This window comes from Telmatherina bonti, assembly GCF_933228915.1.
Source record: "Telmatherina bonti genome assembly, chromosome: 11".
NCBI lineage: Eukaryota > Metazoa > Chordata > Actinopteri > Atheriniformes > Telmatherinidae > Telmatherina > Telmatherina bonti.
The window spans coordinates 28,249,982-28,322,070 of NC_136629.1; the positions used below are offsets into that span (position 1 = coordinate 28,249,982).

General features: G+C 38.7%; 5 protein-coding genes across 6 annotated transcripts in view; 4 read left to right on the forward strand and 1 right to left on the reverse strand.

The window, feature by feature from the left end:
* Positions 1 to 28,745: 28,745 nt before the first annotated feature.
* On the forward strand, positions 28,746 to 32,386 carry comtd1 (catechol-O-methyltransferase domain containing 1; the record flags this gene model as incomplete). Its single annotated transcript, XM_079249023.1, has 7 exons — positions 28,746 to 28,800; positions 28,971 to 29,089; positions 30,815 to 30,920; positions 31,385 to 31,503; positions 31,870 to 31,924; positions 32,000 to 32,133; positions 32,234 to 32,386. The coding sequence occupies 7 exons, from the start codon at positions 28,746 to 28,748 to the stop codon at positions 32,384 to 32,386; spliced, it is 741 nt and encodes a 246-aa protein (XP_079105149.1).
* Positions 32,387 to 33,947: 1,561 nt separating this feature from the next.
* LOC306762360 (uncharacterized protein) lies at positions 33,948 to 36,822 on the forward strand (the record flags this gene model as incomplete). Its single annotated transcript, XM_079248803.1, has 3 exons — positions 33,948 to 34,862; positions 34,942 to 35,066; positions 35,601 to 36,822. 3 exons carry the CDS (start codon positions 33,948 to 33,950, stop codon positions 36,820 to 36,822), a joined length of 2,262 nt encoding a protein of 753 aa, XP_079104929.1.
* Positions 36,823 to 39,040: 2,218 nt separating this feature from the next.
* Positions 39,041 to 46,288, reverse strand: vdac2 (voltage-dependent anion channel 2). Its single transcript, XM_079248935.1, has 9 exons — positions 46,152 to 46,288; positions 44,840 to 44,911; positions 44,414 to 44,463; positions 43,166 to 43,318; positions 42,987 to 43,039; positions 42,078 to 42,305; positions 41,515 to 41,665; positions 41,346 to 41,403; positions 39,041 to 40,043 (listed from the first exon to the last, which is right to left on the reverse strand). Exons 2-9 carry the CDS (start codon positions 44,904 to 44,906, stop codon positions 39,952 to 39,954), a joined length of 852 nt encoding a protein of 283 aa, XP_079105061.1. The 5' UTR covers positions 44,907 to 44,911; positions 46,152 to 46,288; the 3' UTR covers positions 39,041 to 39,951.
* Positions 46,289 to 48,319: 2,031 nt separating this feature from the next.
* Positions 48,320 to 58,148, forward strand: LOC306762011 (histone-lysine N-methyltransferase SETDB1-B-like). Its single transcript, XM_079248362.1, has 8 exons — positions 48,320 to 48,447; positions 49,629 to 49,715; positions 50,037 to 50,390; positions 50,522 to 50,695; positions 52,746 to 52,947; positions 53,041 to 53,114; positions 56,398 to 56,588; positions 57,256 to 58,148. The coding sequence occupies exons 2-8, from the start codon at positions 49,634 to 49,636 to the stop codon at positions 57,367 to 57,369; spliced, it is 1,191 nt and encodes a 396-aa protein (XP_079104488.1). The 5' UTR covers positions 48,320 to 48,447; positions 49,629 to 49,633; the 3' UTR covers positions 57,370 to 58,148.
* A 12,666-nt stretch (positions 58,149 to 70,814) lies between these two features.
* polh (polymerase (DNA directed), eta) overlaps positions 70,815 to 72,089 on the forward strand; it is a 4,839-nt gene continuing 3,564 nt past the window's right edge. Inside the window, exons 1-3 of one of the 2 annotated variants that reach the window (XM_079248957.1) lie at positions 70,815 to 71,052; positions 71,628 to 71,762; positions 71,888 to 72,089. The exon at positions 71,888 to 72,089 is cut by the window's right edge and continues 55 nt beyond it. In XM_079248957.1, coding sequence (XP_079105083.1) covers positions 70,916 to 71,052; positions 71,628 to 71,762; positions 71,888 to 72,089 — 474 coding nt within the window. In that variant the 5' untranslated portion in view covers positions 70,815 to 70,915. Of the gene's footprint in view, positions 71,561 to 71,627; positions 71,763 to 71,887 lie in introns of both variants that reach the window. The other variant, XM_079248958.1, reaches the window with a different exon arrangement.

Genomic DNA, 72,089 nt, shown 5'->3' on the forward strand with positions numbered 1-72,089 from the left:
CTTTTTGAATAGCACAGAAAAGTTATTGGCCTTTCAAAAAAAAGAAGAAAAAAGACAAATTAACTAATGATTTTCAGGAAAATACAATTGTGATTTTATCATTAAAAAATTAAGCCCAGGGAGCTTTCAATTTTTGGCAATGAATATGATCCATAAAAATCAGTTTTTCTAACAGCTGCATGTCTAAAAGAGGTAATTACAGTCTCTGTAAACACATATAAAACCTAAGCAAACACGCCCAGCAGCTGGCTGTGGATTAAGGGTGCAATGGAGATGTCATCCCATCCTCACAATGGCACATCTGGAGGATAAGTGTGAAAAATCCAGCTGGTGATAGGTTTTCTGGATAAATAATTTTCCACTGTGCAGAAGCAACTATAGCAGTGACAGCCCAAAGACAAGTTGTGCCGAGGAACATCAACACTTCTACCCAAAAACTAATTATGTGTCACACTGAGCTTATGGTGAATCATTTATTTGCTTCAGCGTATCATTGTTTTTATTTAGCACTCCAGTATCTTGGAGATAATCCTTGTAAGTAACTCAAAATGAGTCAGATACTTCAATGCTTTTACAGTGGATTTTGTTGGGTTTTTTTTTTTCCAGTGCTGACATTTAAAAACAGTGTACGATTTGCAAAACTCTATGCTGGGTTTCCAGAGCTGAAAGGCTTCAACCTCATGTCTTCCAGTGACAAACTTGACAATTCCTGTCTTTCTACACTCCCCTGAGCTAATGTTCTGTCACAAAAAGGCCACTAGCTTCCAGTTAAGTGAAACTTTATATTTTTCTTCTGTCTCAGCTCTTTTCAACACTTGCTAATGATCTTGATGAGCAACACCCGTGGCACAAGCAGCGAGAAACCATAGGTAATGAGTCAGATGTGTAATGTGATTAGTCAAGTCCCCAACCAAGGCTTTCAGTCAAAGGCTGCAACAGCTAAGATTATAAGATGCATTAAGAAACGCTCCATCACAATGTGAAAGAACATCTGAGTTCTCAGCTGCCGTCATTCATTTTCATAATGACAGTAAATGCGGTTGAAAGCAGTGGGATCTCTGAATGGCATTGAGCTCTCTTCTTTCAGTTTTGATTAGGTGACTCGCAGAAGATGAAGAGAAATCATTTAGAGGAGAATAAATGTGTCAGGAGGTAATGGCTCCACAGGTTGAACACGGTGAAGAAACACCGGCTCAAACTAAGGCTGATGAAACACAGTGCCGACCAGAGAAATTCAGGTGTGTGTATGTATGTTTATCTGTGTGCCTGCAGATACAAGCGTTTCTTTAAGCATTGCTTTCACGTGAATGCTAAGCTTGTTTTTTGTTCATGAGTGTGTGCACATATCTGTCTTCCAAAAATCTCAGGTTCCTTGTGTTTCATGTCAGGCATTTCAGTTTCTGTGTCAATGTTTCACACTGATGTGACAGGGTTTTGGAAAATACAACTAAGAGGGCTAAGTATCTCTCCAACAAATACTTTGTCTTAGCATATTTAACCACATTAAGGTAAAAAATTCACTCATAACTCATAGCTGACATAGAAAATTATCAGAATTCTTAAAAAACACACTGTATTTATCATTCATCACCATTCATGCCCAGAATTGTATAAACCAGTGTGAAAAACCAGGCAGATCAGCTGGAGATTCAAAAACGTAACTATGAAAGTACTAAATCCTTCAAAATGTCTTTTAAAACTTTCCGAATGTTCTCTGCGCCCTGACCAAAACAAAACACGATGACAGGTGCCAGTTTACGACATCCCTCTCTTTATCTCTGACTCTCCTCAATTTCCCTCGATAGGGAGAAAAAAGACAGATAGAGAAGGGGGGAGAAAAGAAGGAAGGGGAGGGGAGCGCAGGGGACCTGAAGTGTGTTTAGGAGGAAGATGGCTGTCAGTAGCTGTCAATCGTTGGCTTTTTGATGCCATCGTCTTGGCACAGGCCTGTCTGTCTCACCGTGCAACAGCTATCAAAGACTCACTCACAGCAGAGACAGAAGCTGGGATGGAAACACGAGGAGATCCACACATTCTACCATTTTACACCTGGCATATAAACTTTATGAAATGTGTGTCTGTGAATTTTTATAGAGCTGATTATTTAAAGCAATAAATAAGTTGATGTATTAATGTAGACCTGATCATAGTAAATAGTTGAAAAAATATGTTGACTCAGTTTGTATGACTGCATTTTTATGCATGAAATGGTAAAGAATATCTTTTTTATGTAACGAAAATGAGTTTGTGAATACTCTAGAACTTGACTGAAGGTAAGAAAATAATTCTATTTACCCCAATTCCATTTTAAAATAGGCTTTAAGAGAAAATGAGTCCTCTTTGCCATGAGAAACTACTTTTCTCAAACATTTCACAACTGCAGAGCCACGCAGTGTAAAGGATAAAGTACAAAATATAACAAACTAAACTAAACTAAACTAAACTAAATAAAATAAAATAAAATAAAATAAAAACAGGGTTAAACAGTGACATGGTGGTTAGCAGCGCAGCATGAGAGTAGGTTCGAAAAGTGGCCTTTTTGTATTCTATGTTCTGAAATTGGGTCTGGGTTTCTCTACAGGTTCTCTGGCTTCCTCCCACCATCCAAAGACATGCACGTTACGTTAACTGATAAAGGCCCCAGCTTCCCCGTCAAAGTAAGTGGTAAATAAAAAAAAATGAATAAATAAAATAAAACAAAATGCATACTCCATTATGTAAAAATGATCATCATCAGGAGATCACTTTGTTGAGAAATTGCCTAATCAGATTAACTGCATGTAAACCGTGGTATACTATCAAGTTCATTTATGTGTTCTCTTGGCATTTACAGTTTCTTTTCCAGCTGACATGTATAATGCTCTGTTTAGTTTAATTTCTTTGCTGAATTTTACCACCTCCAAGTGACAAATCATTCTACAGCTCATATTTGTTTGGTTACTTATGGAGTATAAGTCCTTCAGGAAGAAAAATATGCCAGCAAAAAGCTGTACGGTCATCTGTTTCCAATGGTCAATACTGAAATCGATTGAACTGTGATTTATGAAAAGAAAACTCCTTGCTGGTTACTTTATTTTCCCATTATTGGCTTCTACAGAACATTTGGAAGACAGTGTGTCACTACATGGAGCTTTGGTAATGAAATCAATCTGTTCCACTGTCCTTGGTGAGCTGTCTGCTTTTCATTTAGCTTCAGACAGATCACGTACATGGCTTCCACACTACATTACTTTATTGGTCCAAGACAACATCTGCATGACTACAGATGACCAGACAACACCTGGACACAGAATGTAGAGGGTGGATGTTTCTTGTCAAACATGTTTTCTTTAGCTGATGGGTTTTCTTCATTTGGCAGGTGCACATATAGACAGAGCAGCAAAATCATGACAGGATCCTCATTCAAGCGCACAGCTCAATCTCCTGTTCCTGTAGCTGCCTTCTGTAAGTCCTGTCAATGCTTACCATTTGGCCTTGAACCTGTGCTAAACCAGTGAATTCATCATGCATAAAACATCAAAGATGTACATCCAAAAGGCTGTGGCTGCCTGTTTATTGGCACTCACTGCTCCATAAAGCTTTTTCATTCCTTGCAGGATGAGACACACATGGTCCTCAGTCCTATTGATGGCATTTAACACAGAATATAAAACATAAAACACAATAATAAACCTAAGCAGGGCAAATAAATCATATTCATAATAACCCTGAGGTGGGATTTATGTAAGCAACAATAGAGTCTTTGTGCAAATTGATGGTACAGGCTCTATCAAAGCACCAGCGAGACACTAATATAGTCTTATAAACACACCACCAACACTCTAAAGTAGCTTCATCTCTCCTTTCTGGCTGGCCTAAGTGTTTAAGTAATGTATTGCTTTCATAAGTGTGCGACTTAGTGGTACTTTCTTTGGTGGAAATGCGTCTCTATCCTCTGGGTAGTATGATTAAGAATAAAACACAAAGACTATTACTGTGGAATAAATTCAAACTGTGAGCTGAGCAGCAAGCAGTTCTCTCTCTGGGAAGCCCCTTTGACAATGGCAGAGAGCTCTAGAGGAATACATCAGCAACACACACTGTCCCCATGGCACCCAGGCTAATGTATCACCTCTGGATTGCAGTAATATCTGTCTGATGGATGTTTTCAGAGCGGAGAGGGCCAGGCACGCCCCAGACAGGAGCCTCAATCGCTGGATGTAGCTCTAAAGAGATGGGGCTCCTACTCCTGGAGGTCCATTATGCTCCTATTCCCCACCTCTCATGAGTCCCAAATCCTGCTTCGCCTCCCAGTCTATTCATCCTGCCCTCTTCCTCAATTCTTTAGCTATTTGTGTGTATGCATGCCTGCTCGCATGTGTTAGTCACAGGTCTCCACTGAGAGGCCGACAGCCATCCTGGGGCGATGCCTGGGATCCTCCAGTCAACTTTACTGCTTTCATCTGGCCTGATGAATGGCTAGCTGCTTTATCAGTCCCTCTGCCTCCAATCTCAAGTGGTTCCCTGGAGCCTCTCACTGCCTGCAGCTTTGGTCGCTCACTTCAACAAGGAATCCTTTTGCCTCACACAGCATACCCAGAGACACAGCAAACAGAGGAGCACAATTACTTACAGATAATACTATTCCACAAGATGTACACTTCAGAAACGACATGCACATAAACGAAAACAACACACCAATTGTAGCAGCCAAAAACTCTGCAGAGCCCAAAACACACACTTTTCCACAAGGCACGAAAGCATACGTGCACGTCAACTAGCGAATCCATCATCTTTATTTCTCCCCCAATGTGCACATATTTTCTTGTAGCTGCACCATGCTGACAAAAATATTTATTTTCGCTGATTTTTTTTTCTTAAGGAAACACAAAAGAAATGCCTCTCGCTCTCCCTGGCTCATGCCAGAGAGGGACTTGTGGCGGGACATGTGTGGAGGGAAGGCAGAAGGATGCAGACATAGCTCCAGGGCTCTGGTTGTAGATAATAAGTGAGGAGAAGTCCTTGGGTATGTTTTACAGCTATCAAGACTCATCATATTTGACATGCATTCTGGTGTTTACACAGTCTCTTCCGTAAAATCCTCTCCAGCTATAGAAGAGAACGGGGTGCAGGGAGCACACACAACGCAGCACACATACATTCTGTACGCAGAAATGTTTTAGAAAAAAGGAGTCGGTTGTTGCCTTTGCTTTTCCTTTCTCCCTGCCTCTTTTCTCCATGTCCCATCTCTTATCCACAGCACAATTGGCGGCGTTAGCACCTGTCAGCTGACTGACTTCTTGTTCCCGGTGGCTTATGAAAAAATCATAGCTGCTGGGCTTCAGAAGTTGCATTCCCATCAATATGAATTCACCATGGTCTTCATGCAACATTAGGCCAGGTCCTGTATTCATACAACAAGCCACATGCTCCTTCGTCTGTTATACACAAGAGGAAATGAAAAGAGTAAATAGTCCTTTTAGAATGTTGCATTCAATCACGGGTGGAACCAAGTTGCCTATGAAAGGCACCAGTATACTTGCCTCTCAAAAGCACATTTACTTTCTATTCCAGGATATAACGGCACACACTTCATGTTTCCTATTAGTATGTACTGTTTTCTTGTAAATAAAATAGTACAATTCTCAGTGTTTCCACACTATGATTGCCCAGTATTCATATACGCTGATACACAAACACATTTTTTTGTAGTTTTGGTTACACTAGAGCAGGAGTTCATTAAATGTAGCAATGAGTGTGAGGAGGATACTGTAGTCATGTTGTATAATTCAGAAATAAAGAGCAAAAACACCTCCAGTCTAGTCAATATGTGGGATTAGGACATTTTAATATTGTGTATATTACATACAGCATCTCATGTCTGTCTGCCTCTGTACTCCATGTTGGTTGCAAAAAAAGTGTCTGTTGCAAAAAGTAAATAATTTTTTATGGGTTTTTTTATATAGTGGGAGAAGTCTCTGAGTATACTGTTTTGCTCTTGTGTACTTTCAGAATGTTGTTTTTGGTTTTGTTGTTCTCTCACTAATGTTATGGTTTTCTCATTGGGACCACTGTATTTGCAATAACTTTCTTAGGGTTTAGTTTGTTTTGTTTTTTAGTTTGTCTTATCAAACATCTTGAATGTGTTCTGTTATGGTGAAATCACTTCTCAGCTGACACGTTTGTTACCATACCTTGGTGAATTGAAACTTGTTTCTTTCTAAAGCAACTGAGACAATCATTTTGTATTTATTACTACAAAAAACGATGCAGAGAAGCTTCAAGAATATCAACTAACAGGGTACATCTCGCGAAAGTCTCATATAAACCCAGAATTCTGTGATCAGTGCGTAAGTAATGTGACATTTGCAAGCAGATGTTAGTCTGTAAAAATGACATGAACTACCCTGCAACACCCCAGCAATAGTCAATTGGTGATTTCAACCTGTTAGTGAAATATTAACTCGCTTTCACTAAACATCTTGCCTCTCCTTTTCTGGACCTGCTGCAAACCCAGCTTCCATCTTTCTTAGCCTTTTAAACATGCCAAAAGTCAATTATCTACACCACTTCTTCCTGACATCATTGCGCTAATACAAGCTGCTCTTGACCTTATGTTTGTGTGTCTTGAGCGGATGAAAGCTCTGTGCTTCTCCCAGATTGGATTAACTTCAGATGTGGTGTGTGTCGGGGTCTATTACACAGGCAGTGTTGTGATTTCGAACCCCGAGCCCAAACCCACCACCCCCCCCCCCCCACCCCCCCACTGTCACGACCCTCTTCCCTAGCCACAGTCCCACCCCTCTCCTCCTTTACACCTCCCCGAAGGCCTAGTCTCCCTACACGCCGTCTCCCTACACGCCATCTCCCAACCCCCACACATGCAGATTTATCATGCGCACACTCACGCACATACATATGCCTCAACTCATGCTTCCAAACAGTCATATCCCATGTGTCTATTGTACAGTGATGGAATGCCTGAGGAAACCCTTCCATCCATCCACACCCTTCTTCCCGTTTTGCTCAGTTTTTCTTAGTCCGGAGGGGTCATCTCAGATGGGGAGCTTATAATCAACTCAATTAAGTGAGTCTGATTGCCATGGCAAATTGGTCTGGGTTATAACATTATCATTAGCGCCTGAAGTGTGGTCACAATGGGACATAGCAATCAGATGAGAGTGAGACTAATGGGAATGGAGAATGCAGTGGCTCTAGACAGGGACTGAGGCAAAGACACAGTTTGCTGTAGTGGAAATGAACAAATACAAATCAGACTTTTTGTGCACGTCACATTAGAGGATTGTGAAAGGGGAAATGGGCAGTTCAAATATGTGCACTGAGTTTTGCTGTGCAGAGCTGTATCCTTCCTCCGACAGTGAAGACTGACAATCTCTGTGAGTGTTGTGGGAGAAGCTCTACAGTATACTGAATGAATCTAGGAGAACTGCAGGCTTTAAAGCAGGGGTTCACCCAGTAATTGTTTCTGAGGATATGACATTTGTCTCTTTTTGTGGCATGCTCAAGGTGTCAACACCTTTCATATACCCAAGATTTTTTTTCCACTGTGGCTCACGTGCCCCAGAGCTGCCTGTTTGATCTTCTTGAGAACTGTCAAGTTATTGCGTGACTCCATGGAAATTGAATTCTGTATTTATTTACACGGCAGGTTAATAGAATAGATGCCTCGGTGATTTAAAAGTCAAACAACCACACCTGCCATTCATTTCAGATTTTTTTCGTTCTTTATTTTTTTTTATTTCCAGAGAAGCAGATCCACTGCTTTGTTCTGTGTGGCTTGAATACACAAAGAACGGATGATAATGAACTGAATAGCTTACCCTCAACATTCTCGCTCCAAAACACACTGTAGCTTAATACAGCAGTAATAAATCCAGATTTTCATGATTGAAATGCAGTTCTTTGGAAATATTTTGTTAAATCCACATTGACATTCTGCAACCCAGTGAACGGCCTGCACGAACCAATTCTCTCTCTGTGCATGCATGTGCTGAGAAATGCGAAACCGGGCTTTTGCACACATACACATAGTGGCCAAAATTTATTTAATCAGCATCAGTTTAAAGGCCTATTATGCCTACTTCTATCTCCTGTGTAGTTGACACACATACCTAGTGCCTTTTCAGGGGTGCTCTGACATCTGTCACTTGACGAAGCAAACAGAGCAATCCCACTGGAAGCCACACGGGCAGTGTTTATCAGCAAGTTGACATGTGACCAGCGAAAGTAACAAACCAGAAGAGAGGCAGAGGAACAGGAAGTATGTAAGGGAGCATTAAGGCCCATTTATACTCCCATGAAGTGTGCAAATAGCATGCTTCCATGCGTTTTTTACATTGCCGCAGCTGTTAATTCAATTCAAAAACCAGTGGGCAGTGTTGAGTTCAAAGTTCACATCAGCGCTCTGACATCAGTTTCAGACACTGCTATGTGGGAGAAATGCACCCCTGTAATGTTATCTGCAACCGCCCAACATGCCCAACACACTCACACAGCCATTCTTCACAATCTCCTACCATATGGCAACACACCATCTCTAAAGTTAATGCATTCATCAGTTAATGCCCACGTCAGAGGGCATTAACCACTTCTTCTTCTCTGGTTTCCTCCTTTTGCCGGTCTCATATCAGGTATACTGCTCATCGGTGACTGAGCCACGGATCTGCAACGCTCCCAAAAATGGGACAAACTACCTGTATAAACAATGCAGGAGACGGACAAAGTGTCCTTCTATCTGTGTATCTGTCTGCTGTGTCGAGCATGAATGGGCCTTAATCGTGCACGCGGGTGCATGCGTATGAGCTTTAAACAGACTTGTCATGTTGGGAGACGCTGCCGTCAAACAGGGGACAAGTCTGAGGATGTCAATTGAATGCTGAGAACTGTCTGTCAGCTGTCTTGATGCCAGTCTCTCCATTGTGATTAGCATCACTTAATATTCATGCGTGCTCCTCTGACTGCTGAGACGATGCCAAGCTGACTCTTGTTGTTAGAGCGAGGAAGAAGCTGTCTCCCAGTGATGAATACATGGATGATGTCACAATCATGTGGCGTTACAAGCATGTCAATATGTTACGCCTGTATAGTCTCTGATGGTGTCACAGGTCAATTCAACAATAAGAAAGTGATAGCACTTCCCAGACAGGCCTGAGTCTCTTGAGTCATAATACATTGTTTTGCTGGTGCGCCAAATAAGACTGTGGATTTGCTAAACAACACTGCCACTTGCTGGTTACAGTTTGGTAATAAAGCAGAAAATGTAAAGAACATCCATGCGCTCAAAGACCCAAAACCTACATGGCCATACTTGAGGAGTTTTTTTTCCTTCTTCTTGATGCTTAAAACTTAAATACAGACCAGTGTATATATTTAAATAGGCCTGGTTTGAAAATAAGCACACCTACATTTATTCTCTACATGTTTTGCAATATTAAAAAGCTTTTTTTCAGATGTACACATTCTTCCTCCCCACATGCTAAATGCATCAAAACAGGAACCTCTTGAATTATTTTGTTTCATATAAGCAGTTGTATGTGTCAGTTTTGCTTTCTTGCTTCTCTACCACATAGTCGTTTTTTCTACCTCAGAGAGAGAACGTGAATGCGGATCATTGTGGCACCGTGACAGTCACGGCCGGGAGGGGGAACAGTGGTGTGCTCGCCGCAGATGGCAGCACACATTTTTTCATTCCTTAAACAGACACAAAAAGCAGCTGAGGGACCAGGGCCTGTCTGTAGAATGTGCTGGGGAAGAGTAGGTACTTGGCACAAGTAGCAGAAACAATTAGCGTCATATAAGCAGAGGCCTGAAGCAGCAGGAGACAGAGGGGGAGAGGGAGAGGATGGTGGAAAAGAAACACAGCATCTCATTTTCACTATGAGGACTTAAGCAGAAACTGTGCACACATTTTGGGACATCCTCTTCCTTTCCTCGCCACAACTCAAACATTTTTTTAGAGACAGCTTGTGTCATGGCTCATTTAAGTGATGTGTTCTTGTCGGCGGCATGTTTTTGTTTGTATCTGCGCATTCTTAATTAGGGAATAGACAGAGGAAGCTCTGTGTCCTTGGAGAGGCATTGCATCCCACTCACATCCCCAAAATTCCTTTTTGAACATTCCTGGCTACCATCTTCCCTGTTCTTGTTCTGAAGTCGTGAAAGGAAGATGATCTAAAAGCATACTGTTTGAAAACATCCCACCAGTCTTTCTTCATGAAACAGAACTCATCAAACTTTAAATGTTTTGCAGATAAACTCAAAGAAAGTTAGACTTAAAAAAAATGAAATGGAAGCTGCTGGTTTCAGGTTTCTCCGATCTACCTTAATGGTAGATGTGACCATTATTCTTACTTTCTATGATGGCTATGAAATGATCTGTATAGAATACTGTATAGAATACGTATAGAATGCGATGATGCTATCATCCTTAGCATTACAGAGCCTTCTTTCAATTTTACAATGCCTTTACCTAGCTGAACATGAAATAACAATAATAATAATAATAATAATAATAATAATAATAATAATAATAATAACTCCATTAGTTTCTTGCATTTATCAAAGAATGTAACAAAATAAAATTTTAAAAAATCATTTTATATATATATATATATATATATATATATATATATATATATATATATATATATATATAAATATAATTGAATTACTGCATATAAGAATTTATCTGCAGGTCTGAGCATTTATTTTACTGTAGTTCCTTTTTTTGTTGTTTTTGGGTTTTTTTTTTAAGGTGTCCTGTCCTGCTTACTGTGAAATACTACACCGTCAAAATGCAGAATGGTGGCTGTTTCCAAAGTTTTGACTGGTTTTGAATTGATATTTTTAAATCTCTTGTCTAAATGTTTGAGACAACTATAACTGAGGACCTAACTACCTCAGTTCACACAGTTAAGGCCCAGACAGACAACCCCACATTGCCACATATGTTGTAAATTTGAATGCCAAATAAAAGTAAATTCAGTATTTTCTGATATCAGTATCTGCTACCAACCTTTGAAGTTTCGTAGGAAACATTTGTCCTTTGTTTAGGAGATATACATACTGTGTTACAATCTCAATCTTTTTTATGGCAAAGCTGTAATCTGCTCTTGTAAACCTCTAGAGAGCCATCCTACTCTGCAGCTGAGGTTGACCCAGAGTTAGTAGTGGTATGTCAAGATTAGTGCAGCTCTCTGTCAATAACCTAAATACATAAAGATATTTTAGCAGGAAGGTTTTTTTTTTTTAAATAAGTTTCACTTGAAAGTGACTCATATCAAATGTTTGCCCCTGCCACAAAACTGAAGGCTATTTGCTGTAACTTCTAAAAATATTCAGTCATTCCTTGCTGTTCAGCTCAAATTAAAATGTTTGCTGTCAACATAAAACTTAATCTGCCTCCTTCAGACACTAAGTGTATGTATGAATAAGAGACTTAACAGTGCTTTTCTGGTCTCAACATGACCAGTAATGTTGTTTCATTATAGCTCATCACGATGGCTTATACGCTACCAGAACTCTCCATTGGTTTTCTGTACAAACATCTTCACAGAGGTATATGTAATTGTCAACAGGTCCATGAGATAACTGGACAGATGAGATAGTGATTTATTTTAATTAAAGTCATTTATAGCAAACCGTAATGAAAGAAATCACTAGACTCCATTAAACTTCTAAAAACTACTAGAAATGGACACATTCTGTGGCTGCCTGACAAAATGCAAGTTGACATTATCTTGCAAAATAACAATAACAACAAAAAGAAGAAGGAGAAGAAAACATAGAGATAAGACACCTCCTCTTCTGAGCCTTACCTTGTGTCAGGAAGACAATACGGAACTTGAAAAAAAAAAAATAGAAGGAAATTTTCAAAGAAATATATGAAGAAACTAATTTCCTCTGTGAAACTTTACACAGACAACACGACTAATTGTAGGAAGTAATGAGCAACTTACTTGCATAAAACACAAACTTAACTAGACAACTTGTGATCAACAAATCTGCATTTATGCAAGTTGATGTGTAAGAAATGGGGATTGGGGGGGTTATTATTTGAGCTCACAAACATACAGTTTGCTATGTGCTTAAACTAGTTGGTAACTCATTATTTTATGTAGTATGTAGCACCTATTAAGAATTATTTCTGTTTGCTGCACTCAGTTATCTGCTTTCTTAATGATGTGATTCACCCATGTTACCGCTAGGGGGCAGGGCAAGCAGTTCTGTGATAATTACCGAAGAAGAGAAGTGTGTGTGTGCGCGCGCGCGCTGTTGAACAAAAATGGTGGTTGAAGCATACGCCCGGTGCTGTTGCATCTAACGAATGTGTAACATGTTTAATCTTCGTCGGTGAAAAATAAAAAACTTTATGTACACCCAGAGCCGTTGGTCTGTGTGGTGTAACAATTTGGAGGTTCCACCGAGATCACCAACGAAGAGACTGGAAATACAAGCAACAACCGGTGTGTGTAGAGCTAAGCAAGTATCATAGAGCTAAGTCCGAACACGACACCGAACTTTTTTTGTGACTTTCAAGAGAGCTTGGAACAGATCAGCGAACGACGAGATGTCGGAGCACCGAGAGGATTTGCTTCTGGAAATTGAAAAGAAGCTGTTTGAACTATCAGTGGAAGAACTGCACGATGTTTGTGAGTTCTGCAGACTTTCGGGAGATGACGACATTAAAAGCAAAACTCGTCGTGCACTCGTTAAATATGTCATGAAGTTTTGTGAACGGCAAGAACTATTAGAAAGAGAGGACGAAGGGGTGTCGGTTCTTTTCGAGCTGAATGACAAACTCGAGGATCTGCTGCAGAGCCGGTCGGCAGGTGAAATCGCGGGAGCAGCGGCGCCTTTCTCTTCATCCACCGGGGAGGAGGCGGCAGCGGCGAAAGCGGCAGAGGTGACGCGGTCAGCGGTGTTCTCATGCGGGGGACAGCAGAAAAACCGCAAAGCATCTTTGTCATCGCTGGAGCACCAGACGCTTCAGGAAACCCCGCAAAACGAGGAGGTTCGAGTTGGAGAACGTGAATTCTTAACCAACCAATACTGTGCTGTTCCTTCAGGATTCAGAAAAGAATTCAGAATAAAGGGACATGTTGGTGAGTTGACTTCTAAAGACACCCTGACTTTCAGCAGCTTGGAACATCAGATTGTGAGCGGTTTAAAGAAAGGCTATCCAGAAATGGAAATTGTGGAAGCAGTAATACAATCTGTGAGTCCTGGTCTGAAGCTAAGGAGCTATCTAGAAGGTAAACCAGATCTCACTCTGATGACCCTCAGACAAATATTAAGAGCACATTATGCAGAGAAAGATGCAACTATGCTGTATCATCAACTGACTAAAGCAGTGCAAGGACCTAGTGAGACACCACTTGACTTCCTCATTCGTGTGCTTGATCTGCGTCCTGTGTGCATCTGATCGTGCACAATCTGGCCTGAAATATAACAAAGAGCTAGTCCAGAGCCAGTGTTTTCAGTCCATCATGACAGGCTTGGCGAACGCCAATATCAGAGCAGAGATGTGGATGTATTTACAGGATGAGAACAACAGTGATGAGCTGCTGCTACAAAAGATGCAGATTGCTCAATATAATGAAAGTGAGAGAGCTCAAAAGATAAAGACCACAAATAAGGCCATGTACAAGGCAGGTCTGAACTCTGTAGAGCAGGGAGGGGTTGAAAACATCCCCCAAGTCACCCAAGTCTCAGAAAAACCAAACAAGGCAACTAAAGAAAACCCCTTGTTTACAAAAATAGAGGAGAATAATACAGCAATAAGAGAACTTACAGGCCAAGTAGCTTCCCTGTTGCAAAGTGTCCACCGTGATAAAATGACTCCTGATGAAAGCCAAAGTAAAGCACGTGCAAATAGCTTCCAGAGACCAAAGAGACAATGTGCAGCATGCCAACAGGACAAAACTGATTGTCAGCATTGTTATAAGTGTGGTAGTGAAACACATTGGGCAAAAGGGTGCAGGATGGCAAAAGAGCAGAAGCCGTCGGGAAACTGGCGGAGGTTGTGACTGAGGGACGTGCCACAACCAGAGAGCTGCAGTCCCATAGTGACCCAAGTCCTAAACTGATCCCAAAATCCATGACCAGGAATGCAGACATGCTTCAAAATGAGACAAATAAACTTACTGTTAATCTTTCCCCCATACAGTCAAATATAAACATTAAACAAAAAGACCCATCAACTAATTCATGTAACACCCACACCAGACACATGAAGGTTGCACAACTGATTGGTAAGAAGTGTCTTGTCTGGTGCAAAATGAATAATGTTAAAACCCAAGCTCTGTGGGATACAGGAGCACAAGTGACTATAATGAGTGAAGCATGGATGTCCCAAAACTTACCTGATGCAAAAATCCTTCCTATCAGTGATATGTTAAGCGAGACTCAACTCCTGGACTTGAGAGCTGCAAATGGCTCAGAAATTCCTTTCGAGGGATGGGTGGAGGTTAATCTTAGTCTGTGTGGCCCAAAGGCTAAATCCACAGGGTCAAATAATATTTTAGTCCCAGTATTAGTGAGTAGAGACATTGTACAGAGACCAATAATAGGGTGTAATGCCATTGAAGAGATAATGAAAGAAAGGGAGGACCGGGTTCAGCCCAGTGAAAGACTAGCCTTGCTCAGGAACTCACTAAAACTAGGCACAAGAAAGGCAGAAACACTGTTGAGCTTAATCCAGGAAGTTACAGATGAAAATGCAACGTATGCAGTAAAGACGGGACGCACTTCTGTTGTAGTTCCAGGAGGTCAAACACAATGCATCAGCTGTCCTGTGAACACGGATCTTAAAGGGGTCACTGAAATGCTGTTTGAACCCGATGTGAACCTTTCTTTGGATGAGGGGCTCAAAATATCCTGTCAACTGATCGATATTTCACCTTCGTCCCACAAAGTGAAAATCTATGCCAGGAATACCACTCACCATGATATAACTGTGCCTAGTAGAACCGTGATTGGTAGCATACAGAGAATAACAGACTGTTTCCCATCGCTTGCAGAGGAGCAACAAGTTAACTCTGTAACAGCTGAAAGTTCGTTGGCCACGCCCAACTCCAACTCTGCAAAGTCCCAGATTGAGCCCCTGGACAAATTGTGGGATCCACCTGTTAATGTTGACCACCTGACAAGTGAACAACAAACACTGGTTAAAAGAATGCTCAGAGAGGAATCTTGTGCTTTTGTCAGAGACAAAGATGAGGTAGGGCATATTAAAAACCTCAAAATGGACATTAAACTAACTGACAATGTGCCAGTGGCAAAAACATATAATGCCATACCCCGACCGTTGTATGATGAGGTAAAATCCCACATCCAGGACTTGCTGAACAAGGGCTTCATCCGCAAATCCGTCTCTCCGTATGCGTCTCCAGTAGTTTGCGTGAGGAAAAGAGACGGCAGTCTAAGACTCTGTATCAACTACAGGGGACTAAATAAAAAGACAATTCCAGATAGACACCCCATACCACGCATTCAGGAGATACTTGATGGGTTGGGTGGAAACGCATGGTTCAGTGTGTTGGACCAAGGAAAAGCTTACCATCAAGGTAGTGTGAGTGAGGACTCCAAGAAATACACCGCCTTTACAACTCCATGGGGGCTGTATGAATGGAACAGAATTCCATTTGGACTCACAAACGCCCCCTCAGCTTTCCAGCGGAGCATGGAGGAGAGCTTAGAAGGTTTGAGGGACAAAATATGTATCCCATACTTGGATGATGTTTTAGTTTATAGCAAGACATTTGCACAACATGTTGAGGATGTGAGGTCTGTATTAAAACGTCAGCAAGCCTGGGGCATTAAACTGAGACCAGACAAATGTGACCTTTTTAAAAGTGAGGTGCGCTACGTTGGGAAAGTGATTTCAGCTGAAGGTTACAAGATGGATGACAAAGAAGTGTCAGCAGTGAGGGCATTAAAAACAACCCCTCCTACTAATATCAGAGAGCTGCGTAAACTTCTGGGATTTCTGGGGTACTATAGAAGTTACGTGCAAGATTTCTCTCGCCATGCAAAATGTTTATATGATCTACTGTCAGCAGGTGCAGCCCCAGACTTGGACTCAAAGACCAACTACCACTCAGCTAAGGTGAGACAGTCCCTCACAAATCAGAAAATAGTGTGGACTGGAATCCACCAGAACGCCCTGAATCATTTAGTTGATGTGTTGACTAACCCACCAGTAATGGCTTACCCGAGATTTGAGGATCCATTTATTTTACATGTAGATGCTTCAGAGGAAGGACTTGGAGCAGTCTTGTATCAGAGACAGGAGGGCAAACTCAGAGTCATTGGATATGGCTCACGGACATTGACACCAGCAGAAAAAAATTACAGACTGCATTCAGGAAAACTGGAGTTTCTAGCGCTCAAGTGGGCTGTTGCAGATAGGTTTAGAGACTATTTGTTTTATGCTCCATCTGTAACAGTGTACAGTGATAATAACTCTGTCACTTATGTCCTAAGCACAGCTAAATTGAATGCAACTGGCCATCACTGGGTCTCCGAGTTAGCTGATTTCAACATTACGCTTAAGTACCGTCCAGGAAAAAGCAACGCAGATGCTGATTTCTTGTCTCGGACACCTGTGAGTATGGAGTCTTACATGTCTGAGTGCACAGAGAAGTGTCTTCCTGAAGTGTTGGGTGCAATTTTCAGTGCAACTGAAACCCACAATCAATGCGATGTGGACTGGATCTCAGCTATTACCTGCAGCCCATATGTTGAAGAGATGACAGCAGATAGTCATCTGGACATAAAAGTTACTCAGCAGGACTTAATGCAGGCACAGTTGCAAGACCCAGCAATATCCCATATTCTCCAAATGAAAAAGTTGGGAGGAAAACCAAACAGGAGAGACAGTAACATGAGAACAGACAAAGTTAAGCAGCTGTCACATGAATGGAAAAGACTGTATGTGTCTCAAGAGGGTTTATTAAAGCGTAAAACAGCAACATGTTCCCAAATTGTGCTTCCAGAGCAGTACAAGGATTTGGTTTACAAGTACCTCCATTCTGAGATGGGTCATTTGGGGGTAGACAGGGTTTTACATCTAGCTAAGTAGAGGTTTTATTGGCCTAGAATGCAAACAGATATAGAGTTTTTCATAACCCAGGTTTGCAAATGCAACGTTCAAAAGAAACCTGCAGTACAGAGCAGAGCACCTATGTGTCATGTACATGCAACTGTGCCATTCGAAATGGTCTCAATAGACTACCTCCATCTTGAAAGAAGCAGGGGAGGGTATGAATATATTTTAGTGATCTTAGATAACTTCACTAAGTTTGCTCAAGCCTACCCGACTCGTAAGAAATCAGGCAAAACAGCAGCTGATAAAATCTTTAATGATTTTGCCTTAAAATTCGGATTCCCTTCTAAAATACACCATGATCAAGGCAAAGAATTTGAGAATCAGCTATTCAGACAACTGCAAGAATACACAGGTGTTGCAAAGTCAAAGACAACTCCCTACCATCCACAGGGGAACCCAGCAGAAAGATTTAATCGCACCTTGTTATCTATGCTGCGGACCCTAGATGAGGAGAAAAAGGAGAACTGGAGTGACTATGTAAATAAAGTTGTACATTGCCCCCCCCCCCACTTTTGCATGTGGTTCGTTGGTGCCTTCTGGGGCCGGTGGCGGCTCCTTTATTGGGGTTGCTGAGGGCCCTGGTTGTTGGGGCAGCTGCCCTTGGCCTGTCCTGGCCTTCGGGGGCCCCGGGAATGGGGGACGTGCCTCGTGCCGCAGGTGGCTCATCTTCTTGAGGGAGGCGCGCTTCCCTCGGGACCTAAATCCCCGGACCCCCCTCCTTCCCTTCTTCCACCACATACAGGCAGGGCGTTGGGAGGTGGACACGTTGATCTGGATGGTGAGAGAGGCCATCAAGGTGGTTTCGATCGCTGCACCCAGCATCGGTTCACCTCCCAGTTTTAATTACACTTAGTCAACATAACACAAAAAACACACACTGACTAACACATGGACATATTTTGGGGGGCGGGCCATGCAGTGTGCGGTGGGCGGGGCTGCTTTGGTGGTCCTGCTCCCAACATGATGTGGTTACTTCTTCCCAATTTTAATTGCAAACAACACACACTTCACAATCATTCATAAGCTGGGAGGGAGGGGGTGACAATGGGGTCCTGCCACGCCCCTATTTCTGGGGCTGTGCCGGAGGAGTTTGGGCAGGGGAGTGGTGCTGTTCAGGGGGCCTGGGTCTGGGCTGGCCTGGCGGGGGTGGGACTGCTGCTGGCCCTGGGTGGTGCTGGATCGGCTGCATGTGTGGAGTGGTGGGGGGGCATTGACAGGGGTGGGGGGTAGTTGTGGGGCCCTGATCGGGGCCCTCCTATCCCCTGCTCCCCCAGGGGTATCTCACAGGGGACACGTTGGGAAAGAAAGGTGAGGGCGTGCATGAGCCAATGGATGAAGTGGTGACTGAATGTTAGGGTAGAGGAGGGGTGGGGGGATCAGGGTGAAAGAATTTAGGAAAGTGGATGGCCGCTGGGATAGGAGGAAGGGGGGGTGTATGCAGATGGGTGGGGGTGCGTATGTGGGGTTATGTTGGTGGTACAGGGAAGTGATGGGGTGGGTGTACAATGAGGACTGTGAATGTGGATAGAGGGGTGTAGGGAGGTATGTGTGTGTGTAGAGTGGGGTATGCGTGTATGGAAGAATGGGTGATTATAGAGGGAGCAGGGATGTGTGTGTGAGGGGGGGTGTGTGTATAAAGAATGGGTGTATAGGGTGTGTTTAAGGAGGAAGTGTGGATGCGTGTGGGTGGGGGTAGGTGGGTGGGTCCATGTGTGCGTGTGTGTGTGTGTGTGCACATGTGTGTGCGTGTGTGTGTGCACATGTGTGTGGGTGCGTGGAAGGTCTTGGTGCTCGGGGAGCGCTGCTGGTGCGCTGGGGTGCGGCCTGGCTACCGCTCGGTGGCGGTCTGGGGATCCCGGCCCTCCGTCGGTGTGGGCTGGGCCCTCTGCCTGCGGGGGTGGGGGGTTGCTTCTGGGCTCTTGGGGCCGTGGGGCCCGCGCTCTGTCTGCCCTGGGTGGCCGGTGCCCGGCGGGGCCGGGCCTGCTGGGGCCTGTTCCCCCTGACTGCGGGGGACTCTGGCTGGGACCCCCCTCTGCCTCCTCCTGGGTCGGTGCATGGCTGGCTCCGGGGTGGGGCGGTTGGGGTCTGCGCCTGGGGATGGCTGCCGATGGCCCGGGTCTCGGGGGTACTCCTGGCGTGCCTCTTGCCTTTGTGTGGGAAGGGTCACACTGGCATGATCACCTTTTCCGGAACACGTTCCACTCTGCATGTTCTGCATGTGACACAGTCACCGAGTCGTCACGCAGTTTTATTCACTAACAGCAGCTAGTTTTCTCATTTCTGTTTGTTTCTCATTTATATTTAACTTTTTAGATTCATAGTTTAGTTACTATGATCTAAAGTTGGCTTGTATGTGTATGTATATGTGTTAATACTGGCAAGTGCGTATGTTTGTACGTATGTATGTGTGTGCATAGAGGTGTGTGTGTATATGTATGTATGTGTATATGTATATGTGTACATATGTATATATATGTGTATATATATATATATATATATATATATATTATGTGTGTATACGTGTGTGTATATGTATGTGTATGTATGCGTGTATGTGTGTATGTATACATCTGTAGGTTGTTTTCTTTCTTTTTGTTTTTGGGTTATTTTTTAGTTGTTTTTTTTTCTCCCTTTTCTCTCCCTTTATCTCTTTCCCTTTTCTTATGAGGTGTTTCTTCTCCTTTCTCTTTCTGTCTTTTGTCTGTCCTCTCTGGTCCAGCAGTACAAACTCTACAATTCAAACAACAATACAAAATAAACATAGAAATAAAATAAAAATTCAGAAAGTCAAGGGGATCATTATATCTATAAAGCTTCCCTTGGCAGAGAAAATTTGCTCAGCAGAACACAGCATCCAGACCATCATTCTGCTTGCCTAAATGCTGGACAAGACAAAAAAAAATAAATAAAGTTGTACATGCTTACAACAGCACCATTAGCGAAGCAACAGGTTACTCTCCTTTTTATCTGCTATTTGGAAGACACCCCAGACTTCCAATTGATCTGATATTTGGATTAAATGACAAGGAAGGGTACATCTCACATCAGGAATATGTTCAAAAATGGCAACAACAAATGCAAGAGGCATATGAAATCGCATCCAAAACCATCAAAAAGACTACAGCGAGAGGGAAGATGTACTATGATAAAAAAAAAAGACAAAGTGCTGTCCTTTTACCAGGTGATAGAGTTCTTGTAAGGAATATGTCAGAGCGCGGAGGACCTGGAAAACTGCGCTCATATTGGGAAAAACAGATACATATAGTTGTCTCCCAAAAAGGGGAAAACAGTCCGGTTTATGAAGTAAAGCCAGAGTCTGGCACAGGAAGAGGCAGGATTCTTCATCGGAACATGCTAATGCCATGTAATGCATTGCCCCTTCAGGAACCAACCCAAAGTTCTGTGAGAGGAAAATCCCAGACAAAACAAAGAGAAAGACATGTGAGTGTTAAAACAAATGAAACAAGGGATGAGTTAACAAGCTCAGATGAAGAACTTGAAGAACAGTATTTAACACATAGACTGAGATCTCACTTCCAGCGGATGGAAGGACAAAATGTACCAAATCCAAGTACCCCTGCAGCAGGACATCAGCCCGAGTCCACCATTACAGTAGAGGAGCAGAGGGTGGTGACTCCAGCTGAAGAGCTTAAGGACAATATTGTGACTGAAAATGACATTCAGGAGGTGACACACACAGCTCAATCTACTGACTTTCCCAGAGATCAGGAGATGGAACGGACTGACATGCAGCCACGCAGATCGCAGCGGGAAAGGCGTCCAAGGGAAACCCTGACATATGAATCACTGGGCCAGCCTACTCGCCGTGTGGTGGGTCTTCATGTCAACCCGCTTTATGTAAATGCGGTGACACCAGCGTATGGACAATACAGTGTGTCGTGGTCACCACCACCTATGTTTGGACAACACATACTTTATCCTACTTCTGTTCCTGTAGGATACTACTAAGAGACTGCTAAGATTGATAATGGACTCATGTCTTATTCTGTGAGAGGTGAACATATTAACATGGACTGTTGGAAAACTGAGTTGTTACTGTTGATCATTTGACAAAAAAGGACAGGAGGAAGAAACAGACATTATATAAGTTTGCTTTAATGCAATTGTTGTGTTTACATTTCTTACACAAGATTGGTATGGTTGTCAGACAAATATTACTCAATTGGTTTCAATTTCCTACACGATTAGGACATGAACCTTGGCACCTGAATAATGTAAGTGGTTGTTTACAGTGTATGTTAAAGACAGAGAACGGAAATGCTATGTGTTGTTTTCAATGTGCATTATTTGCTCTGTTATTAGAACTATTCAAGGTGAAATGAGACAAAAGTTTGCAGGTAATGCTGCTGGTCAAGAATAGTTTCTTATTAAGAAAATAGTGCTGAGTTGTGTGAGATACTGTAAAGTTTTGCTAGCCATTTACTTGTGTTTAGGCCATTGCTACTGAGTAGAAGCAGCTAGAGTAAAGTCTAACATCACTGCTGAAAAAGTGTGATACATTTAATATGTTCTAATGTTATATGTTCCAATGTTGAGGACAACATTTTATTTGCAGGGGAGGAATGTAGCACCTATTAAGAATTATTTCTGTTTGCTGCACTCAGTAATCTGCTTTCTTAGTGATGTGATTCACCCATGTTACCGCTAGGGGGCAGGGCAAGCAGTTATGTGATAATTACCGAAGAAGAGAAGTGTGTGTGTGTGTGTGTGTGTGTGGTTGAAGCATACGCCCGGTGCTGTTGCATCTAACAAATGTGTAACATGTTTAATCTTCGTCGGTGAAAATTAAAGAACTTTATGTACACCCAGAGCCGTTGGTCTGTGTGGTATAACAAGTATAACAACCTATCTGGTTTACATATAAAGCATCAGGAAGTATATTTTAGATTAATGTCCTGGACTTTCTTTTCTCTGTTTTGTCAGTGACCAAAATGAAATGGATGATGTCTTCTATAAATGGACAGTAAATTGTTAAATGAATGAATAGTGAAGAAAAAAATCTGATTAAAGCTTTGTTTAATAGATGTGCTGACAACACAGAAATCATAGTTGTTATCAGCACACAGTTAGAAAGCAGACATGAATGATGGTGGTGCAGCAGAACACATGGGTAACGTTTACATGTGTGAAAACACAAGCTAATAAGTCTGCGTTTAATCTTCTGCTGTAATTCTGCATATAAAGTGGAAAAGTATTTCTGTTGAATTCCAGCACACCTTGTTTACATTACCTCTGGTATGTTTCCACTTGCTTTTGTTTGGCCGTGAAAAGGCACAAAATGATGACAACTGCAATATTTAACTGTAATACTTAACAGGAATATATTCATTTGTGGAGGAAAAGGAAGATGTTGCCTACTTGATAATATTATTAGTATAGACATAGGTCTTCAAACTATGTGGAAAAGTCAATAAATATATGTGGAATATATAAGATTTATGAAAAACTGGCACTGAAAAAGACTTTAGTTTGAATCATGACTTTTATCCAACTACAGTATATGCAGATGAACCCCAACATGCATTAGAAAAACATGTGATTTATTTGAGGACATGTCTGGAGCTGAGGCCACTTTGTATCAAGGAAAGAGCTTTACATAAACAGTTTAATAACAAATTCATTGGAAGATTCCCATGTTAGCTGAAAAGGTCTTAATGTAAGAAAACCTATCTACTTATCTACTTTTAAGAGCAGGCTGAAGACTCGGCTCTTTAAGTAGCACTTCCACAGTTAGTTTAATTCTATTTGTCAGCAGAATTGGAGAACTTAACCCTGTTCTTCGCAACAAAAAATGTGGGATTTATTCTTTGTATTTTAATAAAAGAAATATTGTGGGGAGGGGAAAACACACACCCGCAAAAGCCTGTGCTAACACCTGCATCCAACTGGACTTCCAGCAGTCCGACAAGCACCTCCCTTTGATGTCCACTACTGATTTCATGCTTATGTTGTTCTCACTATAATATGTAAGTTTCTTTCGAGAAAAGCATCTGCTAAATAACAATAGAATTTTGGTTCACATTCCAAAGTTCAGTAAAAAGATGTCAGAACAGCCTTATTGTGAGGGATGGGATGATATGGGAAGATAATAAACTGGAATATTTATTTCTTTTTTTTCTTTTTATCAAAAACTTAAGTAGTTTAGCAAAACAATATATTCACAGATGCAGACATACAAATGTTAAACCCCACATCCAGGGATGGATCAACAGCATTAAACATTATCATAAGCCTCTTTACTGCATGACAAGAAACAAAGGCCTTATTCTTAATGAATTATTAGATTATAACAAGTTTCCTTAAAAATGACTTTAATGCCATTTTTTAAATATGCTTTTCTTTTTGTCTTTGCTACTGCTACCTTGTAAATCTCTATGTACACAATAAAGAGTACCTACTAAACACACCTTAGTGCATTTATCGGTATATGTTTTATATGCTCATGGGCAATAAATTTGAGGGGAAAAAGTACAAGCACACAAAGGATTTTCCACCTTTCTACCACTAGATGGAAGCATTGTTGACCAAAAAGTAGTGAGAAATTACCGATTTAACCTCAATTACTGTTGCATCATGTCACATTTTGTGGCATCTTCATTGTCAGCTTTTTATTGGAAATAAAAAGGAAATATTCATTCTGCAGACACTTTTTTGCAACTTTTTTAACTGTTTAATCAAGTTCTGAGAAAAGTTGTAAGAAATTCTGGTCTATTTTTGCTTCCTGCAGCTTCTATGATAAACGAACCAACATAGTGTGATTGATATTATATGTTGAGGAAATTTGTCCACATCTTGTTAAGTAAAACTTCATTTGAGGAAGAACTTAGAGTCATAATGTGAGAGTGAGCTGCTTGTCCTGATGTCATGGATGCCACAGCTGATAGTGATAGGCCATTCCTCTTTCCCATTTGATACAATGCAAAATTAAAAACAGTGTCAGCAATATCAATCTGATACCAATGATTTGTACAAAGCCTTGATGTGTTTATAAAATAACTTTCAAAGCAGGCTACACTAAAAGGAAAAGAACTGACGGTATATATTTGTATGGAATGCTTTGTGGCCTTGAAATTACCAGTAAAATGCATCAATAAGTATAAATGCCACAAAATTACACATTTGTCAAGTACAAATGAAACTGTTTAGTTTACCATTGGTCTAAACAAAATGACTGACATTGTTAAGTTATATATTTAAAAGCTGGGTGTTTTCTTTTAAAGCCAAAAATGGCTTTTTGACTGAATATTTAATAACATCCAGCTTCTGCAAACATACTGACCAACTAAATCTAGGCCTGTTAGATTCATATGAGTTGATCTAAGGGACACTTATAACTCCAAGCTGAATATCTACAGATATTTATTGTAGAATTTACTGATTTTATAACCATACTTGCTACTAAACATAACTAAACAGGATGTCTTAAGATTACGATGAGGGGGACCCCAGGAACTCCTGTTGTTTGAATATCAACACAAAAAGCTAAACCTAGCAGCCAGATGAAAATCATTCATTCATTTTCTGAACCGCTTAATCCAATTCAGGGTCGCGGGGAAGCTGGAGCCTATCCCAGCTGGCTTTGGGCGGCAGGCAGGGTACACCCTGGACAGCTTGCCAGTCTATCACAGAGAGACGAACAACCACTCACGCTCACACTCATTCCTGGGGGCAATTTAGAGTAACCAATTAACCTAACATGCATGTCTTTGGATGGTGGGAGGAAGCCGGAGTACTCGGAGAGAACCCACGCATGCACGGGGAGAACATGCAGACTCCACACAGAAAGGCCACTGACCAAACCCCTCCCCAGCCAAGGATTGAACCAGTGACCCTCTTGCTGTGAGGCAAGGGCTGTGAGGCCACAGTGCTAACCACTGTGCCACCATGCAGCCTCAGATGAAAATCATTTTTCCTAAAATTCAGCATCAGTGCTTTCTAGATCCACACTTTCTTCCTCTTTACCTGAACAGGTTAATACCTAATTGTACCTGCCTGCAGCATCAAAGGACTCCGAGAGCAATGTTTGTCAAAGCTTTTCACCACCTGTCCCTCTTCTCTTTACCTCTTCTGCATAATTTCATTATATTCTGTTGTGATCAATTCTCAGATGTTTAAGGGAGAGTGACCGGCACGCTGCTGCACCTCTCGTTGCCTTATATCACACATGACTGTAGCAGGCAGAGGAAAAAGTAATTCCTATCAAGTTGGTACGATTTTGTAAGGATCCTGTTATTATAAATACTTTCCATTGAATTCCAGCTTGTGATAAAATACATATTTACCATAAGTTACTAAGATATTGATGTACTAACTTGTAAATAAATTGTGGACAACAAAAAGCTGGTATTAGAGGTATGGATATTTTACTATCAATCGATATAGCACTTACAAACAAAATTAACGACTGGTCAGTGGAATAGCCCTTTGGAGTCAGAGGAGGTATGCTCCCATAATTTCCCCATCTGTTTAACAGAATATTATGGAAAAAAAACATCTGCAAAAACTGGAGAAAACCTGATAAGACAGGATGCCTTTGCGTTTTAAGGAAGATTGTGACTGATTGATACATATATATATATATATATATATATATATATATATATATATATATATATATATATATATATATATATATATATATATATATATATATATATATGCATCCTAGCAGCTATGTTGTCAGGGGCTTTATGCCCCTGGTAGGGTCACCCATGGTGTCAAGGGGAGGGACCAGACCAAGCACGGCTCATAGACCCCTATGACGACGACAAACCTGGACATACATGTTCCCTTGCCCGGACGCGGGTTCGATGATCGATTTTGTAGTTGTATCGTCGGACCTGCGGCCACATGCCTTGGACAGAGAGGGGCGGAGCTTTCAATTGATCACCACCTGGTGGTGAGTTGGCTCAGATGGTGGGGGAGGAAGCCGGTCAGATCTAGCAGGCCCAAACGTGTTGTGAGGGCCTGCTGGGAACGTCTGGCTGAGTCCCCTGTCAGAGCGAGCTTCAACCATGTCCCAAGTGAGGCGGGGGACATTGAGCCTGAATGGGCTGTGTTCCGTGCCTCTATTGCTGAGGCGGCCAGCCGGAGCTGTGGCCGTAAGGTCGTTGGTGCCCGTCGTGGCGGTAATCCCAGGACTCGTTGGTGGACACCAGCAGTGAAGTCGCTGAGGTGGTGGTTCCTTAAGGCTCGGGATGCTGTGGGGCTGCCCTGGCTGACACGCCTCTGCAGCATCGCGTGGACGTCGGGGGCAGTGCCACTGGATTGGCAGATTGGGGTGGTGGTCCCCCTTTTTAAGAAGGGGGACCGGAGGGTGTGTTCCAATTACAGGGGAATCACACTCCTCAGCCTCCCTGGTAAGGTCTATTCAGGGGTCCTGGAGAGGAGGGTCCGCCGGATAGTTGAATCCCGGATTGAGGAGGAGCAGTGCGGTTTTTGTCCTGGTCGCGGAACAGTGGACCAGCTCTATACCCTCTTTGGGGGCATGGGAGTTTGCCCAACCAGTCTACATGTGTTTTGTGGACCTGGAGAAGGCATTCCACTGTGTCCCCCGGGGGCTCCTGTGGGGGGTACTCCGGGAGTATGGGGTACCGGACCCCCTTGTGCGAGCTGTCCGATCCCTGTACGACAGGTGTCAGAGCTTGGTCCGCATTGCCGGTAGTAAGTCAGATTCATTTCCGGTGAGGGTTGGACTCCGCCAAGGCTGCCCTTTATCACCGATTCTGTTCATAACTTATATGGACAGAATTTCTAGGCGCAGCCGAGGGGTTGAGAGGATCCGGCTTGGTGGCCTCAGGATTGGGTCCCTGCTTTTTGCGGATGACGTGGTCCCTTTGGCTTCATCTGGTCGTGATCTCCAGCTCTCGCTTGAGCGATTCACTGCCGAGTGTGAAGGGGCTGGGATGAGAATCAGCACCTCCAAATCTGAGACCATGGTCCTCAGCCGGAATAGGGTGGTTTGCCCTCTCTGGGTCGGGAGTCAGGTCCTGCCTCAAGTGGAGGAGTTTAAATATCTCGGGTCTTGTTCACAAGTGAGGGATGGATGGAGCGTGAGATCGACAGACGGATCGGTACGGTGTCTGCAGTAATGCGGACTCTGCGCCCATCTGTCGTGGTGAAGAAGGAGCTGAGCCAGAAGGCAAAGCTCTCGATTTACCAGTCGATCTACGTTCCTACCCTCACCTATGGTCATGAGCTGTGGGTCATGACCGAAAGAACGAGATCTCGTATACAGGCGGCTGAAATGAGTTTCCTCCGCAGGGTGGCCGGGCTCACCCTTAGAGATAGGGTGAGGAGCTCGGTCATCCGGGAGGGGCTCAGAGTAGAGCCGCTGCTCCTCCGCATCGAGAGGAACCAGTTGAGGTGGCTCGGGCATCTGGTTAGTATGCCTCCTGGATGCCTCCCTGGTGAGGTGTTCCAGGCACGTCCCTCTGGGAGGAGACCCCAGGGAAGACCCAGGACACGCTGGAGGGATTATATTTCTCAGCTGGCCTGGGAGCACCTCGGGATCCCCCCCGCAGAGTTGGCAAACGTGGCGACCCGACCCCGGATAAGCGGCATGAAGACGAGACGATATATATATATATATATATATATATATATATATATATATATATATATATATATATATATATATATATATATATATATATATGTGTGTGTGTGTGTGTGTGTGTGTGTGAGTGTGTGTGTGTGTGTGTGTGTGTGTAATTTTTTTATTTGAAGGTCTGTTACCTGATAGACAACTTTAAAATGGAAAAGAAATGCTTATTTTATGAACCTCATGAACTACTGTCTGAAGTCTAATTTAAGAGGAATGATAGAGTATAGAGATCAGATTTCCACATAGATAGAATTTTCCCTTTCAAGTTACAGAAAATCACAACAAACAGTATAGCAACTTGACACAAAAATTTTCCTCTGGGATTAATGAAGTATTTTTCATTTTCATTTAATTTCATTTACACTGCTGTAACCTTTTACATATGAAGCTCCTTGGAAATGGCAGCAGGTCTGTTGCAGTTGCACAAGTTCAATTAACGTAGTTGGATGCAACTTGTTTCCTATTTGAAACATTGAAAATAAAAAATCCTGCATGTTATTTCCCTAAATCCCTTTAAACAGTAAAAGTTAGACTGACTGAGAGATTATTAAGCAAACAGTCTCTGGATTTCAAAATAAGTAAACAGCAATGTTCGCAGTTAACCTTTCTTTCAGAATTTCTGCTATTCCAGATAGCTTACACGCTGGTAGGTTTTACTGAATTTATGTTAAAAGGAAAAAATGTCAACTGTAACTGTCATCATATTCTGAAATTGCAACCGTTTCAAAATTTATACTCTAAAACTAACATAACTGTTTCTACTTAAAAAAGATTTCTGTCTTATCAGATCATTTTGATGACTTTCCTCAATTACGTAAAAATCCCAAAATGTTCAGTTTCACAATTCAGCAGAAAAAAATCAATAAAATGAATCGCCCTTGCAAAAGGTTAACTAAATTAAACAGATGTTACCAAACAAAAAGGACAGATGAGGAGAGGGGGCGACTCAGTGGAATCTTGCACAAGCTGCTCAGGCTTTCCTTAGCAAGTCCCAAAGCCCACAACACGATGGCTGCAGACATCAAAATAATTTTCTTTGTTGGGCTTGTTGGTATATTAACAGGTATGAGAATTACAAATAATAATCATAGTAATAATAAAATGTCATAGTAGTAGAAGTAGTAGTCGTAGTAGTAGTAGTAGTAGTAGTAGTAGTAGTAGTTTCTTGTTAGACAACAGAGAAATTTGTCATATTTGATCGTGTCGGGTGTTGTTCTGTCTCTTGTTCGTCAGGTGTGGGGAAGTCTGCAATAATAGGGAAAAGCCATAGTGGCGGAAAGGACGATCCAGTGCTGCAGTATGTAGTTAACAACTCATTAAGGGAGCATCCAGTCCTCACCAAGCTCAAACTGGTAAGAAAACCATGAAGTCATCATGTCTAGTGTATGAAGTAGAAGCATAAATAAAAAGACAGTGGAGGTCCTGCCATGTTTTTGGCGATGCATTTAGAACAGGTGTTTTCACTAACAGGCTCATCTACCTGCAGTGGAGCTGAGCTAATTAAATATGCCTGGTTTGGTGACTGTTTGGAAAGAGCTGCCGGACAGAAATTCCACTTTCTCCTTCTATTCCTTCTATTCCTTACATAAGTAATATGTTACTGACTTCATAATGTGTAAGGTATACTTGATTTAGTATCTTATTACCAGAACAGAAATGAGGACCTAAAATATAATAAAATAAAGGAGCTATAATTCCTTTATTAAATATTTGGAAAATTATACATCATAAATAGTTCATAGTTGGATTATTACGAAATTAGGTTTCTGATAAATACTTCTTTATAATTCCCATTGGAGAACCTTATAGTAGTTCATGGTAGTTACTTAGAGGTTAGCACTTACACTCCCGAATAACTGCTTACAGACCTTTTGTTGCATTTTTCAAGTAAAAAAAAAACCAAAAAGGATCACATGTAATGCTTCAAAACAAAAAATTTTAATATTTAAAAACCTTTGTACAACTTTGTATTTCACTCTTGCATGCATTAGCTTAATTGCAAATCTATTATTCCCACCCATCCATAGTCTAGAAAACAGCTTTTAAATATATGTTAACTCTTGTGGACACTTATGAAAGGGTTGATGTCACACTGAAAGATATGGACATTTAAAATTTCTTTGTTCAAATCTCATTTGTTTAGTTTATGCTCGCTTTTTTTCTTCATATGTTATCTACAATCATACAAAATGGATAAACTTAAGGTAAAATAATTATCACTACATCTGATGTCAAAAATCAAAGCAATATGTATTTTGACCACTAGAGGAAGCATATGCTTCACTTGCACAACTACATGCATTTAAAAGCTGAGAGGTAGGTTTGTCAGTCAGTCAGTCAGTCAGTCAGTCCAGTGTTTTTCAACCACTGCGTCTGACTCACTAGGGTGCCTTGAGACATAGTCAGGTGTACCATGGAAAATTATCCACTGTCACGTCATTGGTTTAAAAAGCAACTCTGTTAATCTAAACAGACCTAGGTTTTACACTGGGTAAAATGCCTTTTTCCTTGTGTTTATTTGAATCGTATTCAAGATATTTTGACAATAATCACTTTATATTGTTAACCCTTTCATACATGAATTAATAAAAACAATGCAACATTTTTTTTAAATGCAGTATTTTACTTCTACAGTTATATGCAGTTATACTTTCTTTTTTGTTTATTAGTGATATTTAGAACTAATCATGATTTATGATTTATTATAATGTATTCTATTAAATATGTATAAAATATTATATAATCATAAATATGTTATGTAAATCTTGTATAACATATAGCTGTATGAATTTTTTCCCGATGTATCATAAAGGCAAACTTGTGTATTTATATTATGTTCAATTATATCAAATATTTATTTATTTTTCAGTGAGTGGAAATGTATTGGATGACTCATTAACATCCACTGAAGTGGTTTATTTACAAAAATACCATCCTCATTCATGGACATGAAAGGAAAAAAAACTTGTAAACAGAGTGTCTAAAGAGTTTCATTATTTGACATTTTCAGTTTGTGGTGTACCCTGTGATAAAAAAGCAAAGTCAGATTTTATTAAAACTTTTTTTTCTCATTACAGAGGACCCTTGAAGATAGATGGAGTGCCATGTTGGTGGCCACTGAACAAGCACAGTTTATGGCAAATCTCATTAGACTGATTAATGCTACAAAAGCTATTGAAATTGGTAAGCTTAAGTAGAGATCATGAACACAAAAAGACATTTTTGCTTGATGACTAATTTTATGTATATATATATATATATATATATATATATATATATATATATATATATATATATATATATATATATATATATATGAGAGAAAGAGAGAGAGAGAGAGAGATGTATTTGTTTAAGGTGGTTTATTCATTTCTGTTTTGGATCAATACTCAAAAATAAACTTTCATGGCAGAAATTTCATTTAAACGGAATAATTCATGATACTTTTAAATGCTTTTGGGAACCTTAACAGATCATATTAATTATCATATTGATTTCAATTAGTCTATATTTACACTAAAACATAACATGTTCATTATCCTTTGAACTTTCTAAATCACCTGTTTGTAACATCAAGATTCTTACAGTAAAAATTATATTTTGGTCATCATGAAAAAATAGATAAATAAATGCTGTTTATTATGCAGGGATGTACACAGGGTACAATGCACTGAGTATGGCTTTGGCTATGCCAGAGAATGGACGTGTGGTCGCATGTGAAATAGAAGAGACCTATGTGGAGGTTGCCAAACCCTTTTTTAAAGAGGTGAGAACAGCAGTAAAACATAACTCTCATAAAAATGTCATTCAGACAGCTCACTTGCAACTTCACGTTAGGAATTTTGCAGGTTTTGAAAGCCTGACTGTAGCCTCTGTCAGAGCAAATTAGTGCAGCAGGCAGCATACTGTACATTTAGGTCCTATAATTGTGTCTCCACCAAATCCTGCAGGCTGGACAGTTAAAGGTGTTTACTCAGGAAACTGTCTGACAAAGACGCAAAGCCAAGCAGCAAAATCAATCCCTGTTTAATTCCCAAACATTCTCTTTAAAGACACCTATAACAGGAAAAGCCCTTGCACAACACTCACTTTGTTTTGGTTTTTTTGGGGGTTTTTTTGTGTTTTTTTACAGGCTGGCGTTGAAAATAAAATAGATATACGTCATCAAACAGCAATGAAGACACTGAGTAAGCCCCTTTATCAATCATACTTATTACTTCTTGAAAAGAATCAGGTTCTCATTTTAATTCTTGTTTACTCAGATGAACTGGTTGCAGCTGGAGAAACTGGAACATATGATTTTGTGTTCATTGATGCTGACAAGGTCAACTATGACAATTATTATGAGAAGTCCCTCGAGCTTATACGTAAAGGGGGGGTTATTGCAATTGACAATGTAAGTAAAAATTATACAAACACTTTAAGAGTAAAAAAAAAAAATGTTGTTTTTCTTTTGTTTTTGTTTTTTTAAACTCTGTTGTTTATTGTACTTCAAGGTGTTGTGGAGTGGAAAAGTTCTGAATCCTGATCCCAGAGACCTCACATCCCAGAGTCTGGATGCTCTCAATAAGAAGCTGCACAAAGACCAGAGGATTGAACTGAGCATGCTCACCATTGGGGATGGGCTGACAATTGCTATTAAACGCTAAAAGCTCATTTTTGAGTTGTACATTTTTTTTATGGGTACTATCTAGCTCTGACATTTAAGATGAGCATTGAATGGACATATACAGCCATGGGTCAAACTATTCAACATCACATTAAACAATACAACTCCATAGTGTTTACTGTCTTGTATAAATGCCGCTCTTGAAACTTCCTCAACAATATAATTTCAAGCATGCAAATTGCAACAGTTCAGCACAGACTGACATGATCAATGGTATTTAGATCTATATTATGTTTTACAATAATCAAACATAAAAACAATCTAATTAGGCAGAGCAAAACTTTGGCTCATCTTTTTAATTGTTGTAAACAAACACAGTTTTGGCTATTAGAGTTTAGCTATTCAGATTTTCCAACGACAAATCATATAAGCTTTAAATCTGTTTGTAATTATTATTTTAAGATGATATATATTTGCATAATAAGTTGTGCACAATCTTTAAAAAAAGCTTCACTACCAGTGGTTAAATATGACAAAATGAAGATTCAATTGAGAGAGAAAAGTCAAATGTGGGATGTCTTTCAGAAAAATGCAACACTCAAGAAATCTATATTCTGCCTAATTAAATAATTAGCAGGGGTCTTAGAAAACACATGAAGAAGATAATGTCCATATTAGCCACAGAAGACTCGAGAAAGAAATTTAAACAACAAAAAGAAAGAAAGAAATAAGATATGAGTGACTGAAAAGACCCAAATTCCAATTTCAGCTTCTTTTCAAGTGTTGGTCCAAAACTTTGGAAGTTACTGCCTCTGCTCCTTAGACAGGCTGGGTCTCTTTCTGTTTTTAAATCACTCACCTTTTTTCACTGACTTTTAACAAAGCTTGAGTTGTTGACTTCTTTATGTTTAATTTGATCTTGTTTTATTGTTGTATAATGTGTTACTGTCTCAAGTAATCATATTGTTTTCATAGTATACTATTTTATTCTTTGGTCCAATGTTATTGGCTCTTGAGCCCGGGACCGGTCAGCTGTGTTGTTTTAAAAGAAACACTTTCCTGTTCTAAGATTAATGTGAAGCTTAGAATGGACCCAAGCTCTATAGTTTGTGTACAATAAAATGTTGGCCAGTAACAGTTCCATGGTTATATAGCCATCTTCTGATTCTTTCACAGCTTTCTTACTGGGTAACTGGTTACATCCTGGTCAGCATTGAAGTCATTAATTACATAATACAATTTCGTTTGACAATCTGGAATTACAAAGTAAAAAGAAAAAGAAATGCAGAACTGCAAAATAAAGAAAACCCTGTTTATGAGAGAAACGTGAACAAATCATTTGTAGAAGAGAAATAGAGCTAATACCAGTGAACTGAATGTTTATTTTGGGACAGACGTGACGCTGTACAGTCAGTCCAGCCAGATGATTGCAGTTTGCTGCAAACTGTGGTGTCAGCGTTGTTCAGGACATCAGCTGATGCTTCACCTTTTCAGCACCGCGGACAGCTCCATTCTGCACACCGGCCAGAAGGACACGGCTATAAAAGCGCGCGTGGACCCTTCCTGCATCAGAGATCCGCATTGACAACACGAGACACAGCATGGATAGCAGGTTCAACGATCCCCACGCAGTTGCACAAAATGTGTTTTCCCCACACAAACCAAGACGCAGCGCCGTGAGCGGGCTTGTGTCCGCAGACATCAGCTCGACAAAGCCCTTATCTGCAAAGTTCAACGGGAAAGAACTGATGCACGGCTTGAACGACCGCCTCGCAGGATTCATAGAGAAGGTGCACCAGTTAGAGCACCAGAACCACCTTCTGGAGAGGGAAATAGAGGAGATCAGAGGGAAAGCGAAGCCCGCATCCAGTTTGGAAGAGGAGTACGGACCAGAGCTCAGGAAACTGAGGCAGCTGGTTCAAGACATCGCTCACCAAAAGCATCAAATTGAAATCGAGCATCAGAATTTAGAGGAAGAGCTTTCGAGTTTGAGAAGGCAGCATGAGCGAGAGGAAGAGAGCAGATCGGAGGCTGAGAACAACATCGTGCTCCTGAGGAGGGACATCAACGAAGCGTACCAGGCTAAACTACAGCTGGACAAGAAAGCGCAGTGCCTCGTGGATGAAGTCCACTTCCTGAAGAGCAACCACGAGGCCGAAGTGTCTGAGATGTTCAATCAAATCCATGATGCGCAGGTGAATATGAAAGACTGCGAATTTGGCCACCCTAACGTCACTGCGGCACTCCGGGACATCAGGGCGCAGCTGGAAGGTCACGCCGTGTCCGACGTTCAGCACATAGAAGAAACTTTCCGATCTCAGTTTGCGAGATTAACTGAGGCAGCCGAAGCTAAGAGGGAGGCGTTGAAGGCGTCCCAGCAGGAGATCCAGGAGTACCGAAGGCGCCTGCAGGCCAAGAGCATCGAGCTGGAAAGCGCGAAAGGCACCAGAGAAGCGCTGGAGAAGCAACTTCATGATGTCGAGGATCGTCACAAGGAGGAACTCATCCACTACCAGGCAAGACTTTTCTCTTTATTCTGCAGTATTCACATGGATGGAATGCACAGGTCTGATATTCTCTCCTCTCTTGCTGCAGAACACAATCAAAGAGCTTGAAAATGAGCTCATAAATTGCAAATTTGACATGTCTGGTTACCTGCGGGAGTACCAGGATCTCTTAAATGTGAAGATGGCTTTGGATGTGGAGATACTGTCCTACAGGTATAACAATATTTTATGCAGAAAAGATGACCAGATTACAGTTTCCTGATAGTTTTCTCTGTTTTTCAGCCAGTCATGATGGTTGAATGATCTCTTATAAGCAAGGCCGGATTATCAATGGGCATTATGGGCACAGGCCCAGGGGCCCACGCCCCTTGGAGGCCCATGTGGGGCCAACGTAGGGCAAACACCAGCAATTTGGACATGAAGAAAAAAACAAAAAACAAAACATATATAAAAGCCAGATAGTTACACCACAGTGTCTATTGTATTGCTATTGGTACCACTGGCTGAGAGATGTTAGAAATGTCATTTCAGTTAATAATTCACAATTTTTACAACGTTATGGTGTGGAACGGGGCCCCTGGAACACTCTGGGCCCAAGGGCCTGTGCACTTTTAATCCGGCCCTGTTTCTAAGTAAAACTCTAATGTGCTACATATTTCATCATCTTTATTGTTCACACCAACAGATTAATGCTGTCCACTGGCTTATTGCAGATAAAAAGTATTGTTCTTTTTTTTTAACCTGCAGGAAACTTCTCTGTGGTGAAGAAGCTCGGCTGTCCACAATGTCTGACTCCCACATCTCTTTGCCCCACATCTACCATCAGTCCCCTGTTTACACCCTCCCTTGCTTCAGCCGACCAGGAGGCCCGCACAGACGAGTAGAGCCCCAATACAAGTTTGTAGAGGAGATTATAACGGAGACCACGAGGGAAATTGAGATGTCAGAATTTGAAGAGACAGGATCAGAGGAGACGGAAGTGGGAAAAGATGACCAGGAGTCGGACAAAAGCAATAAAGGGAGCAACAAGGAGGAGGATTATCATAAAGACGCTAGAGAGGAGGAGGGAATCCAGATGTCTGATTGTCAGCAGAATCAAACAGCATCAGCTGGACAGTCTGTGAATGAAAATGATAGGGATGGAGACAGATGCAAGATAGAAGATGGTGAATTAAATAAAAGTGAAGAAGAGTCTGAGGAAAAGGAGGCAGATACTGACAGAGATAAAAATACTCAAAGGGAAGATTCACCGAGTGAGAGCCTTGATCAGGAAGAACATGAGCATCATAAAGCAGATGGAAATGCAAAGGAGAAAAAAGCTCCAACGATGGAGTTAAAGGATAAGTCAGATCACACTTCAAAACTGCACAAGTTAAAACCAGAAGTCCCAGTGGAGGGTGAAGCTCAGAATAAATCTGAGGATGAAAAACAAGGTTCTGCCGCAGAAGAACATTTGATCTCAGTTAAAGATAGTAAGCCTTCTGAATTGAAAAACATGGCCCAAGTGTCAGAAGAATCTGACAGAAATCAAGAAAATAGTGGCGTCCAAGTGGGAGATAAAATCAAGCATTTGGCACCAGAAACAACTCAGAAAAATGCAGATTTTACAACTAAAACAAAGAGCTCTCTGTCCACGACTATAGAAGAGACTGACGCATATAGATCACCCAAGAATGAGGAAAAAGAAACAAGTCAAAAAGCATCAAAAGGAAGTGGTCAAGTTGACACTGAGAGGGGAGGAGATGTCACAAATGAGAGCAAGAAAGACCAAGATTCTCCTCGGTCTGCAGAGAGAAGTGCTTCTCAAGTAGATGGTCAGCAGTCGCACGTTGGAGATAAAACTCAAACAGTCCAAACTGCACTGCCAAAGGAAAAGACGACTGTGACAGCAGAAAACAAAGAGTTGCATCTGGGGACATCAGAGAGCAACCAGATTCAGATACCAAGTGGTCCAGGAGACAAAAAATAAGTGATCTTCTGAGTAAAACTGAATGTGCAGCAAAAAGAAAAAAGATAGTTAAAGAAAGTGTGCTAAAACCAAACAAGCTGTAGCTGAATCCGAACGAAGCCACCTTAAATAAGTGAGGCAGCTGGAGATGCAGGCGAAGGCCAGTAAGAGTCAAAAATACAGAGGGGGGCTTGCAGATGCAAAATGTTACAAGCACAAAGAAGAAAACTGCTGCTATTTATCTTTAGCATCACTGTTTTATTTGGATTTTCTCCCGTTTGCAGCAACTTTACCTTTAAACTTTAAACCAGCCTCTGATGCACTGAAATGCTGATTCACCACTAAAATATGATTAATGAATGTAAATACAAGATGCATTTTGAATGTTTCTGCTTCAGTATGTGCTGATAAATAAATAAACAATGAAAACATGCTGTTATTTGTGAAAGATATTAATTTCTGAAACAAGTAAACCAGCCTACGTGGGGCTTAATTTTTTATTATACCAGTACTTTAGGACCTTTTATCCTTAACAGTATTATTTTAAACGATTAAAACCACAGTTCATAACAATTACATCTTTAAATTGTTTAGACAATCCTGATTATAGGAAAAATAAGTGAATTAATTATTTAGGTAAATTCAGACGTTGCTTAGTATTTCCCCAGCAGCCAGCTGTCTCATAATCCATCCACACCTGCACTACCAGTCAAAAGTTTGGACACACTTTTCCATTAAATCCAATGGGAAAGCATGTCCAAACCTTTGACTGGTACTGTGTCTGCATATTTGGTAAAAGAAAAAAAGTAAAAATGTGAAAGTTATACAAATTATTTTGGCCACAACAAAGTGGACGCAGCGTTCACAGACTGTGCCTTATTTTTGGCATTGAGTATCTTCTCAAGGTCATGTCCTGCTGGAAAGAGTGTTGCTATGAGGGTCTTGTCACGTAACTAAAAACTATTAAGTGTTTTAGGGAAAGCATAAAACGTGAGAATTGCCGCCCAGGCTGATACATTTTCATACAAATCTTTGTCTTTGGTTCAGTTTTGCTTTCTGATTTATGACGAACAGCCACTTGCTCTTTCTCGAGTTTTGCTGATTGCCTGTTCGTTTTCTTTTAGGTTTTTATTTGGAATAAAAAAACAAATCAAGCTTACATTTATCATGGTATAAAGGTTGTGACCCTGCCATTCAATGCTTTAGAAAAGGGATTAGCAAGGACCATTGTTTACCCTCCTCAAAACATTCCTTCCAAGACTCAGCTGGAGTTTTATAGTTCAAAGTTAAATTTGAAAGTCTGAAACTTGCTGCATTCTGAAAGTTTTGATGCATGACTCCAAATGTAAGAACCCCTGAATAAAAGAATAGCAGACAAAAGTGCCAGCCAGACAGACACCCTTATCATTCAAGGCCTGGCTGCATACATAACTGATTCTAAAAATATAACTAAAGAGTTTAAATGTAGCATTTCTTTATTTCTGCTTAAGATCTGAAACTAAATTGTCTTGCATGAAATTTTCCAACAACTGGAACGTTTCTAAAGGTCATTAGTTTATCATACCACTGTCTTTATGTATAACATTTTTCATAGTTTATTATCCCCCCCTCTTCACCAGTTTGTTAACATCTGTACAGCTGAGCACAGCAGAACTCGAGGTGCACGGACTACATGACGACGTGAGACTTCATCTGTTCGAGCTGCAGCTGAATGGAACCTAACCGCCATAACCATCAGAAATCTAAATACATAGAATTTATTCAAGACGCAGATAAAGAAATGGTTCACTAACAATCAGAGCTGTCAACATGACTAAATCTGCTGTCACTGCCATCTTGCCTGTGTGCGTGAGTATATGAGTTTCATGTATTTTGTTTGTTTGTTGTGCTGATTGATGGTGTGCTCTGTCTTTAATATACTTTTAGCCTAAATGTTACTTTGTATCATAGCATTTTATCACGTAAATATGTAATTTTGCACTTGCTCTTTTAGGGTGACTTTTTACATCTGTCCAGGGACTGCAGATGAAAAATAGCCTTCTGGCTAATTCTGGCATATTTACAGTAATGTTTATTAATACGCACTGTCCTGTATTAAATATAAAAATAAATAAATAAAAAGCTCCCATTAGGACAGTTCCAGTCAACATAAACAACTTAACTAAATGGTTAATAAGGTCTGAAATAATTTTAGCAAACAGACATGTCAGTGTTTGTAACCACTCTAAAAGACAACAGAGGAGTTCAAAGACTTTATTGAAAATTTATACATACACATTAAGGACCTCCATGACTTCCTGTGGGCTCTAACTCCACCCACAACAGGGAAGCAGGTTTCTGGAGCGCGCATCTGCAACTTCAAGTTACATCTCTTCCAGAGAATGATAGTTTGGCATTACTGTGAACATAATTTGTGTGCCCCCCCCCCCGTTGTCTGTCATCACAGAAATAACAAAAACTGATTCTTGCTTGGTCGACCATGAGTGCAGGTGCCTCTCAAACTTACAGATCCATCTTTGAGCAACCCAAAAACTGCCAAGTTGAAGGGAAGGTCAAATGTGTAGCTTAACCAGAACATCCCAAACCCAAACGGTCGACACAAACCAGAACTTCAGTGTTCTTGTGTGCACGAAGAAAAAGGATGCAGCAGTATTTAAATAAGAGCAAAAACGGGTTTTATGAGTTTCAGATGGTTTGGAAGTAGGAACTGTTAATGGAAAGGAATATCAGATGGTCATGTAAAAAGGAAAAAAAAATAGAAATCAATGAAGTATGACGAAACTTGATTCCGCAAACTCACAAAGAAATTTGAGTGTCTGGGATTATCACAATGAAGCCACACAGAGTTGTTGACAAACAGAGGGATTGTATTGATCAAATAATTATGGCAGTGCTGGACAGGAACAATGACATGATTTATAAATAATATGCCAACAACTGTATCCTGAATTGATGCAACTACAAAGTAAAAAGCAACAAAAAGGTAAAATGTACCAGTGCCAAAAGCACCAACTTGAAATGGTACTTAGGTTTGTTGCTGTAGCCTTTGAACCAATCTCTCCATGATATCCCCTTGCTGGTTTGAGTTGGACATACATTTAAGGCCAGATTCTTCTGATATTCCCTAGTCCCTTGCAGTATGAGGAAAGCTTAGGCTTCTAGTTCCAAGCCCAGACCCAGTTTGTGGCCTCCTGCGTTGATGTTCTTCCCATCGACCAGGCCAGAAAGAGTAAGTTTCACACCTGCACAAACAAGACAGTCCCAATTTAGCCTTTACGTATGTGCAACCAAAATCTAAAACAAAAATAGAAAAAGGACTATTTCAGTCTGAGGTCTTTGTTGCTGCATTTTGCGCTTCTTCAGGCGCAACACATGTTTCATTGGGAAATGGGTCTGAAAAACAACCAGGCCAGTCCAGTACTGGTACTCTTACTATGAAGCCCTGCTGTTGTAACACGTGCAGAATGCAACTTTACATTGTCTTGCTGAAAAAGAAGGGGTGTTTCTGAAAATGCAGCATATGCTCTCCGAAAACCTGTATGTACATCGCAGCAATAATGCTGCCTTCACGGATGTGTAAGTTACCTATGCCATGGGCACTGACACACCCCCATACCATCATTTATGGTATCATTTGCTGGTATCAGTCTGGACAGCCCTTTTTCTCTCTGGCACAGACAAAAGCCAATGATTTCCAAAGACAGTTTAAAATGTGAACTCAGACCACAGGGCACTCTTCCACATTGCGTCCGTCCATCTGAGATGAGTGCAGGACCAGAGAAGACGGCAGCATTTGTGGTTGTGTTGATATATGGCTTTCACTTTGCATGGTACAGTTTTGACTTGCACTTGTCAATGTAGCAACTAGCTGTGTTAACCTATGAAGGTTTTCTGACGTCTTCACAGATAGCACTATCCTTTATATAATGATGTTGGTTTTTAAGGCAGTGCTGCCTACAGGATCACTGTTGGCTTTTGGCCTTGCACTTACCAGCAGAGACATCTTCAGATTCTATGAATTTGTTACATTATGGCCTGTAGATGATTAAAAAAAAAAATCCCTAAATTCCTTTCAAATGTACCTTGAGAAACATTGTCCTTAAACTGTTGGACTATTTGCTCAAGCAGTGTACAATGGGATGAACCTGACCCACTCCTTGCATGTAAACGACAGAATTCCAATTAAACTTCACAACAAACAGGTGGGTTTTTTTTCCTTTTTTTAAATACTCCATAACTTTCCCAGTCTTTTTGTTGCCTCTGTCTCTGCTTTATTTGTGATGTACTGCAGGCATCAAATTCTAAAAAAGCAAACATTTGCAAAACAAAATATAAATAAACACCATTCTGAACATGAAATATCTTGTTTTGTAGTGTATTCAACGTACAAGTTTACAAAAAAAAGTGCAAATCATTGTATTCTGTTTTTATTTATGGTTTACACAACATCCCAACTCCGAACTGGAACTGAAGTGCTGTGTGTGTGACATGTAAACATACAAGAATAGATTTTACCTTAACTGCTCCACTGGTAAAGAACTTACCTGGTCTGAGAGTTTGAGTGTATCCAACACCAACAAGGCTATTGTTGTTCACTTTAGCCTATTTTGTAACAAAAGAAGAAAAGAAAAGAATATGTCATTAATAATTGGTTTAATACTGTCTTTTGTTGCCTTATCATTTCTTCTGAAAAATCTCTACTTCACTACTTACACTGATAGAAGCATCTTTGTCCAGTTGGTATTTAGCTGCAATACCAAAGCGAGTACTGTTGCTTCCAGCTGTCCATGCCAGGTTGACTGCCGTCTCCAGCTTGTCACTCACCTTCTGGTAAATTGAGCCACCAAACTCAGCTCCATCATTGCTGTAATAAATCAAAACACAAAAAGCAGAACTCTTACATAACCAGAACTAAAGTGTCAAACTGGTTTTCCTTTCAACTAAAATATTTTCTGTGGTCCAAATGTTTATAGTTCTGCACCGATTCATCTCATACAGGAATACATCGTGGTCTTTGTTACTACATGTGGATCAGACAGCCACTCAAAGCCTTTCGGCTTCATTAGCCTACTCAAAAATGCCCATTACAGTGTAGGATGTCAAAACCCCAGACTACCCTACATGATCACGTTAGACAAGGTTTTTGTAGTATCCAAAATCGTTGAACAATACTTCTTACAGATATGATTATTTAAGCTTTATTTAGCCATATTGTCTCAACCTTTTATGTTATTACTGGAAAAACAAAAATATAAAATGAAGGAATTTCTACTCACACATTGGTATGTAGCTGGAAGTCTCCTGTTTTGTATCCAATGGCAAAGTTGTTCTGGGTCATTCTGGATTTGGCAGTGTCAAAGCTCATTTGGTAACCGGCGAGCCATCCCTCGTAGCCAGCGACAGCAGCACCATGGATGGTCGGGCCGGCAAAGTCAAAGTCAACATCGCAGCCCAAGTTGACGTACTCACGCTTGTAAGCTGTCTTGACTTTGCCGCTCTTCTTGCTGTTGAAGAAAAAAAAAAAGAAAGAAAGATGATTATGTAAAACTCCAACAAAAAAGTTCAACTCTGATGTGTTCTATTTTTCACCACATATCATTTGTCCATAAATAAAAGTTTCTCAAGTCCTCTTAGTTCACTTGTAAACTTATACAACACACTTATGCACAACTTCTGTTTCTACTCTTATTTGGTTGGGAACAATTATATCACTCAGCTCTGATGTTTATTTTCACTCTGAGCATGACACCAAAGCCTTGAACACCCCGTCTCAACGAAGCCACATGACTTCAGTCTCACCACTCTCTAGTATGAAAGATGACACGCTTCTCTTGGACTGTGTGTCCTTCTCCTCATTGGCTTTATAATTAAAAGGAACCACACATATTTGGTAATTCCAAAGGGTTTCAGCACCAAATAAAACTGAGCCTTTACATTTGCCCAACACTGAAACTAAATTAAAAAAAAAAAAGTTATGGAAGTTCACAACCAATCACAATGAAGTGCTTCACCATACTTGTTCCATATTTGGACCTGGGTCACATGGCTGGCAAGGACACTTGTCAAAAGTATGTGCAGCAAAGATCAGGTTGCCATAATTACTCATGGAGAAAGGCAGAAGGCAATACTACCTACACATGTTAACTCCTCAAGTAAAAGACAACTAATTTTAACCATCATCTTACCCAGTGTTTGGTGAGAAGGTTGTGTCAAAAGTCAACTTTAGCCCCTTTGCAATCTGTCAGAGGATAACAAAATAATAACTTGAGATGAAATTAATTAAATCCTGATCCATCAAGTTCAATGGATACATAGTTATGCTTGGCAGCCACTGTTTAACAACTTAAACAGAAATGTTCCTAACCTGATCTTCAACAGTAATCTCTGTTCCCAAGGTGTTGTCAGTGTTCCACTTCTCAGTGAAGGTCAGGCCATATTCTGCCCTCTTGTATTTAGTTTCCAGGCTGCCAGCAACTTTGCTGGTATCAGTGTTGGAAGATCCAGATGTTTTAAATTCCTGTTGGAGTCAATTTTCAAGAATAAACAATCATAAAAGAGACACAATGGCAAGTTACACGGAATAAGTAAGCATAAATATTATGGGTGGGAAAACAAAATTGATTCACATAAAAATTGTGATTTATTTATTTTACAACTTTTAAATCAATTTTTTGTTGAAAAATTGTTTTATTGTATTTTAAATGTTTATATGTTTAGATGCCAGATGGAGAAAAAGTTATTGCTTTTCTCCAGCAGAGGGCGAAATGCTTCTCTTCGACTGTTTAGTAACATGTTATATCCATTTTGGAAAACAAACAGAAGACGGAAAGGGAAAATCAGAGCTGAACATGTCAAAAGCTATTTGTAAACTCTGTAATTCACGTCGCATACTGCGGTAACACAAATAACATAACTGCCCACCTAGCAGGACGCCAGGTAAATGCAGAGCTAATAGCCAAACGTACAGAAGCAGCGAGCCAACAGACACTCAAACCAGCACTTTTATATGCAGTCTAAGATTTTGATACAAGAATATAAGTCCAAACAGCTGGTTCAAATATATTTTTGCTGAATAAATCTTAACTGACACAGCCAATTTGTTTTTCTTTGGGAAATCTGGCTCATAATATAGTCTGTAAACTTGGTTGTCATGCAACTTTTTAAAATGGTCTAGTGTCTAAAAAGCAAAACAAAAAATCTGCAATATCTAGGAATCACAATTTTAATCGAATTGGCACCCAAAAAAAAAACTAATTGAGAGAAAAAGCATGTCATCCCAGCCTTAAGAAAACTGATTTGACCCAGCTTTTATCAATGAATGTTTTTGGAGTTTAATTCCAACAAATGTGCCCATGCTAAAGGAAATGTCTCTAAACTTTGATTGAAAATTTGCAACTTTAATCTTACTTGCAAAAAAAAAAAAAACATTCACCAATTCCGGCTTCCTAGGTCGTACAGTTGTGTTTGGTACACTAAATAAACAGATTTCTTTTGAACTTCTTAATACTGGCTGGACATTGCAAGCAATTGCAAGTGTTAAAGTTGGCTCTGAACTCAAAAACACCACCAACAGAATTATTACCAATAATTATGCCAACAATTATCATCTTACCACTCCACTGGCTGATTTGGTCTTGACATCGAGCTTCACCATGCCAAATCCTGAAAGAAAAATTATTTTGCTTAAATGTAATTTACAATATCAACTAGACTTGACATCAAGGGGTTTGAACATCATAGCATGACTGGGTCTAATCATACAATAAGTCAAATTAAACTTTATAAAAGGCTTTTCCTGCCAAAGGCAACACAGTGTTTTACATGAGAAAAACAACTTGTACAGAAAGCATTGACTTATCAAAGTAAAAACAGCTATTTAAAAAACACACTTATGTCTCTCGCACGCAGTCACATAGGAATCCACACATATGCACAAACAGAGCAGTGCCCCCCCATCCCCCTCCATTTTACACAACCATGAACTTTGATTTCTATCTTTTAGTATAAAAATAATAAAAGTAATACATAATAAACATACCAAAGCCTTTGTTGAAGATGTCCTTGGCAGACTTGCCCAGATCAGCATATGCAGGAGGCACGGCCATTATGACTGAGGATAGAAGGAAAAGAAATAATTATGAAATCAGTCTCCTGCCAACAAATGTAAATGTACATCTATAACACTGTAATAATACATAAAAGGGGAGAATCAGTGACCCAACATAGAAAATCTATGGATGGCACATATAATAAAGAGATGAAAACACAATGTTGGCTGATACAACCATTTGCAAAAAGCTGGGAAATACTTTACTGTGATTGGCAGCACAATTTTGGTGTTATGCACCATTTATATTATATTATATTATATTATAGTTATAACTTGTGCCTTTTAAGTAAAGTGAACCAAGGTAATTACATTATGAAGACTGTAGGATATATGTGTGCACTTTTACTAAGAATATCATCCTAAATAATTTATGAAAATATATTTTTACAACAGAAGACATTTTAAACACGGCTGGTTCTCGTGAGGACATCAACTTGAACATTGCTGTCAGTGGCGCTAAACATTATTGAACTTGGGTGATTTGTCTTACTTGTCATCCTAATGTGACTGTGTTGGTCAAAGCATCATGTGGGAAATACACCCTACCTACCTACATATATTAGCTTTAAGATTCTGTTCATTTGAAACAATAAATGATCAGTTGTGTTGCAAAACTGAAACAGCAAGTGTACATACCAAAACTGTATCGGTAAGCCGGGAGTAAAGTTAGCTTTACTTTTCATTCACAGGTCTATGACAGACTAACTGAACCACAACATTCCAATGAATCAAGTTGTAAAAATGACTTGCAGCATTACTGAATGGGATAGGAGCCATTTTGACAGACTGGGACATCTTGTTCAGGCCTACATCTGATTTATTTACTACTACACATAAGTTGGCAGACGCAGCTAGGCGTGACAAGGTATGTGTCGGTACCAATTATCGGGATCTGCTAATTAGCTTGTTCTCTTGCTGAGAGTCTGTTAGTTACTCCTGGGCTGCGAAGTAGGCCACGGGAACATTATCCAACACCAACCACACTGAAGATATAAGATTTTAATGAACTTTCGAATAGCTTAGGCGTGCATAAAGTGCCGTTTGCTTACAGTAAAAGTGAAAGGCGTTGCAATCCTGCCTCCTTTAAACATACATGTGGCATACATGACGAGTTATACGGCTAGCATAGCTAACTTTCCTAGCCAGCAGAGTGCCGGTGTGTGTAAAGCATTGTAAATGTTCATTAACCGGTCTCGAAAAGAACATGAACAGTGCTGGGTGGAATAGACTATACTCTTACCAGTTGAAGATTGAGCTAGCAAAAATCGAAAGTGACTTTATAAGTGTTGTTCCTGACACCACACGGACGAGGAAGGCGTCACCGGTTGGAGGGCGAGCTGAAGGAGACTTCACTGCTACGAAATCCTGACCTATCATATCCCGGCTCAGGACCTCAGGCGGCCTCTACAGTGCCTGAAGAGAAAATGTTTTACACCACGCGAAGCCTGCAGCCTGAAGAAAAAGGATGTTTGAAGTCAAGGATGTACTGCACTTCTTGGTTAGACAAAATTACATCAAAATGCATTTTACTAGCACTGCATAAAGTGATATAAAAATGTACCAGCTAAGAAAAGGTGAAGTACCTCTTCAGTGTAAAACCATATTGTTTATATTTGATGAAAAATGGAAAAGCTGAGCTTCAATGTGTAAATTTCGTGCATTATTTATTATATTGTGAAGTAAAAACCCTTAGCCGTTTTCCAGCGTAGCTTTAATATAATTATTAGGTTATAAACTAAACTTTCATTTTGAAAAAAAAAAAAAAAGAAGATTTGTAGTTTAGTTTTTTTGTCAAGAAATTTTGAAATGAATGCCTTTTAACTGTTCATAAAACCCTGCCAACATTTTTTTTGTAAAAAGTCTAAATTTAAAAGAAACTAGGTCTGTACACATTTTGGATAAAAACTATTTTAAAAAGATCAAATGTCTGTTTGTATTGGCAAGAATTACTCTATTCATACAAAATAATCTTACATTACTTATTTTTAACAAAAATAATAAAGAAGATCAGGGAAGCCCACACACCATAATCACAAGACTGAAGCAGCTTGCGACATTATCATTTCCAATTCTGCCAAGGTACAGCATGAACATGCTATTGCTTTATTTACATTTATAACTGCGGGACTTTAATCGCATATGTTTGAATAAACTCCTGCCCACATACCAATAATGTGATTGTCCTACCTGAGAAAATAAATTTTTTAAAAAAAGAAACAAATCTTTGCAATGAAAATGCCACTGTGTTTAGTGAGTGGAAGACAGAAAACTATTAAGATCAATAGTGTGTTCAGATTCTAGGGTATTATCAGCAAGTTTACAACATATATGTTGTCACTCAGACAGTAGACCAGGCATCCTAAATCAATTTATACAAGCAGAATACTGAATATACATGATGGTTTTAATCATTACATTTCTATGGATACCAGCTCACTAGTAAAAACTTTCAATAAGATGGCTTTAAGACAGTGAAGCAAGCAACTAAAATTTGTGTAGTTTGCTTGAATATCAGTTTAGCAATGGAAAAATAAAGAGCATACTAGGAAAGATGACAAAAGGAGTTGGAAGAATGAAGGAAAGGAAAGTGGTTAAGAAAACCACGAGATGAGAAGTACAGATAGAACCAGGAGAGAGGTGACGATAATATTTCAACTGATATTTTGACCCAGGTTTAAAAAGTAGCATATTGATTAGTGCTGTGGCATCACAAGAGGTTTCTGGTTCAAACCTTGGCTGGGGGGGAACGTTGAACAGCGACCCTTCTGTGTGGAGTTTGCATGTGTTTGTATCTCCCCGTGTATGTGTTCTCTCCGGGTACTCTGGAGACCTAACATGCATGTCTTTGGATGTTAGGCATTATTTGTCTCTCTGTGTTGGCCAATCGATGGACCGGTGGCTATTCCAGGGTCCTTTTGCCATCCTTTTGCCAAATGATTGCTGGGATAGGCTCCAGCTTCCTATGACCTGTAATTGGACTAAGCAGTTCTGAAAATGAATGAAGGCTTAAACAGCATATTGCCTATAATAGGGAAGGATCAGACCAGATGTGATCCTGTGAGGCCTTGAAGACAGAGCATGTTTTGTTTTACAGTTAAAAGTTTGAAGGACAAAGATGGAATTTTTTTCAAAACATTGAAAAAATAAAAATGAAGTTTGTTCTCAAGGAAATGTTAGAACATAACTCTAAAAACAAAAGCAGTTAAGTGTTCCTTCAAGTATAGTAGAGAGTAGTTTGCTTTAGAGGATATTCATTCATTCATTCATTCATTCATTCATTCATTCATTCATTCATCTTTTTACGCAACGTGTCGGTCCGCACTCCTGGCCAGCTGGTGGCGGTAATGGACCTCTGTACGTTTTTTAGCAACCGCAAATAAAACCGGAAAAGATTACTTTGTAGGCTAACAGCGCTAGCAATTTTCAGCCACCACCTTGCGGTTGGTAATACAGTAACTACAATAGAATAATTTGGAAATCGTGGTGAGGCTACACTTTTATTGTTTTAAGCAGAAACATTCAGCACTTGAAATTAGGTAAGCAGAGAATTTTGACCTGAGTATTTGGTATTTAGTGTTGGCTACATTAGCATCTTTATGCTTAGTACATTGTCACGAACGTAGGCTAAACAAACGAGCTAATGCTATCAATAACCGCCAAAATAAGATATATATATATATATATATATAAAAACGTACTGTTAACGGTCAAAAGAAGTAAACTGAATCCAAAACAAAGAAAACCGAAAAGACTGTTTTCCGCACGTCTTCAGTAAGTTTAAATATTTATCAATTAGTCACATTTACATCTTCAATAGTCTGTCAACCTATGCACGCTTAACATTTATAGTAGCATGTTTTTACCAAAAATGCACCGTGTTGTTGACACACTTTTTGGACAGCAAGCGGGTAGTGGTGTTCTGAAGAAATAGTTTATACCTAATAAAAGTGCACAATAAGCGTTGTCATATATTGTACCCGTCAATTAAACAAAAGCGCAGTCTAACAATGAGGGTATATTTTGGACTTCTAGGAAGAACATTTGCGTTTTGTTTTATTTTTTCTTTTTTACAAGTGAAGGTTGAGCAGATGGGTTATGAGTAGTCAACATGTTTAAAAAATAAATCTGGGTATTATAGGAATAAATACTACCGCCCCAATACTTACTACTATTAATAGTATTACAAATAATAATTTGCTTCATAGATCAACTCCTGTTTCCAAAATATTTAGGTGAATTCAAGTATGAAGATAACATACACATCTCTGTTGAATATTGTCAACATGGACATGGTAAGAAATATTGAGGAAATCAATAAATAAAAACAATTTACCTTAAAACCTACAATGAGGTTTTTATTTATTTATATATATATATATATATATATATATATATATATATATATATATATATATATATATATAGCTCCTTATTTAAAAAAAAGAAAAAAAAGTAAACAAATTGCTACAAATAACTACAGGTTTCTTCACCCAGCATTGTGGTGATAACAAGAAGTTCATGTAATCTCTGTGTTTTTCACTCACATATGAGTGATGATGGACACTTGCATATCTTTATTGATCATGATATGATATTTCAACTTTAATTGTATTATTTCTCCTTAAATTTAGTGTATATTGTAGAAATGTGAACATGTTTTTAGGCCTTTACAGAATTTCAGGGTCTGATTTTATTTCTTTTAATTGTGTTTTGCAAGTGGTTATGGAAGTCGATGTGTTGGATGACTTGGATCCCAGGACGCTTGCACTGAAGAACTACATGGGGATAGTAGAAAACCATAATGGTTGGTACATATGTTCGTTACTAGAAAGAATAAAAAAACATTTTCTCCACAATGTGTCAGTAAGGCTCTACTTTATCATTGTTGTTATTGATTGTCTCTGGATCTGGACCAGTGATTGCCTTTGTATGCAGCAGTTACAAAAATTAGATCTTATTCCATATTTGAGATGCGTTGGTGTACAAAAACTTTTCATTTTGCTCAAAAATTATTTTGAAATCATCTTTCATAAATGTAGCTTATTTTCATTTTGCAGTATGTTTTGTCTTCCGTATGCTTTGTTCGTTGTGTTTTACTCTCTCAATAATATTTTTTTTCCCCTAGAAAATCTGTCTAAATCCACACACAAGTCCTTCCCCTCTTCAAATGAAACCTCCAGGAAGACACGACGATGTCAAAGCGACCCTTACTATATTAATGTTAAGAAAAAAGCAGTGGTCGTTTTGACCAGGCTACCTGAATGCACAGTCAGTGCCCTGCAAAAAACACCACCTGAGCAGTTCTACGGTGAAGCAGACTCTCCCACCACTGCTTGTTCTGATACATCATGGCAACCAGACGATAACTCTGAGGATTCAGATTTTTCAGCCTTGATCAATAAACGGAAACCTACAAAACCCAAAAAGGGTGACACAGCAAGTACCCCTGCACCAGCAACAACCAGTAATAACAAGAGTGGTAAGGCTAAGCACTAGCACTGTGATATGAAGATACTTTCATTTGGAAATTAAATATGATGTTAAAATTAAATTTCTTTAAAATCTAATTTGTCAAATTGTTTGTGTTTGCGGTATCTTTTTCTCCCACAGTTACAGGAAGAGGCACAGTTGTTGAGTCATCTGCTTTTGCCCATAGCTCCAATGAAACCACAAAAGTTCGTCCTAATTTGCCAGAGGTAGATCTCCAAATGGACATGGTAGTCTTGGCCAGGAAGAGGGCCATGAGGTGGCAACGAGGAAAAATCGTGGAGGTAGTAACAAAAGGTAAGACTGAGGGTAAAAGAGAAAGAGGACAAATATATATTTCAATTAAACACATTTAAAAAGAATTAATAACCAATCAGAAGTTGAATGGACCTTGGAAAATGCATGATTGACAGATCCGCCTGCAGTTTAGATGTACACACTACACATATGATAGAGCAGAGATGTAAGTAAATAGCTGTAAATGTATGCTTTGGTACATCAGTTTTATTGGTTGAATGGAGGGTAAGTTTAGTAAGTCTGGTAATGTGTTACTCATCTTTTGACATACCACCGTTAAAATAAGGTAACATAGGCCGTTTAGTTTTTAAACTGTCACAGATTGTGGATGAAGTAATGTTTAGACATCAGCCCAGTGTTTCTGAATTTACCGTCTGATTTGCCTTGAAATGAGACCAAGTCTTCCTGAAAAACTACAAGACTGAGGTTGTTTAAATCTCTACTGAACAATGAGCATGAAGGTTCATTAGCACAAAGTTCTTATGTAAATACAGTACCTGTCAAAAGTTTAGACACACTTTCTTATTAGATTCAATGGAACAGCGTGTCTAAACTTTTGACTGGTAATGTCGAAATATATATTATAAAGTTTGTAGTTTATTTAAAGACAAAATGAGCAGCAACAAGTCTACCGCCTTTTTCTGGTGGTATCAGGAATTTTTGGTAACAATAAAAGTGTGCAGTTTTCTCTTTTCCATTAGCAGCAGCTGCAAAGCCGCCTTTCTTTGTTAGCAGCAGCTGCAAAGCCACCTCTCACATTAAAGCTTGTTACAGACTCCACGGGAAGCGAGAACTGAGTTCTTGCTCTAAAGAGGCTGCAAGAATAAGAAAAAAAATCTTTTTTTGTCAGGTCCATTAGCACGTCTGCATCGGGGAGGGATCACTGCGGGTGGCGATGTCTGCTTTTATGTGCAGTGAACCCACTTGTTACCTCCACCAAGGAAATTATGTTTTTACAGGCACCTGTCTCTTTGTGTTCAAGATAACTCAAAAAAGTGATAGTTTTTGGAAATGTGAAAAGAAAGAACTGATTACATTTTTGTGGTTATCTGGATCACCATTTGGATCCTGGAATTTTTTTAAAGGATTCTTTAACATTGTGCTTGGGGGATGTTTGCTCCGTGAGTGCTTTTCTAGTTTCATATTTAACGGGCAACTTTGTGTGCAACAGGGTGGGTTGTGCGCACGGCTGCATCCCTGTGTTTTAATGCCACATGTAAAAATGTTCATACTTTCTCACCACCCGATCAACTGTTTTATCAAAAAAACTGTTTTACCTGCAACAACAAAAACGCGGAAACAGGAACTCCACTTCATGCTTTTCCGTGTTAACGACGTCCACCTCAAATGTCCAACCAATCACACGATACTTCTTGGTGCCCCGCAAGAAAAAAGTTCTGCCAGCCTGATGTGTCCAAACACATCCACGAGAACAAAGTGACGTCATTTTCTTCTCAGGACCTCAAGAACAAGAAAAAGGTTCTTTCTTCTTGTGGAGTATGTATCAAACTTAACTCGCCCACCCTCCCCCCTCCTAAAGAACACGCGTAGCTCGGTCCTTATGAGGCTCCCAACTGCAGTCAGAGCAGGAGGTGATTAAGTTGACGCTGGTTAATTCGTCCTGGTTTACTGTCAGAAATAAATGTCTATTAATAAAGAGTGTGGATGAAAACATTTAAAAGTTGAAATTACTGTAACGTGTTGTAGATTCTGAATTAGATATTAACTGGAGATGCAGCTGTTAGTTAAAGTATTTGAAATGACACTTTAGCTTTGGATCTATTCAGTTTTGGCCAGGATGTTTTCCTATTTCTTTTTTGCTGTTTCAAAGTTAAATTCCTTTATCCAGACGTGATAGAGTTTGAGTTTATTATATTAATCTCTTTTACTATTATTTGATTTAATAATCGCTTAAAATCCCTTTAAATAAAAATTTTTGTGGGGCAAATTTCATTATACAATGAAAAGGTAAAAATTATAATGACATTGATGGTGAATTAAGAGCTTGAACACTTTTGTCCTTGTTTCTTTTCTTTTTTCATCCTTCCAGAAGATGGACGGGTAAAGTACAAAATTGGTTTTGAAGAGAAGGGAAAGAGCCTCGTATCAGGACACCATATCGCCTTTGAGACCACACCAAAGCTCGATCAGCTATATGTTGGAGCCCGTGTCGTGATCCAGTCTCCAGACGACAGGCTTTGTTTCATGCCTGGTATTTTGTCTGAACTTCCCAGTAGAAAGAACCGATTAAGGTCTGCATCTGAATGAGTGTTTCCTGAAGAGAATACATTACTATGTTTTTGCTGAAGATCTTATTTGATACAAATATTTTCTCACCTTTCCAGGTTCTTGGTTTTTCTTGATGATCACACGCCGCTTTATGTTGGCTTACCTTCGCTTCACCTTGTGTGCAAACCACGTAAGTTTATCTCCTATGGTATTTTGTCATACTGTCCTTTTCTTCCTTAATGTTCTGTTCAAAATTATACCGTCAGTTTGTCATTAAAAACAAAGAAATTAATCATTTGAAAAGTGTGGGCAGATAAAATTTCTATTCTAGTCTAGCACTATTCAAGTAAATTCAACTTTATTTATATCGCGTCAAATCACGGCAATGCCATCTCAAGACGCTTTACAGACAGGAGAAAAAAAAACATAATGAAAGCCAATTCATAATAGCCTATATAAGGAAACCAACGCAATCTGTTGGGGGGAATAAGAGCGAGAGATAAAGAGAGTTCAGTGCATCAGGAAATGTCCCTCAGCAGTCTAAACCTATAGCAGCATAACTAAGGGATGCTAACAATCCCCAACTATAAGAATTATCAAAAAGATAAGTCTTCAGCCTAGTCTTAAAGGTGGGAAGGGTGTCTGCTTCCCTAACATTAACTGTGAGCTAATTCCATAAGAGAGGGGCCTGATAACCAAAGGCTCTGCGTCCTCTTTGAGACTCTAGGAACCACAAGTAAGCCTGCAGTCTGGGAATAAAGTACTCTGCTTGGTATATAAGGAACTATGAGGTCTTTGATATATAGTGGTTCCTGGTTGTGTAGAGCTTTATATGTAAGAAGAAGGATTTTAAATTCTATTCTAGATTCAACAGGCAGCCAATGAAGAGAGGCTAAAACTTGAGAAATATGATCTCTCTTGCTGGTTCTGGTCAGGACTCTGGCTGAAGAGTTCTGGATCAGTTGAAGGCTTTTCAGGGCATATTTAGGACAGCCCAGTAATAGAGAGATTCAGTTATCTAGTCTTGAAGTAACAAAAGCATGAACCAGTTTTTCTGCATCACTCTGAGACAGAATGTCTCTGATTTTGGCTATATTACGTAAATGAAAGAAGGCTGATTTAGTAACCTGCTTAATATGTGGGCCAAAGGACAGGTCAGAGTCAAATATAACTCCAAGGTTTCTCACTGTAGCACTGGAAGCTAAAGTAATGCCGTCCAGGTTCATTACAAAACTGGGAAATTTGTGTTTTTCAGATCCAAAGAGAATTACTTCAGTCTAGTCTGAGTTTAAGAGGAGAAAATTTCTTGACATAAAAGTCTTTATGTCTTTGAGACAGTTGTGTAGCCTATCGGGCTGATTTGTTGAATCTGGTTTAAAGGATAAGTATGTCTGAGTATCATCTGCGTAACAATGAAAGTTTATTCCAGGTTGTCTAATAATTTTGCCTGAAGGGAGCATATATAGTGTGAAGAGTATTGGTCCAAGTACAGAACCTTGAGGAACTCCATGACTTACTGTAGTTTGTGAGGAGGACCTGTCATTTACATGGACAAACTGAAGTCTATCAGATAAATATGATTTAAACCAGCTGAACGCTGTACCGGTAATTCTAACCACCTGTTCTAGTCTCTGTAAAAGAATATTATGATTGACTGTATCAAATGCAGCACCAAGATCAAGCAAGATAAGTACGGACAGAAGTCCTTTGTCTGAGGCCGTAGGAAGGTCATTAGTAACTTTCACCAATGCTGTCTCAGTGTTATTATAAACTCTAAATCCTGTCTGAAATTCTTCAAATAAATTATTTCTGCACAGGTAGACATGTAGCTGAGCTGAAACTATTTTCTCCAGAATTTATAAACGGGAGATTAGATATAGGTCTATAATTTGCTATCACTTCTAGATCCAGAGATTGCTTTTTAAGTAAAGGCTTGATTACAGGAGTTTTAAATGATTGTGGTACATATCCTGTCACTGAAGACATATTGAGAAGATTTAATAGTGATGTATTAATTAAAGGGAAAATGTCCTTAAAGAGGCTCGTTGGGAGAGGGTCTAAGATACAGGTGGATGGTTTAGATGAAGCTATTATATTAGTTAATTCAGAGTATTGGACAGGACAGAAATTATTTAGACACAAGTCAGATCCTGGTTCTAAGGATGCTTCGGAGACCACAACAAGCTCAACATTATAAGTAGAAGGCAGAATATTGTGGATTTGATCTCTAATAGAATCAATTTTATTCCTGAAAAAATACATGAAATCATCACAGCTAAGTGAGAAAGGAATACATGGCTCAACAGCAATCCAACTCCTAGTAAGCCTGGCTACAGTGCTAAAAAGAAACTGAGGGTTGTTTTTTTTTTTCCTCTATCAATGATGAATAATAAGCTGTTGTTGCCAGTCGTAAGGCTTTATTCTATACAATTAAACTTTCTTTCCATGTTAAGTGAGACTCCTTCAATCCTAATGAATGCCATTTGTTTTCCAAATGCCTTGACGCCTGTTTTAGAGCTCGAAGCTGGGAATTAAACCAGGGAGCCTTCATAATCTTACTCAATTTCTTCTTCTTTAGGGGAGCAACATTATCCAAAGTTGTACACATTAAGGCTATTTTAGTATCAATATGCTGATCAATCTGCATTGATTGGTTTTATTTGTAGCAACACCGTATTTTACTTTGAATAGTCTAAATAAGAGAGACTGTCATTTCTGGTTTTCATGCTTTTTTTTCCCCCTTTTTTTTTTTTTTTTTTAAATAGTCACGTTTATGTTTTGCTAAATAGTGTTGATTACAACAAGTGCTGCTGTCATCTTTCTTTACATTTCTTTGCTTTGTGTATCTAGGATTCCTAATAATATAAAGGTCTGGGCTCCATAAAAGATTTTCAATCGAGCTATTTTTTTCTTATGTTTCCTCAGCTGTTCTTGCAGAAACATACAGTAGATATAAAAAAGACTGCACACTTCTGTTGAAATACAAGGTTCCCCTTCACAATGTCCTGAATTACATGGTCAGTCAGTATACACCTTTAAAATCTATCAAATGAAATTGTTTGTTATTTCTGGCTTGCAAATGTTGTAGTGCTGATTTCACTGATTTTGTAAGCGATATTCATTTTATTTAGCAACTATTTCTTTATATCACGCAGTCACAACTGTTATTTACGTTTTGTTCTCACTTTTTGTTTAGGTTTTTTAAATTATTATTGTGAAATGATTGTGCTTCTGCATCGTTTAGATTATGAGTAAATTAAATCATGTTGCATCCACACAAGTGTTACTGCCAGAAATTGTCACAATCCCTATCAGACCATTATTTGTGAGATCCTAACAATCACAAAAGTCTTAAAATGACCAAAAAGATGAAACAAAAATTCCACTTGAGCTGCACAGTTGGCAGCTGCATCCACTTGCAGAGATATGTCATAGAAAGAAGAATGATGGAGTTTTTGTTTTCCCTTCTACAGTGGAAGATCCTCTTGAAGACATCCCTGACAACCGTCATAAGTGTTTCATGATACAGTATCTCAAGAACTGGCCTTACCCACATCTCACCCATTACAAGGTCGAGCAGAACATCAATGCCGAGTTGAATGGAGTCCTGCAGAAATGCACGGTGGAAGTGGTTGACTGCAGTTTGATAAATGTTGTTTTTGAGGTCAGTGTTTGTATTTTTCGTTTTGTATTTTTAAAATATTTTAATGTTCTTATTTATTTTTTCAAATGTCTTTCATATCTTAAATGAAAGGAACCTGACTAGGTTTTGAATGTAGGGAATTGCATCCCCAGACGAACAGCAGCATATGACACATTACACTGTCATCATGACCAGAAAGACCCATGTATGCTTGATTACATATGTAAATAGAATCTTACATTTCTACCCTCCTACTGCTATGAATCTTTTACGTTGCCACTGTAGTTAAGTTAGTTAATTTACTACTAGTGGTCAGCATTGAGTTGGGAGTTCAGATCCAAATTTATATTGTTCCACAAAAAATTCTCCAAATCTCAGTTTTGCTGTATTGCCATTAGGTGGCAGTATTGGCTACAAAATATTGACCAGTTAGTCAGTCGTTTTCTTGAGTGCTTTGTCCAATTAGGGGTCACATAGAAGCTGGAACCTATCCCAGCAATCATCAGGCAAGAGGAAGGGTACACCCTGGACACTTCCCCAGTTAATTGCAGGGATATTGACCAGCCTTTATATTTAAATGAAGAAAGGAGGAAAAAAGATATAGCTGCAGCTTTGCTTGATAATTCATTGATTCATCTGTCAGTATTTCTTTCATTGAACTTCTATTTAATATTCATTTGTTACACAGAGCACTCAGAGCAAGGAATGGATCCACCGAGGCTCTATACGCCTGGAACACATGGCCAAGTTCTTGAAGTTGAACGATGATAAAGGATCTCCAAATGACTCAGACCACAAATAGTCCACAGAGACATGTACATTGTATATTCGCTATGAAGCTTGTTTTTAAATGATGGAATTGATCTGTTTTTGTTTTTCAATATACATCCCCTCAGAAAGAAAGAAAATGAAACTGTAAAATGGAGTTGTTTTTTTCTCCTCTACTGTAATTACCAGTACATATGTTAAGCTATAGTTACACAGTGCATTGTTTTGTTTTGTTTTTTTTGTTTCAAAATACATTTGTAAATCTCATACCCAACTGGTTATTTTCTTCTTTTATCACCCAGAATGCTGTATGACTATTATGTTCTCCCATCATTCAAGTAGCTGTTAATAGAAGCAAATGTTGAAGAATGTCTGCACCATCTTTTTAATTATTTAGCTTTATGACAGCCAGAGTTGTACAGATTAAAGTGGTGACTAACTCACCATGGTTGACAACTTTATTTTGCAGTCAAACTGTTGCTATATTTTTTTTCCATTACTGTTTTAAGTTAAATATTTAAGGTGTCAGAACATTGTGAGGGAAGACGCTACATCTTAAGCAGTAAAATGTTGTCATGCTGCTCAGCAGTTTTGGATATTTGTGAATTATTTCAGTTTTGGTAGTACTTCATTTTGCCATATTTTCACATTTTAAATTCAAAATTTCACCATCTCAGTCTTTTTTTAATTTGTTTCACAAAATTTTGTTCTTAACAAAATAGTTTGATTGACAATGTGTTAGCATTAGTTAATTCGCTTGTCAGTTTTATTTACCTTTTTTTATAATGATAAACAATAAAAGGATTTCCTGATGCTTTGGGTTATTCAATTGTATACCTATATGTGTACACACATATATTTGAGTATATAGCCTGAGATTACAGAACATAAAGCCCTCATACAAACCGAGCTGAATTTGTTGTTAAAGAAAAAACTCCAAAATGTTACCATTGGATGAGTACACTTGTTTTTAACAGCTTCTCTGGTAAACAAATGCCAACATATAGGGCTACAGGAAAAGACAAATTAGAATAAAGAAAATACAAAATATGTTGATATTAAGATAAAACAAGCAACACTTTGTGCCAACCAAAGTTAAACATCTTAATATTAATAGATGTCATGTCTGCTTCTGGAGCCATCACTCCAGGACTTATTAGGAGAATTTTATAAAAGCCAAATTATTGCAGACTTGCATATCACCGTTTTTAATTACACATAATCACTTTTTTAAATGCAAAGAACTGAAATTGTGTAAGATTGATATGCATATGAAACCAGCTTTGCAGCTGGAGCTTTGATGTAATAATTTAGTTGTGGAAAGTGTTCATTGTCTTATTTATCTAAGTATGCTATGATATATTGATTGGCCTATATAAACGACTGGAAAAAAATCTACTGGAAAAACAGGCAGGCTTTACATTAATAACAAAATGTTGAAGATATGCTGTAATACATCACTGCTGTATCCCATCATAATAGACGAATAGTCACCATGTTGATACATTAAACAATCAGTCAGTTTTATATAAGAGACTACTTCTGAATGTTGGTGGTTACTGATACAACTAACAATGTTCAAGCCACCTGAAATGGGATGGGATTTTTCCCCATTCGTGAAAGAGGAACCAGTTGAAATAAGATGTTAGATTTTCTATTGCAACATGAAGTGAACTGAAACTGCATTGTGACTGTTAACTAAAAGTACTACGGCCCAGTTTGACAGCTTTTATTCACAAATACATTAGGTGTTGAAATATTTGTTGGATTTCTTTATGCTGTACATTTGTTAAATCCTCTTTTGACTTCTTCCTTCAGCTAAAGTTTGAAGTGAAAAAGATTACTAAGTTTATTGAGCAGAAAAAAAAGAAAGAACAGAATTGCAATTTGGAGAGACAGTTCAGAGGTTCGATGGCAGAAGTCTGAAATGCTCTAAAGAGTTCTAGACTAACTCATCCTTTTATGATCGCAAATGGGCTTCAGGTGCCTGCCATAAATCTATGTTAATCTAAACAAGAATGGTCTGTTGTTAGGTGTAACACTCTTAAAAGTAAGAGAGTGTTCAAGTTAATCAGATCACAGATGTCTGAATGCAGACATCTCAGGGCCTCTACACATTAGCTATGTCCGTAAGGAGAATGAGCAGATACTGTGTACCGGTAACTAAGCTTAAGTTCTTAAGTTCATCATGACCTTTTCAGAAAGCCCACAAAGCCAGACATGTCAGACATGAATATTTGTTAAGGACTATAAAATGTACGAAAATCTAAGTTAAAACATAAAATTTCCACAACAGGTTTTTATATTTATACATGGTGAGAGTTAAAGTAAAGTTTAACTTAGGTAGTTTAATTTTGTATTAAGATATAAATAAATAAAAAAGACTAAGATGCTATTTCACCGTTCATAGAATGAAAGAATTAATTTTGTATTAGTGCACATTTTGTGAGAAACAATTATATTTTGCTAAGGTTGATAAGATAATGATATTTATCTATTTTTCCAGGGGTCTTCAATGTTTTCCAGGCCAAAAACACCACAACAGAAGCAGAAACGGAACAGAGACCATCATATGGCCTGTGTATTGTGACCTTGCAAATGACTGTTAGGTTTTTTATTTTTATCTCAGTGGAAAATATGCCATTTAAAAGTTAAGTGAGGTCATCACTGAAAGGTACGGCCAGCTCTGTAGGTTCTGGAGAGTTAAAAATGTCCAGGCTACGTAATTTTAACATATGATATCTTTTTTTTTGTTTTTCACAAGAAAGCCACTGAAACCGAGTGGTACAGCATTGCAGTGTTTTCTTAGTTCTCAGCAACAGAATGATTCGCGAAATGTGTTTGCAAAAAAAGTTTTGACTATATTAGCACGCTCGTTCCTATAGATGACTACATACAAATAACACTTCCACTGTTTAGCAGAAAGGCAAGTTAGCTTTGCATCACCCCTGCGTTCAGCAAGACTGCCTCTGTTGAACGGTTTCATGCCTCGCTTTGACAGAAAACATCTGCTCGCAGAAACATCACATTGACCTCCACACCAGAAGTTGTAGTTCCCCCTAAACCCTGTCAATAAAGATACTAACATTGTTACCTGACTCCCCTTCTGTGAAAACATTAAAAGCATTTTCTAATAAACCTTTGAATGAACCTTTTTGTGAGACTCCGTTCCATGACAGGCTGCCCCAGGGGGGTGTCCAATCCAATATCAAAAGGGGCCAGCTCCTGGCCACCCTTCAAGCACCGCCCTTGTCCTGAACATTACTCAGCTGTACAATGAAAACAAAGTCTTGATTTGATATTGTTTTAATACAACAATGTGAACATTTTACATGCTAAAATATGGCAGCATATTAAAACCTAAAACATATCAGAAATACAAATTTGCATGCATATTTTTATAGATAGCAAATCAGAAGGCAGTTAATGAAATATTTCATGCAACGTCTTCTTATTCAGTCCATTCACAATGTAAACAAAAGGAATCAGACCATCATGATTTAACTTTCTTCATTCATCTATTAAGCAACGTGGCTTTGTAACCCTGTTGATCTCCATTCTTTCATAACCGTCTTCTGATGTCACTTTCAGCAGGATGACAGCCCAACGAATTTCACTCATTCTAAAATTATTTTAAACCAGTTTATGAGGTTGTTGTCCTTCAATGTCCTCCACAGTCACTTAATACAGTTGAGCAGGGATGTGGTGGGACAGAAAATTTACATTAAGGATGGGAAATCAAGCAAAATGCAGCAATTTTACAAAGGCTGTGGTGGGAGCAGTAAATATGGGAATGAATGTTCACATTTTAGGATAATTAAGATTGAGATAAGATTTCCATAAAAAAAAACTGGTGAGACTGGTGATGAACTTCTGGTGTTGTTTCAGATCTGGATGTAAAGAATTTGTAGCGTACCAGAAGGAAGTATTCTCATGTTAAGACTATAACACCACATGGTGTCAAATGTAACTTCCAGCATTTCTGAGGAGCTGAATGAATTATAAAACTGTGATCATCTTATAATTTAATTTAAAGCACACGCAGGTCCAAATAATGACAATCTCATCAAACTTCATGACATTGCTTACCAAGAGATTATTTACTCAATCAGCAGTTAAATTTACACAAGCTAACCCAGTAGATGTTTGATTAATCTGTGAGGGGAATTTTTATAAACAATTAAATAAATGCATAAAAACTTGTTGTCAAGGATACTGACAATAAAATTACAACACAATTGCTTCACAAAATCTGTTTATAGTTATACTAAAATAAACATTTGACAAAACAGAAATAAAAAAAGGAGAAACAAACAGCCACAGCTTCAATTTCCCACAATAAGTTAAGCAACAGAGAGAAGGGAAACATAAATGCAGATAAACAGATGTAAAATTTAAACATGCGATTGGCAGTGTCTCAGTGTGCTGTATGTAACATCCTCTTCTTTTACTTCACTCTGTTGGAAGAAGAGTCATTATTACAGTTAGAAATGTAAAGCTAAATGTCCAAGTTGAGGGGCAATCTTAATCAAATGTTAATATTAGTCTGATGATCTTGTTTAAATGTCAGGGATTTTGCTCTGTTTTTCTCTATTATCCTAACTTATAATTTAAGTTTCTGTCTGACTCCAGCTGATTCTGTCTTAAACCAATCCAATCTGTTCCCAGATTGACACAGAACATCTTTTTCCTTGCGAAATCAACAATAAGTTACGAATTTCCAAAATTCATTTACAGAGCTGAGAACTCAGACTAAGCAAAGCCATGTGTTGTAATAGTTACCCTTTTCACTTTTGGTTTCTTCATAGAAACCACAGAGCTGTATGTAACGTCCCCATCATGTTCAACACTGGATTCCTGTGGTGGGGAAATGAAAATTGTACAGAAGGTTTAAAACTAATTTCATTTTTGTTTTTTTCTTTTAAAAAAATCTTGCAGCTGACAGCAGAGAGGATTATTTCCCCATCTCTGTGTGAAAGAGTGCAGTATATTAAATGTCTGGACTTTCCAAAACGTGGCTTTACATAACTTAAGAAATACCACAATTAAAAGAGAAAGCGAAAATTATTTTTGTGGTGTTCAAAATTCAGCAGTAACACACTTTTTTTTTTTTTTTTAAGTTGCTGTCATTAGCACATTCAAACCAATAAGAAAAACCAAAGATTAGTTCTGATTAGTTTCAGGCATACTGAAAAAATAGAAAACTGTCATTTTTCTATACCATGATTTGCAGATCTTGTTCATCAACTTAGCAGAGGTGAGCAGTGGTATTTTCTGATATTGTTACTGTTAGCAATACTAACCAGTTGTGTGGCTCTTGATTTTCCACTGGCTTGCCCTGTTGAAACAAAAATGCTCTTGCTACAAAGCATAGCCAACTTACCAAGTAAATACAACATTTAAAAAAAAGGTGAGAGTGGAAGCTCAGTTAGACTTACTGCATTTCAGTATTAACCAGATGAGCAAGGCCAAAGTTAAAATCAAGACCAACAAACTCAGAGGAATGATTAATTTCTTTAGGTCAACAGAAGCACTGAAATATACATTTAAGGGTATGAGTTTAGTCAAATAAGTAATGATGATGCATTTGATATATTAATAATAAAAACTACCCTAGAAAACAGTTTGATCTGAGTACATTATGGCCAAGGTTCAATGTAAGCAGCATATAAAGTAAACGGAAGACATCTGACCTTGTTTGTTCTTGTTCAGCTGTTGTAACTGCTCCGTCTGATCCAGGACTGGGTGTGGCTGTGACCCATTACAGAAATATTGATTACAAATCCTCATGTGCGACATGATGATGCAACAAATGGTTTTACATGTTGAGTCAATAATTACATACCAGTAGGTCTCTCAGTCACAGTTAGATGTACTGGCAACTGAATGTCTCCTTGGACAAACCAATACCAGCCGCTGGTCCGTAGTTTCAGTCCAGTTATTGTCACTGCAGTTACACCTGGAACACTTCGGTTGAAGAACACTGTTGTTTCATCAACTGTTCCCGATGGCTCCATCACGCAGTTGCCACCCAGCATGCACCATTTCATTTCTCCAGGGTTACTGTGGTAACAGTTGATAGTTACACTTTCTCCTCTGAATCCTGTAACTTCCTGATGACTCACATGTAGACGGGCGATACCTTGATCTGAAACACAAACAATTTCTTTTTTTTCCTCTCTTTCATTATATAACATTAGATTATGAAAAAATGTCAAATTTAGATTGTCGGAGTTAAATTTTCTTTAAAAATTTGAAATGAGCATGAAAAAAGATGCTTACCGGTGGTGACTGACAGCTGTAGATACTGTTTAACATCAACCCCATTATCGATCTCCACAGCACACCAGTAGTACGTGTTTTGATGTGTCAGATGTTTTATAGTCACAGTAAAGATGTTTTTCTGTTTGTCATCAGAGATAGAAAACTTTCCTGAACCGTGGTGTTGGTTTGTTTTAATTGCATAAGAGCATGAATGCCAGTAATATCCTTTGCATAAGTATTTCACATGGTTTCTGTACTGAGAGTTATAGAGACAAGGGATGGTGACAGAAGTTCCAGCTTCCACTGATACTTTTCTGACTGTAGTTATGCCGTGAATTCCTACAAAATCAACACAGTATTTCATTAAAACTGCACAGTTATGTTTTATCAAATTATAGACGTCTCCACAGCAATGAAAAAGAAAACTAGTTGGATACTGCAGCATATGACAAAGTAGAATCATCAAAACTGATGTGGGAAGCACAAAGATGATTAAATGTGTGAACAGGCTAAACTACAATACATATATGCAGATGGAAACTAGCTAATCCTAAAATCTGGTGTAAAGCACCTTTCGTTAATGTTTTTACACATGGTCCCTGACAAATAAACTTTTTTTTTTTTTTTTTTTAAATTCAAACAAAAGCCACTGACCTGTTACTGCAGTAAGAATGAGAAGAATGCACAGAGGAACAGCCATACTGATGAAAGACACATTCAGAAATGTTGTTTTGCAACTCTACTTCCTAAATTTGCAAAATGTGGTAATTAGCTCCAACTGCAATCTGTCATCCTATTAAAAACAAGTTTTATGTCAGGTGGTTCATAAAAACAAAAATAGATTTTACATCTGTCGGCATGTATTACTTAAAAATAACTTAATCAGACGAGGGACACTATAAGAAAAGAAATTTTGTTTCACCAGATTTTATAGAAAGAAAGCTGATAAAAAAACAAAAACAAATGAATAATAAGGTTGTCTCAAGGTCATCTTGTGTGTCCATGCCCTTTCTTGCATAAGTAAAAGATACCCCCATATTTTGATGGTCTATGATGGAAAATATGAGTGGAATTTTACTTGAGGTTTAAGTTTAGAAATTAAACCAAAGCAATATTACATGGTAATGGATATTACTTTGAATATGTCTTTGTGTTTGTGGGTAAGAGCAGCTTTGCACAGTTGATGTAAATTTCTTAAGTTGAGAGACGTTGATGCATAAGTTTCAGTGATCTGCTCCTTTGTGTCTGCTCATTTCAGGCGAGTTAACCAATCATCGTTGTTTCATTGGTCATTAATAACCAACTTCTTAATCAGGAAGCCTATTTAGAGATGGATGAGTCTCCAGTAATCAGCCCTAATGCAGCATATTCTTAATTTGTTTTTCTGTTTACGATTTGTTTGAGAATAAATCTCACATTAAAATCAGGTCGACAAAACAAGGACTTTTCTTTTTTTATTGGTACATATAAAGACACATTCTTTAAATGGATAGCGCATAGCCTATATTCCAGTACATAACTTACATACTAATTAAAATGCAATAATTGAACTTGAAAACTGGGTGGTAACATTAGATACAAAGTTAGTTCTCTAAGTAGTATTGTGGGTGCAGCAGGGCTGACCCATTAGCTTTGGACCTCAGGGTTCTTTTGTACTCAACACACGCTCTTTGGGAAGCAAAAGTCCAGAAACCAGTTCTTCTTTTGGTCGTTTTAATGATGAAAAACAAAACCAAAAATTACACAAAGAAACTAGAATCCAGACCTTTCTACAAACAAAATTAAAAGCAGTGTAGGTCAAAAGACTGTGTTGCTCCAAGATCCAGTGGCTTCTGATCTTTTTTTCTTTTTGTTTATCATAGACCGAGTCTAACAGCCAATCAAAATTTAGCAACCTGCACGTCACCAGTCATTTTCCTGCAACACAGAACTTCAACATTTAAACATAAAATATCACAAAGCTATGATAACTGAAGATTAAATTACAATAAAGAAAAATGGCTACAACAAGTATAATTCTTCTTTCATCAAAAACAAAAATTGATACTCCATTAATCATTTATGGAATTCTTTTCTCATATATGAATGAATATAAAGAATCAGGAAACATGAGACTGCTTAGACTGACACAGTGAATCCCTGTCCTTGAGAAAATCCAACGGCGCCTACTACAAATAGTATTCATATTTATTATTTATATCTTCACATTAGACTGTTATATGTCCTGAAAACATCTGAATTTTACATAGAAAGGGACAAAGCATAAATATCATCTCCTTTCAGGGCAGTTCCGTCAGCTTGGTTTAAATGATGCGGCACATTCAGCTCGATCTGTGAACATACAAACACAACACTTTTTGTTATTACACAATTGGTGTTTACCTAAATAGATTTAAGCCAGACTTGCAGCAAAAATATGCCTTTAAGTTACAACTATCAGCTTTACTTTAAGGATACCCGTGTTTAAATTGGAGGTATGGGTCTTGGGATTATTGCTCACCTGTATAAAAAGTCTTCTTTAAAGGAGAATGAATATATTTGAAACAAGAACGTGACCAGAAATGTGACTTTTGTGGGTAATATAATACTGTGTTGGGAATCAGTTGTACACAATAACCGCCTGAAGTCTCAAACCCAAGAGAATTATTAAAGAATAAGGTTTCTACTTTGGGAAACTTTGCCAGGCCTGATATGATGTGTTCATACGGCTGCTTGAGTCATTTGAGCCAAAATACATCATGCCATGCATGTCGTTCACACTTAAATTGCTTCTTTAACTAAGTCAAGTCAAGCATTTCTAATTGCATTGAACAATTTCTAAATAAATTAATTTAAAATTTAGAATAAACTCCAGTCTTTTTATTTGCTTTATCAATGAAGAAATACAAAAATGGTCTCAAACATCTCTGTGTTCACGACATCTTTTGAGACATCTGTCCAACTAAATTAAAGCAAATGTTTCACTGAACTCAATCTAAAATTCAACATTTTACTTATTAAAGAAACAAATGTTTTTTTACAACTTGCATGAGAATATCTTGAAATTAAAGCTGAGAATTTGCACACAAAATCATGTTCATTATACAACTGTGACTTAAACTTTGAACAACACAACCAAAAGACACAACTACAATGTGTGTCCAAGGAAGAAATTTTTAATCAGTTTTTGAGTATTCTAATCTGTTGTGTTTTAATTATGTCTTAAACACATGGAAATTGACTTACAGGTTTATCAAGACAAATTAATGCACATTATAAGTTCATCGGTTCTGTATGGTACTTGCCATTTTTGTGCCCCGTCACCCTTCCTCTTGTCTGGGCTCATGATATTTTAGGATGTTTTAGTCCACGCCTTCTTCTGACACTGAATACTGAGAAGTGAGAACAAGGTCAAAAATGCCCAACACTTTCCAGTTAGTCATTGTAAAAATATCTTTGCTAGTTACTGCGGTGTGATTATATGAATTCATTAAACACTGTACCTTTTGCTGCCCTTTATCCTTTAGTACAATGCTGCTGTATGTTACATTTTCTGTGTGGAGATGGTTCTGCTAATGACATATTCAGTATAAATTATACAATTTTGATAAAAGCAACATTAAAGAAAAAAGAACAAAAGCAGATATGGGAAATGATGGGTTTACTGGTTTTTATTTCAAACAGTTTTTACCTCATTCTGGACGGTTGCTTGTTGATTATGATCAATTGTTGCATAGAGCACAAAAAAGTCTTCCTCCTGCAAGAGGTGAGATTGGAGTAAAGATTTTTTGATTTAGAGTAAAAGTAATTTTATTAACTTTCTCCTGTTGTACTGCATACAGAATAACTACAAGTGCCTTTCCTACAATTCACCTCTGCACCATTGAAAAAAATCCTTTCTCACAGAAAAAATTTGAAGAACTCAGATAGTTAAAAATTTGAATCATTTCAAAAGAGTAAGCAAAACAATATAATTTATGTTAGAAATCCTTCCTGATGCATTTGGTAAATATAATTTGTTGTAGATTATTTAAAGAAAACTTTGTAAATTAACTCTTTAGCAGGGGTGTCAAACTCCAGTACTCGAGTGTTGTATCCGGCAGGGTGTTGTTGTTTCTCTGCACTGATACACCTGATTCAAATCACATAGATCCAACAGCTTCTTGTCAATACTCTTTCATTTTGGCCAGGTGTGCTGGAGCATGGAGACAACAAAAACCTGCTCTAGAGGACTGGAGTTTGACATTTGTGCTTTAGAGGCACACAGGTGCTTTTTAAATCTTTTCTACCTTTCACAGCACCATACTTAATGTTAGCTAGCAGATGTAATTCAGTCTATACATGAGCTGCTGAAGCTAATTTTTATATATTATCAAGTCAAACTCACTGAAATTATATTAGAATTGTTGGACATGTCACTTAAATGCTGTATAGTTAATCTGTTACATGAGCATTTTAAAATTAAATTTAATAAGCAAATAAAAAATATGAAAGTAACCACATCCTACCATACTGATGTCACACACTTCAGGTTTAGTCCTGTCTGAAATGAATGAATAAATGAATACATGAAATAAACATTGATATTTATTTTTATTTAAGGTACTTAAATTGAGGAATAAAACATTTTTCTCCTCAACTTGTTTCATCAGAGTTACCATGACTTACTGTATTTTCTTATTTTCCATCCAAATAAGGCTGCAAGTACAATCAAAAACTGTGACAGCAGGGTGGTGATGATTATCACGACCTTAGTAGAACTGTAGGATCCGATAAAAGCAGATTACATTTGACTTACACAAGGGCATCTTTATGACAACTCATAATATTATCTACAATTTGCTTTAATTTCAAAAGGTTGAAAAATGTAATTCAAGGTCAAGTTTATTTTTAGCACATTCAAAACAATGCATCATGTCCACACTGTTAAACAGATGTTCTGATTTAAATCCAAAATATAATATAAACCCTAATAAAGTAAAAATAAATGCAACAGGTACTAAAACCTCAATGTATCAATAGTAATAGAATTGACAAATTTTCTTCTATTGGTTTCACAGAATTTGAAGAACTGTTATGTGCAATAATAAGACCTAAATGCATTTAAACTAATAAAGTGAAAGAAAGTAAAATACTGACCTCTTTTGTTCATCTTGGATGTTTCTACCACTTGCTTCAGTTATGGTGGAGCATGTGGGCTGATCTGTGTGCAGTTCAGCATCTGCTGTGAGGCATACACATATGAGTGGTCATGCAAAAATATTATGTGCTCTGTTCCACCTGATTATCTATTTAACTGGTGTTTCTGTTGCCTTTACTTGCTATGTCATGATAGTTTACTAAAATGTGAAAAGAAAAGATTAGTTTATATGGATCTTACTTGTTTCGGAAATCAGTGGAGTTGTGGTTGTAATTGTGGCTTGATCATGAACAATGATGTGAACTGGCATCTGCAGGTCATTACAGGCACACCAATACCAGCCGCTGCTCTCATGTCTCTCATAGTCACAGTGAAAACATCCGCAACACTTGTATCTATTTTCACTGTTGTTCCATCTATTAATCCAGTCTCTTTTTCTACACAGGTACCTCCTAGTCTGCACCACGCTGTTAATTTTAGGTTTTTACAGTGGCACACAACGGTCACACTTCCTCTTTCCAGCGCTGTTATTTCTTGCTTGCTCACATATAGATTTGGCACACCTGAGAAAACTACATGATGCATAATCTAATTAAAATATTTGAAACACAGCAGGTAATTCAAGGATAAGACTGTTGATGACATTAAAGAGATTTTACCTGGGGTGACTAACAGCTGAAAATATTGCTTAACATCTAGATTATGTTCAGTCTTTACAGCACACCAGAAATGCTCATCCTCATCGGTCAGATTCTTTATAGTCACTGTGAAGATTCTTTGATTTGTGTCATCAGAGATGGAAAATCTTCCTGATGCCATTTTTGCTTGGTTTGTTTTAATGAGCTCTGAACATAAAAATGACCAATATCCTGTACACAAGAATTTTTCATGATTTCTGTAGCTTTGCTTGTAGAGACATGGGATGGAGATGGAGCCTCCAGTCTTCACTGGCACTTTATGCACTGTTGTAATTTTACAGTGAAATCCTGCAAGACCAAAAGCACACTTAAGGTGGTACATCACCATGTAAATAAGTTGACTTTGTATTTTACAATGTCAGTATCATTAACTATAAAACTTACTCAGACACAATTTTAATCTTTAACTCAATAATTCACTATTTTGAGACTTTATATAAAAACTACTTGTAACAAAGATTTTATTATATTTCTTAGATGTATATATAAGATGTAGCTTACTCACCAATAAGTCCAGAAAGTATTAGCGGTAGAATACCCAGATATGCCATTTTGGCATGAGTGTTTGCAGTGAATGGGCCCTATATCACAGCTTTGAGGATTAATCTCTGATTCGTGTTACTTCCTTAATTTGGACTTTTCTTTGAGTTCTGCCACTAGGTGTGGTTTGCATGGCTGTCAAACCTTAAAATCAAAATTTTGTTTTATTATCAAAAAAAGAGGGAAAAAGCTGCTGCTGCTGCACTTTATATACGTAAATGCTGTGCTGATTATATACAGAAATTTTGTTTTCAAAAGACGTCAGTACACAAAAACACAAATAAGGAAAAAAGAAAAAAATCAAAGGATTTCACCCTGTTGACTTGATCTGAACAGTCTACCGTCAACCTAATGTATTATTGAATCTTTAACAATGTATTTTTTCTCATTTATTTATTTAGTCTATTTATCTGTTTGTTTGTTTCCACGGCTGGACACAGACCACAAATAAAACCTATGCAATTTTGTGAATTGCATAGGTTTTATTACATAGATACTACAACATAGATATTTATGTATATGTATGTACAGTTCATCTGTACTTTCACAAAATTTATATATACACACACACACACACATGTGTATATATATATATATATATATATATATATATATATATATATATATATATATATATATATATATATATATATATATATATATATATATATAGATATATAGATAGATAGATAGACTGTATATAAAGAGATTGATAGATAGATAGATTCCATTTCTCCTAGTTTGTAAACTTGGATGTTTATGTCTATAGTTTACATTTAGCGGCCTCATGTCGACTTTTGATGACGTTTCTTTACGCAACTACAATTTTTGCGCGAAATCCAAAGCGACGGAGCGGAAAATGTCTGGGTGCTCAGTTGAACTTTAGCTCGCATCAACTTATCCCACAACTGCTAAATTACCCGCTGCTAAAGTTAGTAGACTGTATTACATTACTCCCCATGGATTACGGAAAGGAGCGGGTGGTGGCGTTAGTCGACATGGACTGTTTTTACGTTCAGGTGGAGCAGCGGCTGGATCCAACTCTTAAAAACACTCCCTGTGTGGTGGCACAGTACAAGACGTGGAAAGGAGGCAGGTGAGTTACTGACACAGAGCGACTATTTTTATAGTCAACGCAACATAAAGAAACAGTTTTCAGCCTCGGGATACCTCGATAATATGTCGAGCTTCATTGCAACAAAACCGGAAGTTATGTAGACATTTATCAATTCCTTCAATTAGCTTTAGTTTGTAGTAGTTTCAGGTCCAACTTGAAATGCTCATAATATTGCAACAAGTAGGCAAAGTATACATACTGAACAGGAGGCGACCTAATGGTCGATTATCCTTATGAAACTATCCTATCTTTGTTTGTTCAGTGATTGTATTAAACTCTGATTTTTTCAGATTTAATTGCTCTTGCTGAGTTCCTCTAGTAATTTTTGGTTAATGATCTGTAAGTACATATTGTACCACATAGCTTGTATCTTTTCAGTTGCATTGACCATTTGAATGGCTGTCTCTGTGTTGGTAACTCACCCGCCTTCATCTCCCACAGATTAACTCCTTGGATGTATTGGTGACATGTTATATAAGTTCACAATGTAAGCATGGCTTATAAAAAAAAAAAAAAAAGTGGTTGTCATTTAACTGTTTTCATATGTAATGTAGTATCATAGCGGTGAGCTACGAAGCCAGGGCTCATGGTGTAACCAGAAACATGTGGGTGGATGATGCCAAAACACTGTGCCCAGATCTCCAGGTGGCACGAGTGCGTGAGTCTCACGGCAAAGCAGACCTGACACAGTGAGTATTTGTAACGCGCACAGCCCTCAAACTTACTGCATTTGCTACGAGTGAAAAATAGCAATGTATTTTTATTCAGTGAATACTAAAATTCCAGTTGTAATAAATTATTCGTCCTCTGGTAGTTACAGGGATGCGAGCGTGGAAGTGATTGAGGTGATGTCTCGTTTTGCTGTGATTGAGAGGGCCAGTATTGATGAGGCCTACATGGATCTGACTGCTGCAGTCCAGCAGCGACTCAGAAACATGAATGATAAACAAGTAGAGGCTTGTCTCCTCAAGACCACCTACATCCAGGGGTACCCCCATAGTGAACTGGACTCATCC

Excerpts from the sequence above, each read along its gene's own strand:
- vdac2 (XM_079248935.1), bottom strand. The coding sequence starts at position 44,906 with ATGGCCGTGCCTCCTGCATATGCTGATCTGGGCAAGTCTGCCAAGGAC. Across the intron at positions 44,464-44,839 it reads CATCTTCAACAAAGGCTTTG|GATTTGGCATGGTGAAGCTC; the intron begins GTATGTTTATTA and ends TTTTTCTTTCAG. Across the intron at positions 40,044-41,345 it reads CACTCAAACTCTCAGACCAG|GTGTGAAACTTACTCTTTCT; the intron begins GTAAGTTCTTTA and ends TTGTTTGTGCAG.
- LOC306762011 (XM_079248362.1), top strand. The coding sequence starts at position 49,634 with ATGGAAGTCGATGTGTTGGATGACTTGGATCCCAGGACGCTTGCACTG. Across the intron at positions 49,716-50,036 it reads GATAGTAGAAAACCATAATG|AAAATCTGTCTAAATCCACA; the intron begins GTTGGTACATAT and ends TTTTTCCCCTAG. Across the intron at positions 53,115-56,397 it reads TCACCTTGTGTGCAAACCAC|TGGAAGATCCTCTTGAAGAC; the intron begins GTAAGTTTATCT and ends TCCCTTCTACAG.